Here is a 71,614-nt window from a genome sequence, read left to right as displayed (position 1 = left end):
GTTTCTGCTGTTGGGTTTGCCCTGCGGGGTTTGCTCTGACAGGTTTGTAACACAGCTTTACAGGATTAGGGCTCTCCGGTGTTTCAGTTCACTGCAAGCATGGGGAGTAGGTAAGCACAAGGGACAGAAAGAGAAAGGACAATATATACAATGTATCAATTGCTTTACATTTTTAACAGATTGTAATCATGACTATCAACGTAATGCCCTTCTTAATTGTAGGAAGCATGGGTACGGGCTGAGCTAACATCTGATTCATCAGCGACACGTTTAGAAATCAAATTCTCCCTGAGGGAGTTATGCTGAGTGCCGGGAGGGTAAAGCAGAGGGAAAGTCCCCCCATACTTACCCCTACCCGCTCTTTCCGGAGCATGCGCTTGCTTTCCCTGTAGTGACCGGACTCCGGGCTAGACTGATCTCGATGTGTGCTGTAGGGACGTTCTTACGGTAGGGAGGGACGTTCTTACGGTAAGGACTTGGTGCCCAGTCGACAGGTCTCACTGAAATTTCATTACCTTGAAAATGTTCCTGTTTCCTTTATGGGTGAACAGGAGAGACTGCACACAAACTGAGCAAGAATTTAGGCGTAGCATGACCAGGGAGAGCAGCCATGAGGTGAGGAATTGTTGTTTTTTCACCCTTAGAATTTCACTCTTCCAAGATAAAATACTGGGGAGAAATTACCAATGTTCCCCTAATTCTTCCTTTGTGAAGGGAAAGATTTTTTTTTCTGCAATGGGAACAGAGAGAGGTACCCATGTGGAGTCACAGGCTCCCAATGCAGTACAAGACATAACTCAAGGAGATTGACTCAAGGAGAGGGGCTTTGGATTCTGCTCCACATCTTCCACAACTTTCTACCTGGCTGCCAAGAAAACTGATGCACTGCCCTTGCCCTGGAGCATCCTCAAGTTTTTGGCTCTCTAATGTGCAGGAACATAGCTTTGCTATTTTCCCTGACTATCCAGAGGCATTTAAAGAAAATGAGACATCCTCACCCAAGAAATCCCCCTCCTGCTTTCACAGCTGACACATGCTTTTGACTCCCACTGCTGAGATGTCACAATTGAACTTTAAATTTACAGATGAAAGAAACCCTATGAGCCTTGCCTAGCAAAAAGAAGATTAGTTGGGAAGTTGCTTTTCCCCCCTGAGAGCAGCTAGTTCTGGCAGACTCGACCTTTGCAATAGGTGTCAGCCAGCGCTGGTGGAGTTAACCCTCTGTGAAACTGCACAGCAGAGACTGGGGGGGTATCACTGCACTGCGCGTTAAACGCGGGAGCGATACGGCTTTCAGCAGAGACTACAAATAGCATATGAAAACAGAGATGGCTTTTGGAAAGATCTAAGGCAGAAGGGGTTGGTTAACTGGGTTCCTGAATAGAGACTGATTTCTGATTGGGATCTGGCACAAATTACTCAGGGACGCTATTGAACTACCCAGAACTAACAGGGCATTCGCCGAGCGGAGGAGCTTGGATGTCCGCAGGGCAGCGCTCTGCGTGTATGACAGAAGGACCCAAACAGCGGGAAAACTGAAACCTGAGCCAGGGTGGCGTGAAAAAACCCTACCTGTAACTCCCCAAAATCGCTCTGCTGAGCTGCGCGTGCTGCGATGAACAAGAGAGGCCACGAGCGTGCCGGGCATGAGGAATGAGATGCAGAAGCAGCGGGGGCTGCATCATGTCACAGCAGTCTGCAAGCACCGGGGGAAGGCACCCGGAGCGGGAAGAGGGGACAAAAGCCTGGGAGCTCAGAGGTGCTCTCCACAAGGGCAGTGGACCACGCTGCAGCAGGAGATGGGCAGAGTCAGCATGAACGCGAATGGAAATTACATTCATTTCTGTACAGGGCAGAGGTACGTAAGCAACTGCGGTCCTAAAAGTAATTATGTAACGCTTTAAAAATCCCTGGGCTGTGGAAAAAAAGCTGTGCCAGGGCCTGTGAGGACTGGCAGGTATATGAAAAGATAGGGGAATAAAAGCCCTTGATTGGAATTGGGGCTCCCAAAGCTGCTACCGCTTTGTGAAGGGGATGCTGTGCTTTTCTGGTGGGAAACCTGGACAAGGGGGACTCCGAAGTGCGGCCCTGTGCTGGCATTGCCCCGGCCGGTACATATTACAGAGAAATGAGACACGCTTTCTCTGAAGCCCGAAGGGAAGGAGGCAATGAATCAGCCATTTTGCTGAACAGGTCTCCGAGAGGCAGCAGTCTGAGAAAGCTGAGCACAACCGAAACAGAAGAGAGGAGGCATGTTGATATCCGGGGTAGCAACGATGGGTCCACAAGGCCACGCGGATGTCCTGGGGGGTGTGGCAGGACCACGTCTGGCGACAAGGCTGAGTCTAACTCTTGCCATCCCCTGGCTTGGCAGGGGTGGGAATGAGAGACGTAGGAGACAGGCCTCTGAGGGACATCCATAGCCCACGTGGGCAGCGGCATGCAGAGGTGCCTGAGCTAAAGCCACTAGTCCCCAAAGCGGGAAGCATGTGCCCATGTTGATGTGGTACTAACAGATGGGTTCACCACAATTCCAGGTCCCACTTTGACCTGGGTTTAACAGGGTGCAATGGGCTTCAGGACTGGGCTGCAAGACTCTGAGAGTGGTTGGAGCACCAGAATTTGCAAGAGAAGCTTGCCAGGATAAGAGGGCAATCAGAGCAAGAGGTGCAAAAAAACCTGAAGTAAAATAATGACAAGTTCATTGTGTGCCTCCAGTGCATGCACAGCTTTACGTGACAGCAAGCAGCTGTGAGGGACTTTGTGTCCCTGCAAGCATCTCATGATTTGGTGCTCCCAGTGGGACATGAGTGAAGGAGCCACAGCTGGATCAGGCAGTGACCGTGATGGACTGAGGTCTGCTCGTCCTTGATCTCACAAATATTGTGCAGGACACAGAGGGCAAGCAGGAGACAGAATCAGAGTCAAGCAGGGGCAGACTCAAGTCTGCAAAAATAGGTTTTCTGTTGGTACTTCTTATGGACATTCACTGGCCATATAGAAGTAATTAAAGGGATCTGGTAATGGCTTCAAAACATCAGCAACGTAGGTAGGGCTGACCCTTATCAAGGGTGCTGCAGGAGCTCCATTTTTCTCTGTGGATTGAGGATCAGGGGTTAGGACTGGGGCCAGACCTATTTGAACTTGACAAAGAGGCAGGAGATGCGGAAAGTACATCAGACCAACTGCACGTGTGAAGCATCTGTGATATTTGACAATGCAGTCATATTTCTGCTTCCCCATGAGGAGCTGAGCTTGGCCAAGGGAGCCAGCCTGCAGGAGCATGCTTCCCGATCACCGTGCCATGGTCCCATTGACTGTGCCAAATGGTTGGGGTGCAAAACACCCCTGTGAATTCTGCTGCATCCATATTCTGAAGGTTGTTTGGGACAAGACCTGCAGGAATGGAAATGTCACCTCCTGATGTGGTGACCACATTCTCAGGTTTGAAACCATTAGCAACACAGTGAATTAGAGCCTGCTAGCTTTCAGATGTCAAAAAAGCAATATATCTCTCTCGTTGCTCCCCATCTGACCGGTTTAGCACAGCAGATTCCCATCTTTTTCAGTCCAGAGGCCAGTACTGTTGATCTTCCCACATGTGCAGTACAACCCTTGCAAAATAATTTTCCTTTCAGAGGCTGAGTTCATAGATGGAACAGATCACTAAGAAGCAGGTCTGCACCTTGTGCCCTCCTCCAGCGTGGTCCCAGATCAATGAGAAAGCTCCCTCTCAATGTAGCAAGTGTTGATCAAGCTGCAAAACCACTTGAATGTGAGAGAGATGCTGCTTGGACATAGCAAGGCAAGTCCCCTAAGACAACTATAAAACTAAACATTTCTACAGTGCAGAGAGTTTTGGGGCCACAGAATGAAAAATATTGGCAAGCTGAAGGATAGAGATGATGCAGTCTGCAAGAGCTGACACCAGATGGATTTTGTGATCACTGCTCCTTGCTTTGTGCAGGTAAGTGCAAACACTGCCAGCAGTGCCATGAGAATTCAGCCACATACCTGTGCTTGTTAGCTCAAGTCTGAGTCAATCACTGAATGATCCAACAACGCACAGATGTAGCACTAACGACCACAAAATTAAGCCCACAGTAAATGGCACAAACAGGAATCATCTGTTTTCTTTCTTTCTCTGAAGCGTCCAGCAGTTTGTTTAGCAAACTGTTTTTACAGGACCACCAACCTGCCCTGAGTTTCAAATTCACAGGGAGCTTGCACTTACTGCAAGGACTAATTTACAGTTTTGAGGTGTACATAGTGTAGTTAAGGGGAACTTAGTTCAAACATGTAAAATGTAGTGTACTGGGATGGTCTGCACACCTGCAGATGGAAACATCTGAAGAGCAGTTTAGGTTCAGAGCTGTGCTAGACCACTTGATCAAAAAGTAGAGCTGTAACAGCAGTGGTGGTGGAGGCTCTAACAATGAGAGGAACACAAGGATGTGGTTTGCTCTCAAGAAGGTCTTGAAAGAAGGTAGGAGGGGGAAGGACGAGAGAGAGGTGGGCTGCTGTAAGCAGAATGGTAGGAGCTAAAGCGTAATGAAAGGAAATAGCTGAGGCTGTAAAAAGTGAAAAAGGTTACTGAGAACTGAAGAAATCGGAGAAGTGACAATGTGGCTGAAGGGAGCTCTTAGCTCCCTGCTCCTGTTTTCAAAAGCTCTTCACTCACTGTGGTTTGCAGCACAAGGGTGTATCTGATTCTTCTGGCAACGTGACATCCCAAACTAGGAATTCATCCACCAACGGGCAACATGAGGAATGACCTGCAATTGCTGGTCGAATCGAAGGGCTCTCCTGCGAGATCTGCCTCTGCCGCGCAGCAAAGTGTGGAAGGGCAGCTAAGGCCACCCCCAACCCAGTGCTCTCAGGCTGAGTTAGAGGCAAAGCCTAATACACGCCTTTAAAAAAGCACATTCGCTTTGTACCTGCACTGCAGCAGGCTGTGACACCTGTCTGTGGCCCCACACTCACCTCCCCAGTCGCCTGCTCCTCGCCCAAACCTTGCTCAGGACTCAGGGCGCGTGTCCCTGGGCTGGGGGGACTGCGGCACAGGGGCCGGGGAGGAGGCTGCCCCTTGGCCAGCGCGGCCCTGCCCAGCACCAGGAGCTTGGTCCTGCGCCCGTGGGAAGAGGTCCGAGATCAGAAGTGAGCAGCGTGGCTGTTTCGGAGGTGCTGGGGCCAGGGGAGCTGTGGAGAGAGGACGGAGCATCTGTGAATGCCCCAGCGTGCAGGGAGGCACCAGATCTGTGACATCCAGTGACACCAAAAGGCAGCAGCCAGGGTGCAGTAGTGTTTGTGGCAATGAAACCTAGGGCTGATATTTTCCTCTGTGGTCCGTGCCTGCATACTTCCTACAAACATCATGAAACTGGTAGGGAAACCCCAGGCTTGGTGGTCTTGGGCTGCTAAAGCAAAGGTTTCCAATGTACAGCCTCACCCTAAACAGGTTTTGCACCCAACTTAGGAGCTTTTCACGCTGCTGGGACTCAAGATGTGGCACTGGTCCTGCCCAGGTTTGCTGCAGCCTGCCAAGCATGCAGCAGTTTGCACAAACAGTCTCATTTGCCAGTTGAGTGATCAGGCTAAAAAAAAAATCACTAAGACGAAGTGGCAGAGAAAGCCTTCAGAGCATGTGCTGCGGGACCTGCGCTCTGCTGCAAAGTCCTGCAGGTGCTTGAGGGACCAGGTGGCTTGTGATGATGCATGGTCCTCTTGGGCTATGAGCAATATGTACTGGTGGGTTTTGGCTGGGTTTGCTTTTGGAACGACATAGCTACTCTGAGCATAGCTTAGAGCAGAGCTGCTGGGCCAACAGCTGGTATTTCAGAGGGTTTCAGATCCACGTGCCCAGCTGCACGGCACTTCAGAAGAACTGTCAGGAAAGGAGCATTCAGAGTCAAACACAGACAAAAGATCAGTAATCAGCAGCCGTAGGTAACGCGGTCATGGGCTGTATTCTTTGCTCGCCTTGCAAGAGCTTGCTCACAGGCTCCATCGGCACCAGCCATTTGCAGATGTGCAACAAAGTGGGCAGGGGTCTGCTTCTGCCTCCTGCCCACTCTCCCAAAAAACAAGCCCAGAAGTGTAGCAGAGGTAAATAGGTACTTCTGACACACAACTCCTTTGGTCTATTCCAGACATTGGTAAAGTGAACCGTGCCCCAGAAAAGCAAGTTTCTCTCTCTCAGCTGTAAAAAGAGTCTAGACAACGCACCCTGCCATAGGTGTCTATGCTGTGATATCTGAAGATGGGGAGATTCATTCCACCTTTGTCTACAGAGGCTGTGCACAGACCACAGCACAGCTTCTGGGATCCTTCTGTGCCCTTTCTGATACTGGTCTGATGAGCCCCACTGCAGCTATCAATCACCACTGCGGTGCCCATATGTCACAGCAAAATGGGCCAAGCTCTCTTTCCCAGGGATGTGTGTCTCAAAGGCGGATGAGTTCAGCTCAGGTCACAGCATTTTCACTAATGTTTGCATATTTCCATGCCATTTTTAAGAACTGAGTATCTCTCAGGTTTTTGCTCTTCTTGAATTGAATTTAATTGAAATTCACCAATACATTAACAGGTTGTTGGAGAGGAGAGACAAGCAGACAGCAATCACATAATCCTTGCTTTCTTAGGAATTCAGGTGATTAGAGTGATCACCTTATTTCTGTGGTTAGTCTGATCCTAGGGAAAAATATTTGCAAAGAGTGTATTCAGCTACATAATACAAGTGACTGAGATGCCGCTAGTGAAACTGTGGGAGGGGATGTAACAAAACAGATTTCTACTTGCATTTAAACCTTATTTTATATTACAATGCCATTGAGAAGGATGGAGGCACTTGTCACAGCTATTGTTTGTCTTTCTGAAGTTAATTGCACTCTAAAGGTGTTTTTTCCCTACCTGTCACAGAGAGGCAGAACTAGAAACTGCCAGAAACGACTTTGTGCAACGAAGTGGCATAAAGGTACGATCATCTAGATCTGATGTACAGTCAAATAAAAATTAGAGGAATTAGAGACAAAGGTAAGCTAAGGGCCTACGTGTTTGAAGTTCAACTTCTGCATCAAGATCAAGACAGGCTTCTTTTACCCTGTAGATTTGAGGCATTTAATTTCACGTCAGCCACTTCAGGGGCTTCCCACTTGATGGGGTATAAAGCCAGCTGTGGTGAGTCGATGTCAGACTTAGGATTTATTAAGACAGGGATGGACACCAGTGGAGTGTCAGGGGTGTTCAGTGTGAACACACAGCCTGATGCTAACGGAATGGTTAGAGCCCTCCCTTTTTATCCATCCTCACTCATAAAACGGTCCCTGCCAACTTTGCAGCTGGAATTAAATCCAGAGGGGACTCCAGAGTTCATTTTGACACTGGATTAACAGTGAAACGTGTCTGTCCTTGGATTTTTAGCCATGAAGTTTTCTGCCAAAACAGATGTGTGTTAAATCTAACAATTTGAATGAAGTATTGTTCATCAATTACACGTTATGGTTAAGACCTTAAAATCTTTCACTACATGGTGCAGAGTGTTCGGGTGATCACCCAGCATGAACGCGGCTCTCTCTCCTGAAGGGAATGGAAATTATTAAACTCGGCGCAGGTTTAGCGAGCTGCAGCATGGAAAGAGAGAGGCTCTGACTCATCTACTCTGCAAACAACTGCATGAGACTGCAGTTTCACTTTTTGATGTGGTCTCATTACAGAAGTGTATGCCATCTGAATTATCACGATGAAATACTATTCCTTCCACCTGCCTAAGCACTTGGTAATTTTACTTGAGGTTCTGGGGGAGGAGAGCTGAAGCTGCTTCAGTGGGCGTCGTACCCACAGTTAAAGCAGTAATTCAGTCCTTAGTGCCTTCAGGGAAGAGCTGAGCTCTCCCACCCACCTCCTCTATCCCTTTCATGGGGGAGAAAAGGGAGGTGCATGCAGAAAGGTCTCGGTCTTGTCCTCTGTGGTCCACACACATAAGACACCGTTCAAGGAGACTGCAGTGAAATAAGGAGGCCTCTCCTGTCTCCATGCCAGAGGTTTGTTAGATAAAATGGTGAGATTGGGGCACACTCCTGTGTTTTATCAGAACAATGTAATGAGAGAAGAGACGGACCTCCCTCTCCCTTACTGTGTGCACCTACAGACCACTGCACTGCACCATCGCTACGATTTGGGAATGCTTTTAATGATAAAGTATGTCCAGTATGCAGTTACAAATGATACTCATTTTGGCATCCTCATATTGCTATACCAAGAAGCAACTAATGACAGTCACTGGGCTCTGCCTACTAGACACCTCCCCCATCCTGTGGTCTCCAGCCCCGTCAGGAGGGGATGCAGCACATCCTCAAACAGCAAGCAGTATTTTTTCCCTTTAACATTCACTAGTCCTTAGGTAAAACTTCACCTGGACTATTCCTTGGATGGAGATCTCAGGACAAAAAATATCTCCCTGAAAACTTCGTCATTGGCATTCCCAGCATTCGTCACCTCCCTTCACAAATAAACGCCACTGGGAAGCTGGTGAGATGGCCCTGGGCTCGAGGTAACCAATAATTGTCTGTTTCACAGAAATTAAAGTGACCGGGAAGTTTCCGACTCAGCCAGCCCGATCAATTGCAAGTGTGCAAACTCCAAGTCTGAAGATAAGACGAGAGCTCTTGGCCATGTAATCTCACTCCTCTCCTGAATTTTGAATGCTGGTTTCTACCTACGATGAGGAGAAACACCGTCGTATAAATAAAACCACTACATAACTCTGTGAAAGTCTGAGTCTTGCACTAATGCATTTGGCTACTGGGTCCTTTTTTCTCCCACTTAATGGGAGATAACAGGTCCATTCAATGCATTTAAAAGAAGTTAAGTCCTATGCCTCGGAACACAAATATGACATCCCAAAATAGGGACAGATCATTTGATTAAAGGACACATGAAAGCTTTATCTTTGCCAGGGAGCTAATTGCCTGAAACAGAGATGCACTCCTTGACTGGATTAGGTCAGAAGTAAGGCAAAGCTTATGGTGGAGTAAGCTGCTTGGTTAAAATATCTCTGGGTGAATGCTCCTGGCTCTTTGATGAAGCGTGAAGTCATTAACACCTTTTTACCTTGTGTTTTGCTGAGTAGGAGTGTGTACGCCTGGGCAGTTATCAAGGAATAAATGACATGCTGTAAATTCACACCGTCAATTAATCTCTTCATGCGCCCATGCTCTTAGACAGAGGAACACCCTGTTTCTGGATGGTGGGTGAGGAGAGGTGTGAGGAAGATACGCTGTCAAAACAAAGCTGCTTCTATGCATATGTAATAGGAAAATCAAGCAGCTGAGAAACCTTACCATGCAAACCATGTGCCTGCAGGCTTCCCCATGGTCCTGGCCACCTCAGGCTGACTCAAAGGCAGCACACCAGGTCTGCCTGGAGAACAGCAAGGGAAAGGGACCACTGGCAGGAACGGGGGCTGGAGCGTTCAAGCTGGCATCTTCAACTGAGGTGCCAACACCCCAGTTAAAATCAGTAGGCACCCAAAGCCCTCCTTCAGGGTTTTGTAGCCACAAAAAGAAAAACAAGAAAAAAGATTATTGCTTGCTTCTGCAGGGCCAGGTGGGGAAATTTTGTGGAAGAAGAAAAAAAAAGCTGAACTTGCTTCAATGCTTATTGTATGGTTGGAGGTGTAGAGATAGGCATGCCCCCAAATCTTTGGCCCAGGAACCTTTTGCTACCTGCACTGACGTTGGGCTTGGCTGTGCTCTGCCCACGGGAGTATTACCACATATTCCATCACTGGATTTTTCAGCTTAATTTTGCTCCTTGATTTTCCTTCAGGAGCCTTCAGAGGTCTTTATTCTTCCTCGGTCTCCCTGGTGGAAAGGAGGCAGGTAGCCACACTTCCATTCAGGTTGGGATGAGCAAATCCAGTGATGGGGATGTGTGCAAGGGCCCGGGGGAGCCTGGGAAGCTTCTCCTGGGCATGGGAGCTGCTGGCAGCACCCATGCACTGCCCTAGCCCAGCTTTTGCAGCCACTGTTGCAGAAAGCTGAGTAAATTGTTTGGTTTTTCTTTTTAAGGTACTTACTTTGGGCAACATGAAGTGCTGAGGTTAGTGCTGGGTGATAAAATACTCTCCTGGTTCTGGAGTTTTTTCACAGGGGCTCAGATAAGGTGGGGGAGCTGCTTGCATTGGGTGTCGATTGGCAAGCGAGCTGAAGTAAACTACACGGCTTAACCACAGGGGCCTGTTTTCTTTCTGCGCCGGAAGCACCTGCCAAAAAGGCTGTGTTCACTTGGGCTGTACGAAGAAAAACCCCAGATGAAACTTCCAGCCATATAGCAACAGGTCGGGAGGTGATACTCAGTACACCAGTTTAAATTGAAGGCAGCTCGGTGTGTCGTTTCACCAGGTGCACGGCAAAGGTAGGGGCACGGGGCAGCAGGCTTCTGTGAAATGCATTTTTTGCAACGGGCTGCACGCTGCCAGCTCACTGGGAGGTGCATTTTGCCTACTGGCCAATAAGAATTTGGAAAAAATAAATTGCAACAGAAGGACTGTGTGTGATTTGTACGCCATACCACAAGGCACTGGCCTTGGAGCTGCTGGCCCCGGCGTGGAGGCATGGCGTTGTGGTCCAACCATCCCGTGACGTGATGCGGCAAGCAGCCCTTCCCTGAGCACCAGCCGCCATGGAGGGGGTGGTGTGCGCTGGGTCTACACCCACCCTATTTCTCCAGCAATTGAGGTGCTGCAGCCCTGCCCCGGCATGGCCTGGGCCCTCTGTGCCCCAAAAAGTGCTACCATGTCCTCAGCTGAAACGTTAACCTTGCATTTCTGTAATTTGAAGGGGTAACTTGATGATGCTTCATGAGGAGGAGTAGCTGGCTGCTTTTGTACCCTCTGCACTCTTTGACACGTGATTTGCATGGCAAAAGCCCAGGACAGGTCAAAGCCCAAGCGCAGGAATGTGTGATCCCTGCACCCGTGCCTAGCGAAGTGCAGCCCGCAGAGGAGGGGCAGCCCATGACGCCTGAGCAGACAAGCAGTTAAACGTTTTCGCCTCCTCCTCCTCCTTTCCGCAGCTACCCACTGCGCCTGACTCGCTGCCTGTGCCCCGCTCGTCAGCTCTTCTCCAACAAAATGGAGGCTTGCCAAGCTGGGGCACATTTAAATGTCAAGATCTGGGAAAAAGTCATTCTGCCTCTTTTAAACTTTGCTAAAATGGGCCCAGTAAAAACACAGGCAGCTTTTGGCAAGCTGCCTAAATCTGGGACGTTTTCCATGCATACTGTTTGCCCAGTAAGCAGGTCTATGTGTATCACTTGGGCCTGTGCAGTCAGTTCCACCCCCAGCGTCGTGCACAAAGCAGAACCCTGCTTCTCCTTCCCTAACAAATCCCTTTTCCCTCTGGAGTAAAACATTTATGACCCAGAGAACTCCCTTGCATTCTCACAATAAACCAAAGTCTTCCCCCTCAGCCCTAAAGCAAGCCTTCTCCCTGCCTCCCTCAATAAAAGCCTGGTGAGTCAAACTCTTCCTTCTCTCTCTCATCACCCAGTCCAAGACCTCTGCTTCCTCTGGCACACTTTGCACATGGATATTCTAACTAAACTGATTACCTCACAGTCACAGGGAGAGTTCTAGCCACCCTGACACGCTGCTTCACACTCATCAATGTGAGCAAGATGACTGGGACTCAGCATCCCAGCATACCAATTCCACACTAGCTTGTAGTAAAGCTGTAGAGCAGCTTGTAGGGCAGCTACAGAACATATGCCAGGGAATGAACAGATTGTTGTCTACTATCACACCTCTGTCTCTGCAGTATGTTCCACATGGAGAGCAGAGTGAGAACTTTCTGCAACTAAAGATCCTCTTGGAAACTAAACTGGGTATTGAAAGGTGCAGTATGACACTGACTGTTTTCTATAGACCTAGTTGTCACCTTGGTAGCTCCTGAACATGCTGATGTGATACACTACAGGGGATGCCATTACTTCAAACACCCTTGTTATGAAAGATGACACTCAACCTTCTTATGATCTTGCTTCTCAGATAATACTTATTTAATCTGTATTAGAGTCCTTCTTTAAGAAGTACTCCAATTACAGAATGATGGTTGTATTAGCTATTTCTTATGTTCTCTACAAAGGATCCTTTGAATTGAGCAGGGATATGTTTGATGTGTTAGTCACGTTTCAATTAAGGGCTACTTTCGGTCAGCATCCAGGTTTGATACATCCTCTGAAGAGGGCTCAGTGAAGGATCCCAAGAACCATCAAGGGGAAAGAATGCTTCTATGGGTAAGGAGGCAGACTACAGCAGCAACAGCTGAGGTTGGATGCAGCTGCTATGGAACTGCGACTTGGACAACAGGTTTAACTTCCCCACTGGTGTCACATTGTTAGCAGCTAAATTCCCTCCACACTCATAGCTTCCCATCACCTGCCATCAGCTAGCTTTACTTCTAATTCCATTAGACAGTAACAAGGATGCATGCTTGTATTGAGTTCTCTTGTCACCACTGTGATGAATAGCCTTTGACCAGGACGTAACGGGAAGACTAGAGTCCTTGAAAGAAAATGCAGTTTAATATTAGATTGCACAAGATGAAAATACAATTAGAACAAACATACTGAACAGCATGCACCCTGACTCACAAGTTTAAGACCATGACACTCCATTCTCAAAACCATCCCAGGTAGGAAAAGTCACCCTGTACTAGTTACTCCCCTGCTCTGTAACTTTACAGAGCACTGAAACTTTAGTCTGTATAAAGCATAAAATTTCTGCATTGAAGAAGATACCCCTTACTACAGAAGCCCAAAAGACAGACAGAACTAGGTCTTCTTCAGCATCTTCACCACCACCTTGCTATTCTGTTAATAGCTTCATCAGAATACCCATGAGATACTGCTGTTGCAACAGTCCCCAGCCAGAAGGAATGCACACCATACTGGTTTGGAGGAAGTCCAGCAAGCCCAAGAGCACGGTGGAAGACTGTTAGGAACTCCCTCTTTGTCACAACCATGCTATCTGAGTGCACAAAGAGAGGGCCCTCTCCTTGTGGCCGTGCTGCCACATAGATACGGACAGCTTCCACAGGACATACCCACACCTCTTCAGATAATCTCAGTTGGATTGAATACCTCTCCTGGCCCATATGTGATATATGCAAACAAAGGTTTGCACTCCCTTCAGTCAGCTGGAGGTCACTCAAGTACAGGAGCTCTGGCTGTGCTGTGTTTTGGTGATTTGCCACCATCTCTTCTATACGGAGTGCACCAAAAAAAGCTACAGTAAACATGGCACGGAACAATACACATTCATAGGGAGAGCTACACACAGATTCCAGAGTCCCCAGGAGTGATCTTAACACTTCAATAGTTACAGGAGAGGATTTATCATTTGAAGGACCAGTCCTATGTTTCAACCTTGACATCATGTGACAGATAACAGGATCTTGAAGAGGATCAGGATGATCTACCATTCTGGAGATGAAGGACAGCCCTTCCATATACATTATTATTTTTGTGGGAGGCAGATCCTGGGACTCCATGACAACCAAGAAGTCTCTCACTTGATCCTCTGGAATCGGCCAGACTGCAGACAGAGCCATGCCTTCTCTAAAGGCAAGGAAATTCTTCAGGCCTTCATGGTAGACCTGCCATAAATGGCTCTCTCTTGAGTCCTCCAGTAACAGCAGAGCCTTCAGGGGCCAAGGGCCCAAGGGACACTTCTTAGGAACCTGGCTGAGTTCACCTGCTGAAAGAAATCCACATTAGCAATGGCAAACCGGGTGGTCTCACAGATAGTAAAGCAGACAGAGGTTTCCTCCATGTCACCACACTTCAGCTTTTGCTTGAACTTTGCTGAAAAACATCTGTCCCATGTATTCTTGTGATTCTCCTCCACACAGTTTCCAACAGCCAGAGCACAGGAGAAGAATTAAATTAAAAAAAAAAAAATAAAACCACAGTCATTCTTTTCTTTAAAGCAACACCTCAAGCCTAGTGACAGATCCAGCACACTACTGCAAGGCTTCTGGCACCCCAGACCTTCATCAATGGGCAGAAAGGGTTGTGAGTGACAAAGCCACCATAAACTATCAATAGATTCAGCAGTGCACACAGGTCCCAGAGGTCCTCCAGCACCAGAATCAGACCTCACAGAAAAACCTACCAAACCCCCACCCACCACACAGCAGGCTAAGCCACTCTAGGGCCACACTCACCAGCTCCTTCCCTGCTGCCAGCCTCCACTCCACTAGGACCCCATGATCCAGCACAGCCATCCCGACTACGTGGCAGCCACCCCATTCCGGGCTCCCGCCGCAGTAGCGCCAGCAGCGCCCAGAAGTATGAAGGAGTGGCGAGCGGCTCAGCCCCACTGCTCTGCATCGCCGACAAAATGGCAGCCCCACTGCTCTGCATCGCCGACAAAATGGCACCCCCACAGCCAGAAGTACGAAGCAGCAACCACACCACGGCACTGCCGTGCTGTCCTTTCATAGCCTGGCGCTTACTTCTAACCAATCGCAGCGTCGCCCGCCTTCCCTCGCCCCTCCCTTACCCAATCGCGGAGCGAGCCGCATAGCTCTGCGCCCCGCCCCGCCCGGCGACGGTGCGGGGAGCGGAGGGGAGGCCTCCGCGGCCGCCCATGGGGCTGGGCGGGAAGCGCCTGGAAGATGGGCTTTCACTGCCTGGAGCTAAACGGCCCGTTATCGTCTTCATTGTGCTGCAATGGGGGGCTAAGGAGGAGCCGGCTGTGACGGAGGGTGTGCCTCTTCTGCGTGACTTAACCTCCTTGGCCCTGGTAGTGGTCTTTCTCCCCCGCCTCAAACCTGCGCCATTTTATTACTAAAATGAGAGCCTGCGGCAGCGCGGAGGTACAAAGATATGACCGGATGAGGGACAGGAATAACTGTCAAATTTTGAGGCAGAGGGAGCTCCTGATGGCGGTTGCATGGCTTTGATCAAAGTGAGACCAGGCAGGCTCTCAAGCATCCAGGCAAGCAGGGGTAGCTGGTGACCTGTATGGCCAGGAGCCCTTGGCTACCCTCTCCCCAGAGCAAACGGGCTCTGTGAAGGCACCCCAAAAGACATGGGAAAATACCCATTCTTGGGCACAGGAAAATACCAAGCCAAAAGCTCAATTTGTCAGCTGTGGAGCCTGCTTGCTTTATTTTGTCATGCAATTCAGCTGGGATAGCTGCCATGGAAGGGCAGTTATCTCATTAAACTGCATACAAAACATTTAGGTGTGTCACCTGTAATTATCAGTGATGGATGACTGATGAGTAATTCACAATGGAGTCAGCTGCCCTGAGCTATTCTCTATAGGAAGCTTGCTGGAAACCACAGCTTGGACAGCCCAGGAGAACAATGGGTAGGTAACGCAAGTACTCTCCTTTTGACCTTACCAATAAAGGCATCTCTATTTCAGGTTTGGGCAAAAGGCAGCTGTATTGGGTTTGCATAGCAAGGTTTTTGTAACAGGGGGCCTTACAGGGATGGCTTCTGTGAGAAGCTGCTAGAAGCTTCCCCTGTGTCTGATAGGGCCAATGCTGGCTGTCTCCAAGATGGACTCGCCGCTTGCCAAGGCTGAGTCCATCAGTGACGATGGCAGCACCTCAGGGATAACATAGTTAAGAAGGGGAAAAAATCTGTGCAATGGCAGCCAGAGAGGAGTGAGAATATGAGAGAGGAACAACTCTGGAGACACCAAGGTCAGCAAAGAAGGAGGGGAGGAGGTGCTCCAGGCACCAGAGCAGAGATTCCCCCGCAGCCCATGGTGAAGACCATGGTGAGGCAGGCTGTGCCCCTGCAGCCCATGGAGCTCCACAGTGGAGCAGATATCCACCCGCAGCCTGTGGAGGATCCCAGGCTGGATGAGGTGGATGCCCAAAAGAGGCTGTGACCCTGAGGGAAGCCCATGCTTGAGCAGGCTCCTGGCAGGACATGTGGCCCCACGGAGAGAGGATACCAGGCTGCAGCAAGTTTGCTGTCAGGACTAGTGACCTCGTGGGGGACCCACACTGGAGCAGCCTGTTCCTGAAGGATGGCACCCCGTGGAAGGGACCCAGGCTGGAGCGGTTCGTGAAGAACTGCAGCCTGTGGGAAGGACTCACGCTGGAGAAGTTTGTGGAGGACTGTCTTCTGCGGGAGGAACCCCACGCTGGAGCAGGGGAGGAGTGTGAGGAGTCCTCCCCCTCAGGCGGACGAAGCAGCAGAGTCAACGTGTGATGAACTGACCACAACCCCTATTACCCATCCCCTTGTGCTGCTTGGGGGGAGGAAGTAGAGAAAAATTGGGAACAACGTTGAGCCTGGGAAGAAGTGGTGTGTGTGTGTCTTAAGATTTGGTTTTATTTCTCATTACCCTGCTCGGATTTTGATTAGCAATAAATTAAACTAATTTTCCCAAGTTGACTGTTTTGCCCATGACTGTTTGCCCAAAACAGTAATCAGTAATTACTGACTGATTTCTCCCTATCCTTACCTCGACCCACGAGCTTCTCATTACAGTTTCTCTCCCCTGCCCAGCTGAGGAGGGGAGTGACAGAGTGGCTTTGGCAGGCCCCTGGCCCGCAGCCAGGGTCAACACGCCCTAGCACCATCAAAACGGCCTGTGAGTTTCACGCCCTTCAGCTCGCAGCCCGGGCCCGGCTCCTCGCCCTCTTCTAGCGCCACCGCCCCTCGCTAACAATCGCTTCACACCCGCCGCCGCTCCCCGCCCACCACCGGCCCGGCCAGGGCGAGCGCGGGACGGCGTGTGCGGACAGCCAATACGCGCTCGGTATCGCCGGGGCTGCTCCGAGTATCCAATCGGCGAGGGCGTTGCGAGCGCGCTCCGCGGCTATAGAAGGGCCCGTGCCGCGCGGGGCTGGGTGAGCGCGGTGCTCGTCTATCTGCCATGTTCTGCAGCACCCGCGCGCTGGCCGGGCCTGCCGCTGCACCCTTCTGGGAGATGCTGGCGCTGCTGGCTAGGGAGCCGGGCATGGCGTGGCTGGGGCTGGGCCTCGCCGCGCCAGCACCCGCCTGCTCGTGTCGCAGCCGAGGAGCAGCGTGCGGGACTGAGGAGGTGGCGTACCCCGGTGGTTTCCAGCAGTGCCGAGAGCGCGGCGCGGTGGTGGCTGGTGAGTGCGGTCAGTGCTGGCTTCTGGTTCCGGGTGGGGAGCGAACGGATGGCTGGCGGCCGCAGCTCCGGCCCGGCAGCGTTTCCTTGGTTTTGCTTGAATTCTTGTGCGAGGCCGGAGCTTTTTAGAGGCCTCGAGGGAGTTCACCTTCCTGGGCTGGGAAACGTGCTGCCTTCTGGCGGGAGTGTAATGTGCGCCCTTTGCAGCCGTGAGCTAAGTAAGCCATGCTGGAAAGCCCTGCTTTTAAACTTGCTTTTTTTTTTTTTTTTTAATGCTTGTCTTCTCTGTTACTACTCCCCAAACTTGTAAATTCCCAGAGTGTTACCAGATCTAATGCCTGAAATGGGCCTGGTATGTTGTTTCTCGTTTGAAAAATCTCAGCTCTTTTAACAGCTCTGGGTGTAGCTATGTGTGAATTATCTTTAGTCAGCTAAACCAGCAGAGCATTGCCTAGGGGCATATTGCACTGAGGAACGCTATCTTTATGGCCCTGAACGGCATGATTGTGCCTGTTGTCATCATGTGCTAATGTGGATCCTCTCTTGTAGGAAGAGAGTTTACCTGTCCTCGGAAACACCCCTTGGGACCTTGGCCTCTGAAGACTTTGTCATTGTTGGAGTGCTCAGGGGATAGTAGGCTTTGGCAAGCCTACCTCAAAGGACTGAAGAAATTCCTTGTCTTTAGGAAAAGCATGGGAATGCCTGCAACCTGGCCAGTTCCAGAGGAGCAAGTTAGAGGGTTTTTGGCTGTGGAATCTCTTTATTCATCCTCGGAGACACTGATGTATGTGGCGGCACTGTCTTATGTATCAAAGTTGACTGGTAACCCTGATCCTCTGGCAGATCCTATAACCCGTTGCATGGTGGTAGGATTGAAACGTCGAGCGGGTATCCTGAGGGATAAATATTTGCCTATAACAATTGAGGTGTTGCGATCTCTCTTAGGTGCTCTGGAATCTGTATGCAGAAGTCATTATGAATGCTTACTGTTTCGTGCATTATTTACTGTAGCTTTTTTTGGGGCACTTCGAATAGGAGAGATGGTGGCAAAGCACCGTCATGTACTGCAGCCTGAGCTGTTGTACCTGAGTGATCTCCAGCTGATGGAGAGGAGAGTGGTGTTTGGTCTGCATAACTCTCCTGTAGACCAGGAGAGACATGTCATCAGCCTTGGGCTGTCTGGAGAGCCATGGGTGTGCCCTGTTCTGGCCCTCCGGAGCTATGTGGCAGTTCGTTCACAGCTGGAAGGGCCGCTCTTCATGCATTCGGATAATACAGCTGTAACAAAGAGGGAGTTCCTGGCTGTTTTCCGATGCGCCCTGCGGTTGCTGGGGCTGTGCCCAGAGCAGTATGGTGTGCATTCCTTCTGGCTAGGGACTGCCATCACTGCTGCACGCTGCGGGTATCCTGGGGAAGACATCACTCGCCTGGCAAGATGGCCCTGTATGATCCCAGAGAGATCATAGCCATCGAGACCAACATGAAAATAGAAGCTAATGGATTACCTTCTTTCTGTAGAGTTGGTTTTTAACTGTGTAGTTTCTAGTCTTTGGCAGTAATTTAGTATTGACACCTGTAATGAATTTTCTGCCCCGCAAGTGGGATGACCTCTGAAGTTCACTCACAGTTGCTGCTTGTGCTGTCAGTAGTGTTGAGGGTGGGGGAGTGTCAAACCTGCTGTGGGCGGACCTTGGCTGTCTTCACAGAGCAAGTCTGCAGACACTTTTATCTTGTATAGTGTGGATTAATAAATGTTTCCTTTTTAAAAACAGTCTCTGCCTACTAGTAATATTGTTGCTCTTTACCCAGAAGAAATTGTAGTCTTGGCTTTGAGAGCAATGAATGACAAGCAGACTCTGCAGTTTTGAAGGAAAACTCTTGAGACTTTAAGATAATTTTAAAACAGGAGGTAGTCAAATTGTAATATCTTTTGGCATAGCTGTACACTTTTTAACACTAACATATGTCCATAAGTTCAAAAGGGAAATATAAGCTACATTATTAGCCCAAAAGCAGACACCAAAGGATGAGCTTTTGAAAACATAGATATTCATAAGATATTCAAAGTGATACCTTGTACTGTTTAAATGGGGGACAGCAGCTTTCCCATTCAGCAAACTCTGCCTCTGAAAAGATTTCATTTAATCCTCTGGACCCAATTCCCTCTGAGCATAATTAACCTAATCAGTATTTTAAATAACAAAAATAGCACCTGGTTCACTTAACAGTTAATGATTTCCTTAGGATGTGATATTGCTGTCCATAATTCAACCTACTCTTTTTTTGTTGTTTTCCTGAATTTTAAGTTACTTTATGATTACGGTTGAAAACTCCTCAATTTTAAAAAAGTACAATGCCTGGAGTACTTCTAATTTTGTAGTTACAGCATTTGTAGTGCTTTGATAGCATGTGGTGGAATATATTTTTTTCACCATATGGCTGGACTGGGGAGAGAGTTGGTGAGTCAGTCACCCCTGGCCAAGAATGGTGGTGAGCAAGCCTTCTGATCGCACTTATTACTGTCGCTGCTCCAAACCAGGACCCTGATTATTGCTTAAACAGAGTAGTTTTGTACCTTCCCTGCCCATATGCCCTTTTCTAACAAAACTATGGGTTACAGAAGTGTGGGAGCTAGCTGAAACTTAATGCTGGCTTGATCTCCATGTGGATGATTAGCCACAATTTTTGAGACTTGATTAGTAGAAATTAACACTGTCTATGCACCAACCTGCTGCTCTTTACTGTGAGAGCGGCATTGTATTCACTGTGGGAATTAACTACAGTGCAGCAAGACTTCCGTGGTTACAACCATATCTGAGATCTCTGTGTTGACTGCAGTTCAGCTAAAAGCTGCCTTTTTTTATTGTGTGGCTTTGCTGACTAGAAATGCTTGCTTGTATAGTAGTTTCTGTGTATAAAATCTAAGTGTGGACAGAGCTAAGGTGAGGCAAATGTAGCACCTCCCCAGGAACATATCCTGAGGTGCCCACCAGCTGCTGCTTCTTGTTTGGCTGAGCAGACACTTGGAACGTACCTGGATAAGGAACTGCTTTGTGGTCTGTGGAAGCTTTGATGGATTTTTGCTGTCCCCTGTGTACATGATGTGTCTGCTCACTGGCTTGTGCCAGCTTTTAGTACTGCCTGTTGCCTTGCTGTGGAAGGTCTGTGTATTGGCTCTGTGTGGCATGGTTTTGGTAGTGGGGGCTGGGGGAACTTGCAGGGGTGGCCACTGTAGGAAGAGGTAAGGGGCTGCCTTGCTCATATCTTTGTTTCTTGGTACACAAATATTTTAATTGTCAATAAATTAATTTTTCCCAAGTTGAGTCCATTTTACCTTTGACAGTAAGTAAGCAATCTCCCTGTCTTTAGCCCTCTATACAAGTAGATCAAAGTAACTGCAGAGTGTTACAGACCTGGGAGGTATCAAAATGAACGCAGCATAAAACCAGCTCAGTGGATGTGCCTGACCATTTAACTCCATGCTAGGACTCTCCCATTTAACTGATTTCAGTAATTAATTATGCTTCCCAAATGGGGAGAGTGGAGAGCCTTGCAAGTATTTTTAGTGTAAATGGATGTTCTAAGAAGACAGGAACGGCTATATAAATGCTAGCAGCTTTAATATATGTGCTGTTTTTAAAGCTTAGAGAGAGGTAAGGCTGTCTTCTGGGGAACCTGGTATTTGGTAAATAAATGCCATGATGATTACTGGGAAAAAGGATGTCTGTCTTATCTCTAATTTCTATGTCTGTGTGATACATAAAGCAGAAGAGAAAATTACCTTTGTTCTTATTTCTACCTATATTCTGTAGCTATAGCCAGAGATTTTGATCTTGTACCCACCTAAGTGGAAGTAAAATCTAGAAAGTAGCTGGAGAGATAAAGAAGAATCAACCATAATTATCAACTTCACTGAGTTCTGATCCCAGCATTGAGACAAAGAGAAATTTTTTTTTAAGGAACAGCCATCACAAAGGTAATTAACTTTTTAAAAAGCTCTGATAGGCTGGCATATTTTCAGATAACAGGGTTATAAATGCAGTGCTTGATCTATAATTACTTGTTGGAGCTACAGGTCTCCTTTTACCTGACAAATAAAACTGAGACAGTTGGTAAGTAAATGAGACCTGTTTTCTCCTGAATGTTAGGAGTTTCACAGCTCAAGCTCAGAATGCTGAAATGGTTATCTCTACAAGAAATTAATACTTGCAAGTTTTTTCCATTTAGCTGTTCTAAAGATCCTGAATAGAAACAGAAGAGGATATAAGAAAGGTATTTACTTTGAGAAGCAAAATGGGGAATTATTTCAACTCACAAGTCTTTCTTTCAATGCTAATTGATGCTTTCACACATTTTTATCATGTTAAGGGTGAAAGGCTAAACATACTGACTCCAGAAAGAGCTAAATTATTCTTGTACTACTCGTCACTGTCTGCTGTGGGAACTCACTGTATTATGTGGGGATACTGATGAATCAGTATTCATGTGGAAGCCTGAACTCTTAAAATTTTTAAGTGTTGGATTTAAATAACTAGACTTTTTTAAAGAGTAAAGGGGAAGTGATTTGTTGTATTTTTTATTAAAAAAACCCCAAAACTTCCTTTGTACACCTGGTTGGTATGCATTTGATTCTATTCTGATTGTGATGCTTATATGAAATACATATTCCTTAGAATGATAGAGATAATATTACCTATTAATTACTACACTACTAATTAATCAAGTGTCAAGCATATGTCTTTACACAGCTAAAATTTTCATTGTTGAAACTGTACCTCAGAGTTCATTCATGTTCCTGAAATGGATGAAATTTTTAAGAAATGGCTTCTTTCTGTATCTACTGAAAATGAAGTAGTTAACTAAATCAGGTATTTGTCAGGTTTCACACCAGGATCCATGAGTATGTCTTGCTTTTGCTTGTAGGATGAATGCATCCACTGCTAGTCTGACTAAACAGCATTGTGTCCTTTGATAGCAAAGACCCAAGTCCAGAAAGCTAAGGATAGAGAGGCAAATGCCTTTAAACCTCTTAGGGTTTTCTTTTCAATGGTTATATAGAGAATTATTTGTGCTATAAAAAGTGCTGAAGAGGCTTCTTGAGGCAATCTGCAAATTGCATCTCCCATACTTCTGTTGTTTGCAACCAGGCCTGGATGGGAAGTAGCTAGCGAAAGATGACCTTAAAGATTGAGGGGTTCCATTGATTTTACCTGAAACATGCCCAAAGTGCCTTTTGGGTACCTAGAAGTCTTTTTTTGTCATCTTGACTTCCTCCTTCTACTTACTTTAACATAGGTATATCCATCAGTTGTGATGTCTACCTGTAAATTGAAGAGACTTGATCATTCTATTCCATAGCAAGTAGGACACTGACATTCTACAGGAGCTCTAATACCAGCATGCTGGGCACAACATGCCAGCACTCTTGTTTACACTGCTCTAGCTTTCTGTTGAAGATGTTTTGTTTCATATTCTTAAGTCATACCTCCCCAGGTTGGTTGTAATTGCTAATCTTGCAAACCTGGAAGCTGTATAGGCATTAAAAGTACATTTATTTTAAGGTACCTAAAGGAAAAGCAATGTTTTTCAATCGAGAGAGGTGAAGGCGGCTCTGGTTTACATGTTGTGATGCTGTGATGTAAGTTTGGATAGAAGCACTAGTATAGTGCTGAATGGACCAATTGCTACTGGCTCGTTGAAATCTTTTCCAGTGGCATGTCATAACCTGTGGTTGTCTCATTCTCTGAGGCTGGCTGTGTATTCACTGCAATATCTTGCCTAACCATACCAGTGTCTTATTTGCTACTTGTATTGCCTTGAAGAGATAAGAGAACGCCTACCACAGACCCTTTGCCTTTTCCCTTATGTTTAGCTTTCCACCAAGAACAAAGCAGCTATCCATCAGAGTCCAGACCTGGCCATACATATCTGTCGTTAATACCATTGGATTAGGAGCAGCGCTCTGAAATGGCAATGTAATATGCTGCTTTTGCTGGAGCCCAGGAGTAACGCCAATATGGAATTTGTTGCTAAAATTGTTCCAAGGTCTAGCAATGTTCTGATACTAGCTCTTTTATATTAAAGAACTGGCTTTTGCACTTTTATATTTATATATATGATTGTAGGACAGTCTGTCTTCTCATAGCTCTGCTATAACTAAGCTGTGCGCTAATCTCTCTTGCCTTTTGCCTAACATTTTGGTTCTGTTTCAGGATAAAACACCCTTCATGCCCTTCCTCAAGCTAAAAGCAGTTGAGCAGTTGGCAAAGATACTTCATGGCCCCCTGCCAATTGTTGGCAGGCAAGCAGCAAATGTTTTCCAAAGCACACAAACCAACCAGGTATAATATGCAGTTATAGTAGCATTTTAATTTTAGAACACAATTTTTTTGGCCTTAACAGCTTTTATACCTCATATCGCCTTCCATAGAACTTGAAAAATAGCAGTTATTAAGCCTGTAAGGTTCAGATCAGTGTTCTAGGCTAACACTTCTAGATGGCAAATTCTTTGTCTTTATATGGGCGAAACAAGTTTTTTCAGCTCAGTTAACCAAAGAAAAGGATGTTCCTTGCTGGTGACTCCCTGTATTAACACCTGAACTTCTTTCCCTGGAAATACTAAACCTTCATTTCAATGCATTTGTTGTGGGTTGAAAAGAAGGAGCCAAGACCTTGGCATTGGAAAATTGCTTAGAATTTTGCAGATGAAAACCAACAGTATGAATACAGCGTCCCTTAACTGATCTCCAGCTGCTGTGCTCAGAGATGCTTAGGACAAGGGTTGCTGTTTTCAGCTGAGGCGGTGGTGCTTTGTCCCCAAGATCTACACTTGTGCCAGAACAAGTGTAGTTGCAGAGTTTGAATAAAACTGCAGGTTTACAACCATATTTGGCTCAAGAAGAAACTTTTTTGCTCAGTCATAACGTAGCTGTGTTCATGCTAGGACATTCTAAAGAATGTCAGTGCCCATGTACCATAAGATGTTTCAGTAGCTAAAACCATGATTTATCAGCAGTTCTTTTCCCTCAAAGAGATGAGTAGCTGCTGCTTGCCTTATCCTACAGGGAGGTTTCTTCAGGCATAAATGCACTGTGGTATTTTAGAGTTGTGTCCTCCCCCATGTAGCTGCTCTGATATTTTTAAAAGTGGGGAGCTCTGCATATTTTTAAGCTTGGAAACTAGTGTATTTGGTTTAGAAAAAACTTGCCCTTGGAGTGGTTTGCCAAGGTGGGCATTTTGCACTCTGAGTAAAGCAGTATTTCTGTTTTCTTCCTGTAAATTCTGGGAACATGGAGAAAATCCCCTGGATAGATTGATGTGTGTGATTTGGTGGAGCAGAAACAATTAGATAATGCCAAATTTTGCAATATAAACATGTGCTTAGCTTATTTTTCCAAGAGATTTGTATTACAATGTAAGTAAAATTGTATACAACACTGGTCAAGTAGCATGTGTTAGTGCTGTTTTAGCAGCCATCTTGCACTTGGAGTTCTGTGAATTCCTTGAAAACACAGCTAAACTTTAGGTTGATACATTATGCTCTGCATTTTTTTTCTTGTCTTCATCATCTTTTGGCATCCTGCCTTTTCAGCCAGCTGCACTGTATTAGTGCACAGCTTTAGTCTCAGCTCTTTGTAGGGAACTCTCAAACTCTGAGGAGCTCAGATAAAGACACAGAAGTTTAGATGTACCATATTCTGTGTTGCAAGGTGGATGTGAACTTAACAGGAAAGCAGATGTTTTCAGGTGTGCTGGACCCTCTATGCAGATACACTTGTGTTTCAGCAGTGTTTTAAACGAATGTTTCCCCGCTTTGAATTTTGGAGAGCATGTGAAACTTCAGTTTTGACTTAGTATCTAAACTGTTGTCCTTCAGTCAGCTTCTTCAGATACTGGTTTAATTTTTTTTTTTTTTGTGATGTGCACACAAGCTGAAGGAATTGCTTTCTGGGGAGCCTAGAGTTGTCTTCAGCCTGAGGGGCTTCCTTCTACTTCTGAAAGCCAACATAGTGTGCTGTCTTCCATGGTTCAAGAGTGATCATGCAGAAGACGACGCTTGAATCTGTCTGTACCCTTGTAACAGGACAGAAATATTTCTCCAATCCAGTTTGTCTTGGAGCATCAGGCTGCCTGTCAGAGCAAACCTGTGATCTGTAACAGTGTTTAGGCCCAGAGGTTGTCTTTGTGTAGAGCATAGACCCTGTGATTAGCCATTCAAAGGAATGGTACAAAGCGGGAAATTATCCCAATGGGAAAGAGCTGTATACAAAATAGCTTTCTGATAGTTAAAATTATAAAATATCTTTGCTCTTAACCCTGTCAGATACTGAATGCTTCTCAAGGACAGACAAAATACCAGTCAGCTTGCAAGCATCCTGGTGAAAAAGGATGAACATGCTGCATTTTAGATCCCATTAAATAATACAAAGCTTCTAGGGGCAAAAGGTTTCTGTACTTCAGGTGCTGGGAGGTGGTCAGCAGAGCTGCCTGTGTAAGTAGACCCAAGTAAAATTTATATTCGGAAAAACTCACAACTGTAACATGTAAATTAGGATTTCCCATCTCTGGAAAATGTGGCTAGTATTCTACATTCTCCTGACCTGACATTGTGAACGCTTCCTAATGTATTTCCTATCTTCCATGTGTACAACAGCATGGAAGAAAATATGAATGAGTATGCCGGTTTCAGGTGGTAGGGGATTTTTAGAGAGAAGGAAGGAGGAGGCAGCAGGTGGGTGAGAAAAAATGAGGCAGAGAGAAATGTGCTGTATTTAAATGAAGGGCTGTATTCTCCTTCTCCAGAGCAGGCATGGTGAGGCTATTCTACTGGCAAGAAGAGCTGTTGTTACCCGTGCTGTTAAGACTTCAGTTAGTTTAAGGAGAGAAGTCTGACTCTGAAGAGTTAGTGTGCTGCTTGACCCCATCACAAGATAATATTCTGTAGCAAATACTGCAGAGAATGTGAACGCAACAGCTTCTGGGGAGAAAAACTGGCAGGAAGGCAAGTACAAGCAGACTGTGAGACACTTCTTACAAACTGTGCTTAGAAACCAATCTGTTCTTTTTTATTGTTCCTTGATGAAGGGGTGGATTATAAATGGTACAGACGGCCTTGAGGCCTGTGATAATATAATATCTGTAGCTTTTCCAGTTGGAGGCTTAAAAACTCTTAATGCTTTTTATGCAAAAAAGGGTAAGAATCCATTAAAAAAAATGCTGAAAATGTACATGTCAAAACCTCAGCCTCAGGAGCAAATTGTTGTTTTAGTCAGGAGAGCAAAGATTTGTTTAATTGAAAGGACAACATTGTTCTTTAATGTTTTTAAACTTCTTTCCTGCTTTTTTGCTTATAGTGTGGTAAAGATAAATATCTGAAGTTGGAAGTTTTTAATATGAAAGAGATCCCTCCAATGTCATCTCCACTTCAGTCTGTCCTTAAAGTGTATGCAAAGTCAAGCTTCCCTTACACGGCAGTACACTGAATTCAGATTTTTTTTTTATGTTTTCTTGATAACAGCATGTGTATTTCTCTAGAACCATAAAAAGTTACGTGTCATGAGTGTTGTACAAGCTCAACGCACCAGTGAATGGTATGCTCTTGTCCCACTGAATGTAAGCATGAACACAATGTTCTGCTCTGTTGATAGCCCATATGCATTCTCACAAAGTCAAATATTTGAATAAAATATGTGGAAGCAGGGTTGGATATTGTGCCACGGGCCTTAACCACTCTCTGCATCAGCAGAAGCAGCCTGTGCTCTAAATATGGTTTCCTATCATGCAGTTGTTGACAATGATACATATTTGCTTGCCCTGAAACCTTCTTGTGACTGGTCTCATGTACGGTAGGCAGACCTGGGAGCCAGATTCAGCTGCTGAGCGGTTTTGTTCCTTCTGCTTATCTTTTTTCTTTAACAGAACATCTTGTTTCTGCTTGTCTTATATCAAATGTAAGGCAAATAATCAGCGAAATTAATCGAAGTAGATTAAAACGCGATGTGATTTCTGTGTGGTAGACAAAAATAGTCTTGACTAGCTGGGTACATCAGTAGGCTGGCTAACAGGGCCATCTGCTGGCAGATGCACTCTGACAAGATAATTGAATTTTCGCTGGGAACGAGTCTAGTTCTAGGAGAGTTTAATGGCTTGATTCTAACTTCCAAGCACCCGTCACTCTTCTTAGATTATCTTTGTAAGCTCCTTCGTAGTTTATATTAATTCCTGACTTTGTAGCAGAACTTATTACTGTAAAAATAGAGCGCTGTTTAACTATAAATTTAAGCTCCATTCAAATGTTAAATGGGATGTCTGATCTGGGTGTAGTATTGCCATAGATTATGCCACAATTTAAAACTATATTCCGAGGAAGCATGGGTTTGTGGATGAATCTCTCACATCAATGAAAACAGTTAATGTTAATGCTCACTCTTCAGACAAAATGTCTACATTAGGGACATTTTGATTAAAATTACAGATCAGGTTTCTTGTGAACAAACATACAGAAGCCAAATGGTCTGGCATACTAGGATTGTTATATTTCTTGTATCTGTAATATTGAAAAGGCTTTTAGATTTATTTTAGTTTGATTTTTACAAGCACTGTGTGATCAATGCAGCATCAAAACATAACAAGCATGTTCTTCTCTTAAGTGTGCTCATGTTTGTCTGTATGTCTAATATGTGGCAACTAATGAATATATTTGATGACTGGAAATATGATAGATCATAACTGAGAGGTTATGATCTTATGATCTATCCCTTTGCAAGTTTATAATGAATAATATATGGAATACATGTGTGTATAAAAATAAATTGGGTAAACAACACATGTAAGCATGCCTCTTGGTTTTGTCTTTTGAGAACCTGCAGTTTCCCTTCAAGATATCATTACAATGGAAGTGCAGGGTTCTTTAATATAGGTGATCTTATGCAAATTAAAGTGTATCAGTCTGCACTGCTTGGCAGATACGTATTGCTGGTGTAACAGATCACAAGATTGTCTCAAGCCTGTGGCAAAGCAAGCTTAGTCTCGGTTCCAGTAATGTTTATAGCAGCACACGTAAAAGCAGTACCCCTGGTCACTCTTGTAATTACAGTAAGAGACGCGAAGCAGTAGCTACTTGCTGACATAATGGCAAATGTGCTGTAGACTAAAGGTGTTCCCTGAGAATGCACTGATCCAACTGTATCCAAAAAACCTTTCATCTTTTGTCTCCGATTTTTGTTGTCTCTAACAGCATATACCTTCGTCCCACAGAAAAAGCAGGTTATTACATACTGCCTATGGGCTGCTCTGACCTTTTTGACTTGTAAGATGTTTTCCATTTTTTTCCCCTTTGACAATTCAGCAAATGAAGTGACAGAGATGGATTTCATTACAGGTGCTTTGGCTGAAATTATTTATTGCTTAACTATTAAACCTGGCCATAAATGTAATTGATTTATAGACCCCATGAAAGCAGAAACATTAGCCAGAGTGCCAGGAGTGCTACTGTATAGAAATGATGCATATGGAGGGATCAGCTTCCTTCTAGCCAAAAGACTACACAAGAGAAAAGCAACAGTATTTTTTATTTTGTGTGGATCAGCACTATTCTAGACCAATTCTTTTTGCTGGTAGTTCATTCTATATTTTCACCTTTCTATTTTAGTGACTGTTTTCTGTTACCTGTTCTAAAAGGATGGCAAAATGGACTGAAGTGTATCATGAAGGATGCATTGGACTATGGAAAGGGGAAAGTAATCTCCTCTTGTCTGTGAGAAACTTGGAAGAAAATGCTTGCAGTACTAGGAAACTAACTTGGCAACATGAGTAATATAGACAGAGCTAATGAAGATCTGACAATGGCATAGGTGGGAGGTCAGGTGTGGTAGCGTTTCATTTCAAATTTCTCTCTTGTAAGTCTTCGGCTAAATGCAAGAGCTGTCCAATAACTCTGTCATTCTTTGTAAAGTCTTGTCCAACTGACCTGGAAAAAATTATACTGTATTGGGAAATGGCACTTTATCTGCAGAGTCCCGTTTTTCTCCTGATTTACTGTGCTGAGTACTGGTCTCAGAGTTGTCTACACCAGTGGAAGTCTGCACAGCAATACCAGGCTACTGCAAATGTTGCATGTTTTGTCCAGCTTTGGTGCAGCTGCATCTCTTCCATGTGGCGTCAGTTTGGTAGGCGAAAACATGGTTTTGCCAGCATAGGAGTAGGTAGGCTGTGGGTTTTTTGCTGTGTGACATATTGGATGTATGATGTGCAGTGTGACTGTACCAATGGAAATACTGAGGCAGATCACTTTTTTGTGAAGGTCCACAAGTTCCACAGAACTGGTTCTGAGCAAGCTATTGCTGAACATAGGGGCAGTAAATCGTGGCCCACCAAAGAACTGTAAAAGGGTTGTTCATAAATTGAAGAAAATCTTACATTTGTAGTAAAAAATGCAATGGAATACAATTTTCCTACTGATATCCCATCCTTTCATCTTCTCTCTCAGCATTAGCTTCAGAGCAGGCAGCTCTCAGGTTACGGAGAGAGGGAGCGTTCATCAGAGCCCGAAGCGGTGGCAGGGACAGAGACCATGGATTGCTCTGGACTCTGGCAGCTGTGGAGGGAGGTCTGAGTTGCTAGTAGCATCTCATCAGTGCTTTGGCATCTTTATATTGCTGTGCTTTTCTTTGTTTTTTTTGGATAGTGATAAACATTTTTGTGCCCTTGGGTGAACAGTTTTATTTAAGGTCCAGAAATGAAGAGAAATCGCTTGTCCTCCTTTTATGTCTCTCTGTGGTTGCTGTTCACAGCAGTGATACTTCAAGGTGAGAATACTGCTTGATAGCTAATAAATGTTGTATTAAGGTTTATTTTACTCAGAAAGGAGCTGGTGCCCTGGTGCATTTTACGTGGTTGAGCTCCAGAAGTCTTTAATCTGTTTGTTTTACTTTGTCTCACTGATGCATAGACAAAATGAACGATCATGTACATACAGAACTTAAATGCTCTTTGTGAAGCTTTGGTTTGTTAGGATTTCTTGTTAAACAGAAAGGTTTGCTTTGAACTCTAATTAGTCCAGGAAGTCACTGTGAGTCACCTGAGAGTAATGTACTCCAAAGCACTTGCTTCCTACATAGTGCCGGCTGGCGTTTGGGCAAGTCTTGTGAGTGTTACTGTCCTTGCTCTTTGCTTGCAGGAATGTGTGAATCTATCTAAAGGTAATACAGACATTGCCTAGAGAAACTGTGATGCACAAAACAGTGTGGAACAGCAGAAGTGTCATTTAAAATTTGACGTTTCAGTGGAATATCCTTAGTGACTAAGTCTGGATAGCAAGAAGCATCTCCAAATACATGGTTTGAGAAAGGTGTTAGTCCAAGGGTGTGTCCATACATCATGCAATTGCCAGTTTGCGAAGAAAAGCAGCTCAGACTTTTTCCAAGTGGTATTTAAAAAAAAAAAAAGGTAAATTCTGAAAGTAGCATGAATCAGTGCTGCATTTAGGGAGACATCACAAGTCATTAGCTTGGGAGCAGGTTTAACTTCAGACTTTGCTTCCAATTTTAGCATGGCAGATGTGTGACTGTAAGTCAAAAATCTGTGTGCCTATGAAATAGACCAATAAAATAAAGGTAGTGATATTTACCCTCAAAAAACCAGGAATCTCTGGATGAAGAGGGTTTTTTTTTTTAGTGTGTGTGAAAAGCTAGAGTTAGCTATTCATTTACTACAGGTGAATACTGTCTTTATTTGAATAGCTTCATCAGGCTTACTTCTGTTTCCACACTAAATGATGATATTCTTCAGTATGTGAATGATAAATATTAGTTATAGCAAATACTACTTGAAGCTGTAAAAAGAGGATGTCTTCTGATACTGCTCAGTGCTTAATCTGATGTACTGAACAAATCTATGTTATCTAGCTGTAGAATCAGCCAAAGGAAAATATGCTCACATGCTCTTTAATGAGCTGTTTGAAGACTACTCAAATGCTCTAAGACCAGTGGAAGACACAGATAAAGTACTGAATGTCACCCTTCAGATCACATTGTCCCAAATTAAAGACATGGTGAGTAAGAGCACAGTTCTGTTTTTCCAAAGATGTACAGAAACATACTAGCTGTAAACATTTTGCTTGGAGTAGGAAAAACAACTTGCATTTTGTTGTCACAGCTTCAGTAATGCTTCCTCACCAGGGTCATGTTCTCCAGTTCTTTGTAAATTCTTACCTGATTGCAACACTAAGACTTCCATTATAAACCTGCAAACTTACAGCTGCTGAATTAAGACTTCTTTTGTAGTTAGGTGTTGGCATCGCACCCTCCAGGCAACTTTTGCTGAGTTTTAAATAGAAAGAGAAAATCCTTTTTCTAAGATGCAATTAATTTCTACATAAACTCCCTATTTTAGACTGCAGTAACTTTTAAAATAGATTTGGTTCAGCTTGAGATACTGTTAAGGCAAAAGAAAATGTGTCTGGAAGGGGAATGGGAAATAATTTTTGTGACTTCTGAATTACAACTTCAAGGCCTCACCAAGCTTTCAGAGAATTTGTTAGACAGAATATGTTAGCTGTTTGGTATTCTGAAGCTCGTAAAAGGAAATTCTTAAGATACCAGGAGCCTTAGACAACTATGATTAAAGCTAGAGGGTGCAGGAGGGAGGAGGTTTGGACAAGAGAAAGTCCAAATAAATAAGCTCCCTGTACAGTGTATGGGCATAGGTACCTGTTTGAGAAGCACTCTTGTGGCCTGTCAGCATTCTGGCCTGTTTTGGGCAGTACTTTAAAACTATACAACAAACTCTGTCTGCATCTAAGATGTGATTTTGTCACCTTCAGCTAGAAATATTTCTACCTTTTTATGCAGGATGAAAGGAACCAAATTTTGTCAGCTTACTTATGGATTCGACAAAGCTGGTATGACGCATACCTCAAATGGGACAAAGATAAATATGATGGGTTAGATTCTATCAGGATTCCAAGCAATTTAGTTTGGAGACCAGATATTGTCCTATATAACAAGTGAGTATGGCTAGAGAAAATCAGCTTGAATATTTGTTGGAGGGAGGAGGTTGAAGGAGGGATTGACCCACGGAGTCTGAACTTTCATCGCTTCACCTTACCTTAGCAAGGGGTATGTTTGTTGTCTTAACAGTTGTTGTTGATCATCTAAATATTTTGCAATAAAGTCATAAACAAGATTTGTCTATTGATTATGCTACACAGCAAAGCTGTTCTGAATTTCTCTGCACTGGGAATTGAATACCCTGGCAGTCTGAAGTGCTTTGTGCTGAGGCTGCTGAAGAGCTCTGGAAGATAGTGTATCCACAAAAAGGTGGTACACGAAGGCTGCACTCCTTGTCTGCTCTCCCGGGCCAGTAGTGACCAGCAGATTATTTTAATCTTTAGATTCTTATCCTACTATATTCTGTTTGAGGTCAAGTTTGAAGAAGCTATTGCCAACAAATACAACATTATTTAGCAGTCCTGACATTTGGCATTAATGGGCACTGGTACCTATAAATAATAGTTAATAGCAAATTCCTAATAAAATTCAGGATCCTAAGAAATTCAGATATCCTAATAAATTATGAATAAAAATAGGGCTGTTGCTGGTCAATCCTGACTGTCACTTTTCTGTCTTTCAGGGCTGATGATGACTTTTCAGAACCAGTGAATACTAACGTTGTGTTGAGATATGATGGAAAAATCACTTGGGATGCACCCGCTATCACAAAGAGTTCATGTGTAGTGGATGTATCTTATTTTCCTTTTGACAGCCAGCAGTGCAACCTTACATTTGGGTCCTGGACCTATAATGGTAATCAGGTAGACATCATCAATTCTCTTGATAGTGGTGACCTCTCTGACTTTGTAGAAGATGTGGAATGGGAGATTCATGGTATGCCAGCAGTTAAGAACGTTGTCACTTATGGCTGCTGCTCTGAGCCTTATCCAGATGTGACCTTCACACTGATTTTGAAAAGGAAGTCTTCTTTCTACATATTTAATCTATTGCTTCCTTGCATTTTGATCTCTTTCCTGGCCCCACTGGGATTCTATCTCCCTGCAGACTCTGGTGAAAAAGTGTCTTTGGGGGTTACAGTTCTTCTTGCTCTGACTGTGTTCCAGCTGATGGTTGCAGAGATCATGCCTCCCTCTGAAAATGTACCTTTGATAGGTAAGCCTTACATGCTTTGTCTTTAAACATAGCTTATTAATAACAGGGCTGTATGTCAGGGAGACCATATATAATTTGTGTCTTCTGGGAAGATAAAGGTGCTGCATTTTTAAAACATAGTGAAATACTGAAAATATGTGTGGAATTTGTACAGGTATGCTGAAGCTCTTCACAATTATTTTTGCATTTATTTATAATTATGTATTAGCTAGTTATTTCTATTTATTAAATAAAATAAGAAATTTAGAACTATTTTATCACATATTTTAATAAAGCTAGTAATGGAAAATAATTAACTTATCAAGATAAGACTGTTTCAAGATATGTTTCTGTCAGATCCAGACGGTTGGGTGGCCTGGCTCGGACACTCAGGGTTGACTTGATATCCAACAATTGTTACTTTGAAATGTAATGCCTGGCAATGCATAATGCTGAATTTTAGTTTACATCTGAGAGTTCAGAAGAGCTGATGTGTAGTGAAAAGAGTGGTGTTCACCGTTGTCCTGTCTGGGACACTCTGCTGGGACACTCTTCCTGCTCCTGGCTGGTCTGTCCCCTGGGGCAGGAGGCTGCTTGGATGCCCTGGTGGGATTTCTGGAGGACTTAGGAGCACAGTTGCCTCCACGCTAGCTTCCAGCTTTGTTAAGATAATTCAGATCTCATTATCTTTATTTTCATTATTCCTGTGCATATGGAAACTATATGGCTTACTGAGACCAAAAACTGGTCAATGAATAGGAAAGTTGAATGCATTTCCCACAGCAGCAGCAACTATTCCCACCCAGAATATGGGCTTTCTGTATTGGAGCCTGGCCTCTCAGCTGTCAGCACACTAGTTGTGGACACCAGCAAGGTCTGGATATTCACTGGCCCATGTGGATGCGAAGATATCCATCTGCTGGTGTGAGGTGCGTTGATAGCTCCAACAGAGCATTATCCACTTGTGTTAATATATCAGGAAGCGGGATTGCTAATGTGCCATGTGAAGCCATCAACAGTGGGATTTTACAGACACCAGGAAAAGAGCAAGGTTCCCGATAGACGTTTTAAAGCTGCTTTCTGAATGGGTGTATTTGGAGAAATCGGAGGTTTTGGCTTGCAAATATTTACCATGCTAATACAATAGTCACTTACTCATCTGATAAAGGCATGCCAGTAACAAGTATGTGGGTTTACTTTAATGGCTTTAATCTTTGTTTTTAAATGGTAAATTGTTATTTAAGTATAGAGAATCAAGGTGATTAAGAACTGGTTTTACTTGCACTTACATTTAGCACTGTGTTGTCATGTTGTTATTTCTGCATTGAATTTTTTTATTAGGGTAGCGTCTTTAATATGATTTTATTTTGTGTTCCAGGAAAGTATTACATAGCAACTATGACCATGATCACAGCTTCCACTGCATTGACGATCATTATAATGAATCTCCATCACTGTGGCTCAGAAGCAAAGCCTGTTCCACAATGGGCCAGGGTGATTATTTTGGACTACATGTCAAAAATCTTTTTTGTTTATGATGTGGGTGAAAATTGCACAAGTCCAAAAAGAGAGAAGGAAGAAGAATGTAAGTTGGAGGGGGATGGTGGGTGTCAGAGGAGGCACAAAGAGGTAAGGAGTCACCTTTCCAATAAGAATGATGAGTATCATCTCAAGGAAAAGCTCAATGGAAATTTGAATAAAAGCCATGGAGATCATGGTGAAAATGTTAGGGAGATTGTTAATTGCTGTTCCTGTTACAAAATGCTGATTAAAAATATTGAGTATATTGCTAATTGTGTTCGAGACCATAAAGCAAGCAGGGCCAAAGGAATTGAGTGGAAAAAAGTTGCCAAAGTGATGGACAGGTTTTTCATGTGGATTTTCTTTATCATGGTGTTTTTTATGAGCGTGCTGATCATTGGGAAAGCAGCTTAACTGAAGACAAACATATTCCTCTTGTAAATCTGAATATACTGGGTTAGCATGTTTTGGTGGAGCTCTGGGACAGGGGTGCTTTTGAGATCTTTGTCTTGCATTCTGTAACAATAAACAAATTGGTTCCGTAGGCTGTGACAGCACGTTGAGACATTGCTCAGCTGAGGGCTTTGTAAGTGACTGTCCTTGCCTTTTAGTACAGGACTGCAGCGCTGGTTAGGCTGCGGGGTAAGCACTCTGTGCTCCATCTTGATGGGTGGTGGCTGTGACTTCAGGCTGAATGGAGTGGAGCATTGCAGCAGTGGAGCAGACAGCCTGGCAGGGAGCACTGTATTCACAGGGCTGCATCTCTGCACCTTGTAACTTGACCAGCCCTTTCTCTCCCCTAGGGAGGGAAGAAAAAAGTATATTTGTGACATTTGTGGCAGTTCCTGGAAATCATCCCTTCATGACATTGCCTTTTTTCTGTGTTTTACTTGTCTTTACTTGTCTTCCGAACTTAACCTTTTTGTTATGGCTTTTTCTGGTCACTGTTCCTACCATTTCATAGGCTCTACATGTCTATCTTCTGTGCCTTTCACTTCTAATACCATTGAGCTTACTGAATATGAAAGTTACCCTGATCTTCCTCTTTATCATTTCCTGCTGCTGAATACTACCTTGTTGTTGCCACAGCTCCAGTAAGACAGATTCCCAGGACTTCTTCCTCACCAAGTTGGAGGACCTCTCTTCCATTCTCTTTCTTCTTGAGCCTAAAAATAGGAAGGACTTCTCCTGTCCTTCCTAGATGTCTCATTCCCCTGGGCATTTGTGCAAGATGGGACTTTAAATGCTGCTTGAGACTGCTAAAATAGGAGGCTGTGACTTTTGTCTCTGCTCATTTTATTGACCTTCACCAATATTCACCCCATGTGTCCCTTGTCCACTCTTACATCCTCTTTAATACTTAAATTTTAAACTGAGTTCGCTCCGTGCATTACTTAGCACAAAAGCATGATCTTACAGGCTCATTAAAGTAGTGCCACAACCAATACTCCTTGCTCAACACAGTACTTGCGTGTACATGAATGTGTTTGCTGCTGACAATATCAGAACCCCTTCTTCTGTGTGTTAATTTCTGTTAACCCTCTCAGACTAATAGAGCTCTGGAGGATGTCTCCTGCAGTAAGGTGAGAAGCTAGTACCCCAGGCATGCCTGAGGCAGATAAATTGCTTTTACAAAGCACCCTGAACTTTGAAACCATGATATTCTAGTTGCAGTGGGAGAGGCAGAATGACACTGTAATGGATCCCAGTCAAAAGTTCATGTGATAAAACTCATTTTTGTAATTGTTACAGTTAATAGGAGCATACCTATGAAGCTGTAATTTAAGACCAAGGAGTCAAAATGGCAAAGTAATGCAGCTGTTATGCTCAAATTTATTGGAAGAAAGGGAATTGTAATTATTATTATTATGATGTAAATGATGCATTGAATTGCTAATGGCAGGTTTTCTTTTGTGTAGAATAATTAATGCTGTAATGCTTATCTGGATTCTCATACATAATGCAAGCCTTAAAGTAGAGGTTTTAATGTAAAGCTAAACTGGATGGCTAGCCAAGAATAAACTCAGTATGTGGAAAAAGTCTCAAGTGTGTTCCCTGTACATTACCAGTTCCCAGTCAACCAGGGTAACTTTGAATAGCTCCTTTAGAAGACAAGCTGTTCTCTTTCACCGTGCAGAGAAACGATTGCACCCATTTGCCATGGAGTTCAGGCTTTGGCACTTACACTGCCTGTTTGAGGAAACTGATTTGTTCTTTGTTGTGGAAAAAAAATACTGTCCCAAAAGCTGAGGGAGAAAAGTGTTTAAAGATTAGGGTAAAATATTCAGAACATGAATCTTCAGCATAGAAAACGGATGACCAAGAGTTTGTCCAAGGCTTCTGGGTGGCACAAAGAAAGTAGAGTGTTACTGTTCGCTGATGAACTGATACATCAAATATACACAGTGTGTGACAGTGGAGGAGTCTGTAAAATATGTGAGAAGGCTGAGGAACTCCTTGCAACAGGATTTGTGAATGCTGAAAGATTATATGGATTTAAAGAGTTGGGGGAAAAACATGGAAGAAAAATCTGTCAGCATATTACTAAATACAGTCATGAAGTGTTGAAAGGTGGAGCAACATTTTAGGGATTCATGACTGCATGTTCTTCAGTGCTCTTCATTCCACTAGTGGCACCCATTGGACACAGCTTCCAGGTTTAGACAGACCTTTAGCCTGACTCAGAATATCTTTCTTAGAAATGTGGATTGTGCCTATGCCATTCTGTTCAAAACAAGCTGCTGCAGTTGTGGGCTTCCCATGCGTAAGGGAAAGTTTGCAATCAGGCGGATCATGGCCTCTGTCATGCTGGTGCTCTTCAGTATGCTGCATGCTTGGATGATGATGTTGAAATCATACTTTGAACTTCCCTAGCATGTTTTATGTGAGGATGTGATGGTACTAAAGAATTCTCTTCTTTACAAGAATATGATTTGAAAAATATTCCTAGCTATTTGAGTGTATTAACTATTACATTTAATTATTTTCTGTTATCCTTTTCTTTGGATTACCAGACATTCTCAAGTGTTTCTCTTCCTTTATTTACAGATGGTGAATGTTCTTCTTGCTTTTGTATCAAACACTTTCCTATTTTTACTTTATAAGAGTTCCAGATTCAATAAAGAATGTGAGCAGCAGATGATGGGTACTGGTAGAAGCTGGTACCTCAACTGTTACTGTGAAGCTTCATGCTAGGACCTTCAGAGTCACATCTTTGGACTTGATCATTTTCCAGAGTGAAAACATAACGTGATGCTGCATGGCCATGCTTCTGGTGACAAGGCTGATCCAAGGTCCATGCTGCTGCAGCCGTACAAGGGCTACCTGGTTTAAAGCTAGCTCAGGAGTTTCTAACTAAACTGTAGGGGCTGTAGTTTAAGTGTCCCTCCAAGGTCTTAATGTTTAGTTTGTATATCTCTGTATTTAGCTATGTCACTAAGAAAAAACCTGCTTTAAATCAACAAAGTGTGTTAGCAGTCAGAGCTGTGTGTGACAACTCTAGTGCTGAGTGGAGACAGGAATGTTTGATTCTGTCCTGGTCTCTTCCTCTTTCCTTTGTGTGTTTCGTGCTTAGATTGTTTTCTTTCAAACTTCTGTTATTCATTGAAGAAAAGAATATGTTGACTCTTGTTTTCATTCTTAAAATCTTTTCATCAGTGACAGGATATAGGACCAAAAATGGCCTCTGGAGTTTGTGTGCAACCATCTCCTTTGTTCTTGCAGGCAGAGCTCAATTAAAGGAGGAGAGCAAGCTGAACATCTCTTTTCTCACTATTTCTGAAGTCCACTAGAAAGGAGAAATCTTCCTTCTTTGTTAGAGACAAATCCAACTGTGTGGTAGCTACAAGAGGTAGCAGAGGAGTTTGTATCTAGTTTGTGTGGTGCAAATTAGAGCTTCATTGTCTCCAGCCACCTTTTAAGAACTCCATTCTGCAAGGTGACAGTGAACAATACTCTTTTTACATTTTTGCAGTAGGGAATAACTGAGATTGCAAGTACCCAGCTCAAGTTTTCTCTTATCTCTTTCTTTCTAAATACTTTTGTGCATTTGATTCCTACTGTGTAGTCCACAGACCACTGAAGACCACCGGGAATACTCTGCAATTGTTCTATCAAGCTGTACTGGTTTAACCCATCCTTCCATGTGGTTACATGTGGGGGTTTGTGAGATTGTTTGAGCTCCAAAAGTTGTTCAATTCAGCCACTTGGGTGGACAGCAAGGGCAGTGAATTTATCAAAGCATTTATTGCACTAGTACTCCTTTGGGTCTTGCAAGCCATATTAGCTCTTGGGAGCTGTCAGGAGCACAAGGAGTTCCCAAGTCTGTCTCTACCACAAAGGGGGGGTCTCAAGCGGTGCAGCCTGCCTTCTGGTTACCTGAGGTGCAGGGACCAACCTTGCAGCAGGCTACTGGTGAAATAAGTCATACCTGTTCTTGGTCATGAAGGGTTCTGTTTTGGCTGGCTGTGGCGGTGCTGCATCTCCAGGTGTAGTTCTAGCCACTGTGTTTGAGAAGGCAATCCAGGGGTACCTTTGCAACAGGACAAAATACAAATATAACTGTTGAAGGAGGGATATCAGTTGATGGGGAGCATAGCAGTGCGGAGAATATGGTCTGTGCATAGTTCCAGACACAGTTTTTGCACAGAACTCTTATGCTGTGGTCTGTTCTTGGGCTTCAGAGTAGAAGTCAATCTAGTGTACATCCAGAAAACACAAATCAAGATTAAAAAATGACAGCTGAAGTTTTAGAGAGGGTTCTTCACTCTAGTTCCTGAAAACGTTTATTTAAAAAGTGATTCAGTACTACCTTCTAAGAAACCCACCTAGAATTATGGATTTTTCTGGGGAGCAGGTATTGCTGTTTGCTTCCTCTGCCATTCTGAGCATTTATCTTTACCAGGTTCTGTGCCTCAACATTCACACAGCTACTCGCAATGAATTTTCACCTCTTTTTAAAAGAACTTGAAGCAGATTTTCATATGCCATTATTTTTATTCATATCACTCTTCATTGAACAAGATTTTATCTGTGGTGTTGGGAGTTGCTAGGGACTGCAATCCACAAAGTCTGCCCTGCATTACCCTTTGGTTTGAAGAATGCACTGGGTTTAGCTAACCTGAATGCAATGACAGAGCTGGCAAAGGAAGAGTGGAGCAAAAAATAACATGCTTTTTACAATTGCTAAAACCTAACCCAGATTATTGTAGGTAGAGTGCTTCAGCGAACAAAATGAATAAATTGGGATTCACTGGATATTTACTTGCTAAGTGTCATCACTGACAGCTAACTTTGATTAATAGTGGTCTTAAATATAATAACATATAATAACATTGTATTCTGTTTTTGTTTGTTTGTGAATTCTCCATTAGCATGCTTAAGGACACGGTAGCAGGAAATTTCTGAGCTAATATAATGCGAACAAATAAAGAATGATACTGTGGTTAATGCATGCATCTGTATGGTTCTGTTCTTAGTGTGCCACAGGTACGTAATAGATCTGCCTCTTTTATTCATCCTGTGTTTTCAGTTCTAGCTGACCACTGCCAAGCTTCTCACAACGTTTCAGTGGCAGGAGTGCCTTTTGTTAGTGTTTCACTGTAGCAAAAATGGACTGCAACAAAAAAGTTAAATAAATGGTAAAATCATCTGGAGTAGACTCCACAAGTTAGAAAAGCCCTTCACAGACAAAGCATTTGGCTAGAATGTGGAGTCTGTGTTCAATGGTGATGAAAGTGATGGCGTGACCTCCATAGAGCCAAAGTTGGTTAGAGGATGGCAGCAGGTACATCTGTGTTGCAAAATAATGCTACATGGTGTTTGCAAAATGAGGATGAGGAAAAACGGGAAAAACTAACTAGCAATAAGGTGAAAGATGTAAAATTACTGAGACTGTTGTTCAGCCCCTGTGAGTTCACTAGAGCATGTTCTTGCTGTGGTGTAGCTACTTCATTTTGCATCCCATTCACTGGCCAGCCTGTGTCCAGGGGTGGACTGCAAGCAAGTCAGACACAGCTCCTGCACTGGGGCTGTATCGCAGCGGCGGGTCTAATCTGCAGTAGGCATTACTGGCTCAGTCAGGGGCGAGGGTGCCAGCTTACCCCAAGCCACAATGATGCGTCTAAGCCTGCACCAGCTTTGCTGGAAAGGTGGGACCTTGAGGATCCCCTGTCATCACCTGCTGGTAAACTAGCCCTACTTCATCCTTCTGCCCAGTTCCCAAAGGTAAGTATCTGGTGGCCCTCGGGATGAAAGACTGTCACTTACATGGTCTGGAGGGTTGACTTCTTCTGGGCTACTTCATAGCCCCAAGTTCCTTCTGGCATCCATGCATATCCAAATAATTTTCTGTCCAGTTCACCCCCTTTCTCACAGAAAGTTGATAGATGTGCTTTCTCCACAGGAGGCCTGACATGTATTGTCATGTCCTGCAGGTTGTGCCCACTTTTGTTTAGCACGTTAATGTTCTAGGTGACTGCCAGTAAGATATCTATGGTGAATGAAACTTGTGTTGCTTTTATCTATTGTTTTTAGCATAGCTGGAAACAGAATGATGATTGTGAGACAATCTCTTTCTTCATAGGTAAAGGACATGAATTTTTCATAAAGACTTAACACTAACATCACAAACCCAAGGGTAAACTGGCTCCTTACCCCCTTGCACCGAACCAGTAGTGTAGTGCAAGCGACCTCAGGGTATGCTGTTCAGATATGGGCAAACTTAGTTGCCTTCAGGTACACTGCCTTAGTTCTGCTTTTGAATGCCATGTTCACTACGCTGCAGAGGTTGTTTGAACTATAAAGAGCATTTCTTAACACCATGGTTCAAAGTGGAGTGTGCTGGACAAGTGCTTATTTGGCACAGCACCCCTGAGCTGCATGAATTCTCAGCAGTGTTTCAAGCCAGCAAGTTTTGTGTCACTAAGAGCATTACACTGGGGCCCTCGGTTCCTGAGGCATCAGCAGCAAACCAGCTTGGAGGTCCTGGCCCCAGGGGAAAGGAGGAGAGGTAAAGGGTGGTGGTGAGAATGAGTCCAGGGCCCAGGGGTGTCTGCTGTGAAAGTCAGCACCCTGCAAAAGCTCCTTCTGTGGAGATAGTTCCTCACCTAAATCCTGAGACCTCTAGAGGTCATACGAGTGCTGTTCTAGTGCTTCAAGGCAATTTTTTAATGGTTTAAAAAAAAAAAAAAAAAGAAAAAAAGGTGCTCTTAACCCTAAATATTCTAGTATCTTCAAGATGCAACAAGTGATGTAGCCTTGGTGCTCTGTTAGCGTGGTTGTCCCTGCTAACCTTTTATTAAGGTCTAAGTAAATGAAGAATTGTATCCCATGGTCAAGTGCAAAGACTGCTGCTCTGAAAGGCTGTTTTATGGCTTCCTCAGAAGCTATGCTTTAATTTATAGTGTGTTCTGGGGCTAATAGTCCTATGAACAGCACTGATTTGAGGTAGTCTGTTAGTCCTCAAAGTACTGCAGATTGAAAGGCTTCAGGAGCAGTGGAGACTGGTCTTATGCTTGGTCAGGACAGTCTGGCATATTGCTGAGATCAAGGCTCATTGGGCAGTGGTGATGGCATTGGGCGCTATAGCAGGAGGAACTTGAGTCCTTGGCCAGGTCAGCGGAGATGTGGCTATTTAGGTTTTCAGACCAACTTCAAGTAGCTTAGAAAAAGAGAGGGTTTGTGCAATTGGCTTTCTTCCATTGATCTCACCACAGATGGCTTTAACTTCAAAAGATGGATACATTGGTAAATGCAATTTGTAACACTTCTGAAGAAGGTAGAAGAAACAGTGTTCTGGCTGGTTCATTGTTGTAATCCAAGCCTCCATTTACTCCTGGAGATGATGGTTCTTCTCAAAATGCCAACTTAAACTTCCGCTGTCGCATCAGATTGCAATCCTCTGGAGGGTCCCTGGAGTGTGTGAGCAACACATATAGGTAACAGATGTAATAAGACTGTGCTGGAGCTAATTTGGTCCAGTTCAAGTGACCCACAGCACTTAAACTGCAGCCTGGTCCTTGCCTATGCTCTAACCTTCCCCCAGGACACTGTTCCCATTGCACCATTTGCTCCTTGGAAGTGGTCCTCTTGAGCCCAGCTAGGCAAGTGACTCCTTCCCCTTCCCTTTCCATCCCAGAGAAAGCCACACCTGAAACTCTCCCTGCACGTGGCAGAGGGGAGGAGGCAATGTTGTTGAGAAGGCAGAATGGCTGCAGGCACTACCAGACTCTGTCAGCAGTCTGGATGTCTTTGCTTGAATGGTGATATGGTCAGCCTGGGGAGCAGGACTTCATCTTTGTGCAGCAGCAAGACATAAGTCATTGCTCATTTCCACTGCGCTGCAGCTGTGACTGTTACACTGCTGTTTCGTAGCATGCATTTTCTTCTAAAAACTAGCTAGAACAAGAAGGTAATTATTAACCAAATTTTGTGAGTATTGGCTTAAATCCATTAAATACATCAAGCCCTGCTATAGTGAAGGAGCATGGGACAATTACTGATTTCAGAAATTCCTGTCCATACAGGACATCTGAAAAGTTACAAGTGGCGAACTCAAAAGAAAGAAACCTTGCGGGGATGCAATGGGACCTAAAATTGCAGGTTTTGCACATGGATGATGGGGCTTTATCACAGACTGGAGAGAGCCAATGGACAGTTTTGCAGTGGTTTGGCATTTGGTTTCAATATGATGCTTTAAGATGTTAAAAATGAGGCACCGAGATATTATAGCTCTGAGCCATGGTCCTGCTGCTGCTGGTCTTGCGAGGACTGAGGCCTACTGTTGTGGCTTGCCTAGCAGCAAGCACCCTATGCTTTTCTTGCAGTATGTGTGAATAAATTGCTCTAGGTGGGGTGAATTCAAGACAGAATACAGAGTGATCCTCGTTGTTTTTTTCATTGCCTTGATATGTTTAGTGAGGATGCTTAGCTAGGACAATGTGTATGTGTGATTTCCCTATTCCTTCTACTTGATGACTATAGCTTCCCGCCCCCCCAAAAAAAATTAAGCATTTCTTGACAAGTTTAGGGATGGCACTTCTAGAAATAGAACATAGTGCTAGAATAGCTGCTTTGTCTAAGCTCTGGATCCTACCTTGGCTGCTTGCACCTGCAGGTGCTTCGTGCCCTGGGAGCAGGACCACCGCTTTGGAGGTGTCCCAAAGGTGTGCTGGGCTTACCTGCAGCTCTGCAGTTCTCACGTGTTGAGTCTTCAGGTGTACCCAGGCATTACTGCTGAATAAGCAAACACAGGCAACTTGTATTATTGAGATAAAGATTTCTCTTAAAATGGATTAAATCTGCAGGGAAAGGGAATAGAGAATTGCTTTAATCCAGGAAGAGCTGTGGGGGGGGAAGGGTGTGCCCAACAAAACCCAGCTTTGTTAGAATTTTGTTACTCTTTACTTGGTACGTGAGCCTCCCTTCTTTTTATCACTCCTATGGATTATGCTGTCTCACTGTATGTAATATCTCTCCAAAGAGCAGCTTTATCTGTACAAAGTAGTTTGCCTAATTGCATGCTATTGAGAGAAAAATTTTTCACTCTGGTACCGAGCTAGAAGTTCCAAGGTTCACCGCAAAACTCCGTGAAAAAGTATCTTATCAGGGACCTACAGAGTCACTTGCAGTTTGCTCTTATTCCCTCAATACTGCCCAACAACTTTAGATCCCACGTGAAATGATAAGTAGGTTCACTTTTATGACCTCAGTATATAACAACTATGTGACGTTTTGCAAACCTCCTCATGTGAGAAGATCAGTGCTAATTCTTTTTGCTGCAGTCAGTGGCTGTAGTACAGCCCAGCTTCTGCCTTGGCTTCTCTGCTTCAGCCTCGCTGAGTTCAATGTCAGAGGTTTATTACATGCTTTCTAGCTGGGTTAATTTTTTCGGCCTCTGAATCTACTAATTGCCATTTGTAAATTTTCCTGGTGGTAAAGGTCACAAAGATAACTTGGCCCCTTCAGCTTAAACTCTCGGTGCATCTCAGGTTATGAAAGGTGGTGTTGAAGTCTGCTGATTAAATTAATTACTTTTCTGAGGTTTCATCATAAAGAAAGATTATTTTGCCTTTGTAGTTCCATCCAATTTTTGCAGGACATCTAGAGTTGGGTTAGGAACCTCTAATTTTACTGGGGCGCAATCAGATGTCTGACAAAGCTGTTTCGACCATAAACCTGATCCTGAACTCTCTGTTGTGAAGGTGCCTTCCCTGACTTCATGAGACTGGAAACTGCTGTTTTTGTTTTCCCTCTAAACTTTCTGCCTTTGCTAGGAACATCTCCAGGCTGATGAAATTGGAGCAAAGCCTGAGAATAAGACAACAGTGTTTTGGTGCCTGAAGCTGCAGCAGCCAGCACTCAGTGCTCGCTCTAGCCCCTTGCAGATGACTCACCATGAAAGTGGGTGTTTGCGAGGGTCAGATTTGCTTTCCAAAGCCCCACCTGTGTACAAATAGGGGATCCAGTGCCCCAAACTAACCTGTTCCTGTTTGAGGGAACCAGGAGCAAGTTGGCACCAGAGTGTCTTCATAGAAACCTGGGGTCACCCTGCTCCTTCCATCTGACACTCCTGGTGAGCCTTTGCTCCCTCGTCTGAAATGCACAGAGCTTTCTCCGCTGCTTTCCCGAAGTCACACTGATGGAGTCCAACAGGGCAGGTGGAGCCGGGTTAATCCCAAATCCTGCAGAACGGCCCTTTGTGTGAGCTGTTGGGAGCACGTGTGGGGGAGAATATACAGAAGCGGATGCCCCTGTCCTTTCTGCATGATGTCCCCTTCAGCTCATCTTTGCTGGTGGTTCTGCTGTGTTTTGTCGCTGGGGCCAGCATCGCAAAGGTGGCATCGCAGGTTTTCTGAGGCTTTTGCAGGATAGCTGGTCGTGGTGGCATGCTAGAGACTTACCAAACTTCAGAAAGCTTTCCGGAGTGCCTGTAGCAGAGACCACTACCTGCAGAGGGGACGTGCATGGGTCTCAGCTGTCTCCTCTTTATGCCCCAGAGTCTCTATGGACCAGCGTTGCAGCCTTGCCTTTCCTGACAGGATCATCTCTGAGGCAGCTGCATCAAAGCCACTGTGCTACCTGTAAAATGTAGCTTAAAACTAGGCAGTAAAGTACACTTATGGCCATATGAATCACAAGGCAAGATGCAATCAGTTACATTAAATGGGAGCATCCTGACATGCTTATGAGGGTTCATTGAAAATAGGTAACAATGTGAAGTTTTTCACCTTCAAAGCACTTTGCAGGTACTTCGGGACTTGCACCAGCGAATCAGCTAAGAGCCGATCCCTATCCCGGTCCCGCACCCCAGCTCAGACAGCGGGGCCGGGGCTTCTGGTTGCGCTGGGTGTGCTCCGCCGGCTGCTGCGGCTGCAGCCAGGGGCCTGACCCCCCCAGCCGCTCTCCTCTCTGCACGTCCAGGCCTGCAGGCGTTATGCAGAGCGCACGGAGGAGGAACGTACGCTGTAACCTCTGTGTCCTGTTGTGCTGGGGAAAAGCCGATTTCGGCTGCCTCCAGCCCCTTGGCTGGATTATGTTTTAGCACAGAATATGAATGCAATCATCAAATCTACCTTAAAGCAGCTTTCCAGGCAGCCTGTGGTGAAAGCTCTGGCAGCTTTAGAAAAAAAAAAGGGTCTCCAAACAAGATCTAAAGGCAACATTCAAAATTATTCTTAAAAAATGCATTTGCCTACCTTCCCTTTCCAGAACATTGAGTCCTCATGTCTTCTCCTTTTTTACTCACTCAATGTATATAATTTTTCCAAAGACCGACTTCACAGCCCCTCTGCTCCATCATTTCCCAACTTGGAAATCATTTGCAGGATGTCCTCGGTGCTTGATCTCAGATAGACGAGATTCCCGACTGAAGCCAGCCTTTGTTTCACCTTGTGCACAGGACATACTGGATACATGAGCAGTACTATGCCCAGTATGTCCATTACATCTGCTCCATTTCTGCCAGCTGCCAGGCTATATTCCTAACTGGTACAGTGTTCAGGCAAGATCTGAAGAGCCTGAACACCTATGGCAACCCCTGGCACTGAAGATGCCATCTACCTGCCAATACAAATCGCTTTCTGCAATAGTGGGTATGTTGTAAGCTTTAATTGTTCCTGTGGGCAGAGTGTGGCTGCTATTTCTCCATATGTTAATCTTGAATTGCCTTGTGGAAAGTAGCTCTTTCATCCATAACTCCTTCCTTAAAATGAACGGTAACAAATACCAACATTTTCAAAAGAGATCAAGATGAGATTTTTCAAGGGCACATCGCTCTAAGCTGAGTTTAGTGTCTCAAAAAAAAAAAAAAAGCTTTTGCTTAAGAACCAGAATGAAGGCTAAATCTTCAGAATTGCAGAGCAGCCACTGCTGGATGGGTCTGCGTGTCAGAGTGAAACATCGATCGTCTCCCACTCTGTCTCCAAAGGTGAATGCTCCTTCTCATCTTTCCCACAATGAGGCATTGTTCTCCTCCTACGTTTCAGGCCCGGGAGAGTCATGTATAGTTTAAATAGAAGCAACTTTGTGACAGAAAGTAAGGGGAATGTGCAAAGTACCTATGCAAACTAAAAAGGAATGATGTCCGACTGAGCTGCCTTCAGTTTGATTTGAGAGAGAGAGTACTTGGCAGAGATGTCTGGGGCAGTTACTAAATAAACAGAAAACATGTTCCCCTGCAGAAATCCCCTGAGCTGGACATGCCTGGAGGCTGGAGGAGTGCTTGGGCACAGCAGATAAACTTGCCTTGTTCTTCCCTGGCTGTTGACTTCTGCTGTTGCTGGAGACTAAATCGTGGGCTAAATGGGTCCTGCATCAGACTCAGCACAACTGTCCATAAGTTCTGTGTGTGCAGCTGCTAAAGAGACGGAAACATCTTCCTGGGGAATTAATGAATTCTCTGTTAGGCTGTAAATGGTGTGGAAGCAAATAGAAACCATCACTCTGCTTCTTCTCACTATTCATCTTGGGCTACTTTGAAACGCCATCTTCTCTCTTAGCCTTCCTTGTAGTAGCAAGCAAATTAGGTAAATTCAAGCTACTTCGCAGTTTGGGCTGAGCAAGCATAGAAACAAAAGAGTTTAAAGTAGGCACAATTGTCTCTCTTCTGGCAAAAAACCCACATACTATGTTGGACCAGAAGAGCTGTCGCATGAGGCTCCTTATAGTGGGAATGTCCAACCAAAAATCAAAATTTCACGTGAGCAGTTGCTTTGGCAACAGACCGCGAGCAAGCTGTCGCCCAGCAAGCTGCCAGGGTGAGTCTTCCTACCAAGCAGGGAGGTGTTGGCAGCTCAAACTTGCAAGACCCATCCTGCAGAAGCAGGAGTGAGGGGCAAGGGCTGCGGTACTGGGGCTGACGCTACAGCTGCTTGCTGCACTGCTCACTCGATGCACGTGTGTTTGTCCTGCTTGGGATGCAGCTCAAGCGGATGCCTCTGAACAGCTTTTTGGCAGAAATCTTATAATGCTTTGCCCAGCTTTATCATTTGCTAGCTCCTATATCAGTTCATCCTTGACACTGATCCTTTTATGTCTATTTAAACGTATTTATTTCTAGCTTTCATCAGTTTGAGCCTCACGTTTCTGAAAAAAAAGTGCTTTCTTATGCCTGTCACTGGTTGTGCAAAAGTTGTTTTCTGACTAGAAAATTGTAATCTGCTTTATTTACCCTTCCATGAGAGATACTATCTCATTTGGTCCTGGCTCTCATTTTTGATCAGTAGATCCTATAATAGCCCTCAAAAGCTTTTGTTCCATCTGATCAAAGTGGAAAAGTAAAAGGTAGAGAATCACCTCCATTTTCCTTTGCAGTTCTTTACTTTTTGAGGAGAGCCCTGTTTCTTGTCTGTCCCTCCTCCCAAGCCTCATCTACTATTAAATCTTATCCTTTGGATTGCCATTATCTTCTTGGTACAAGCAAAGCCCTAATTACACTGAATTTCTGTATTAAAAACACTGGCTGGCAGTGCCTTAGCCAGACCTGTCTTTTCTGGAGTGAAATAGCTCCTTGCATAAAGCTGCCCTTTGTTTCCCGTGTTGATCTCTTGCAGGTTTTTCCACTCTACCTTCACTTTTTCTCTTTCCCCTTCTGGTTTCATTAAAAGAGTAGCTTTCATCTTTTGTTTCGGGAGGTGTGTGTTCCCATGCGCACTCATGTGCTGGCCCTTTTGTACCCTTTCACGTCAAATGCGACAGAAGTGGAAAACTTGCAGGGAGCAACACCTGAGACCTCTAAGCCCCGTCCGACCCTGTAACATTGTCCTGCCCATCACACCAGGGTTGTAGCATCAGACTCCAAGGAAAAACATTCTGGAAGTGCACGTAGATAGAATTTTGTCAGATAGTGAGTATGCTCCTACCCCTTCTACTCACTATGGGATTTAAACCTTTTTGGGGCTTATGGATTGACCCAATTAATAAATCGAAAGGTAAGAATTAACTAAAAAAAAGAAAAAGAAAGAAGTCTGGTAAGACTGGAATCAACAACAGGGAAATACGGAGGGGATCTAGGAAAGCTTGCCAAGTATAATTTATAATAATGCTTTTAAGCTCATAATGAACTATCAGAAGGCTATTCTGAAATATTTTTCTGGGAGGCATATTCTCTTTTTTTTCCCAGCATAATGTGTGGTGCCAGGATGTTGTAGTGGTGTGTTGCGATAGGACAAGGGGTAATAGTTTTAAACTAAAAGAGGGTAGATTTAGACTAGCTATAAGGAAGAAATGTTTCACAATGAGGGTGGTGAAACCCTGGCACAGGTTGCCCAGAGAGGTGGCAGATGCCCCAGCCCTGGCAACATTCCAGGTCAAGTTGGACGGGGCTCTGAGCAACCTGATCTAGTTGAAGGTGTCCCTGTTCATTGCGGGGAGGGTGGACTAGATGGCCTTTAAAGGTCCCTTCCAACCCAAACTATTCTATGATTCTATGATAAGAAATACCCAAAATCATTGGGTTATGAGTATTTAAGATATATATGCGATCGCTCATCTTATACAGGCCTTTTCAGGGTGTTTCTAAGTTTTGTCAAAGTCAAATTTTAAAATGCTACTTGGTAGGAATTTTCCATCGTTGTGGTAAGATGAGAAGAAGATACTTCTGTGCAGGTGCAGTCTGAGCTACACCAGTCAAATCAGACATGCAGAGGAATGATGCCACAGGAAATTTGTTCTCCTTTTGGTTTTCATTCATTTTTTTTGTCCGTTCCTTACTCCAAGGCAATGTTACCTCTGTGGATTGCAACGGCCAGGTCAGCTTTCCCCGCAGCTTTCCCCCTTGGCAGACATGAAACCCCATTTCTCAAGTGAAGTTGAGTCAAACCTCTTAAAGGTGAGGGGATGAGTGCGGTGTCTGTGGGAGCGCTGCCATCGGTAGGATCCCGAGATGGTGGCAGGAGAAAGCTGGGGAGGAGCAGCAGCGCTGAAAGAGAGAACGGTGCTTGATCCTCACTGCCAGCGCTTGCTGCTGGCCCTGCCGCCCTTCCTAAGCCTTGAGGAGGTGTGTAACGCCATTACGCAAGCAGCAGGAGAGCCAGGAGAGCAGAGGCTGGGGGAGCAGGGCCCGGGGGAAACACAGTTGGGCTGCTGGCAGGGAGTGTGGGGCCATGCTGGGCCCAAGAATTATCTTTGGAAAAAGCCTGCTCGCAAGAATAAAGGGGAGCAGGAGAGCTGCCAGTTAATCAAAATGGCTCATAGCAGGAAATACTGGGGCTGAGCGTCAGCAGCCCCACAGGAAGAGTCACAGCGCAGTTACAAGAAGCTTTCATCTACAAGAGGTTTTCTGTTCCGCAGGTGGGGCTTTCGCATGGCTCAGCGGTGCTCACCTGCCCAGGGCATCGCTACTCGTGTGTTTTTCATGTGCTCCTGCCACCGTGCCCCGGCCACCGCCCCGTGGACGGAGGCAAGCTGGGACAGGAGCAGCTGCTGGGCCGCTCCTGGGGAGCTCCCTTGGGCTGCACGGGCTCTCCCCTCTGCCTGTGCCTGCGCGATGGTTCACGTGGGACGTGGCAGGCTGCACCAGGAAGCTGAGCCTTGGTTAAACACAAACCCTTGCTCCTCCCCTCCGGCCTGTCCCGGCCGGCGGGGGCTGGCAGCAGCGGTGCTCGGAGCACAGGGCGTGTGGCTCGCCTGCTCTTCCGCTGGGCCACTCGCGGCTGCGCCGGCTCTGGCCTGGGCACCTGGCTGGCACGCTCTCGTAGCACCTGAGGTGGGAAGCCCCGCTTAGCCCGTGCAGATGCACAGCTAGCCCGTCCCGGGGGATAGCACCTTTACAAAGGTACTTTTCCATTTTAGCTGTTGCCTTGCTTAGGCCAACATTCCCATGGGTCGAGCAGACTGTAGCAAAAAGCCGTTTAAATAGTCAGACTGATTTTCCCCTGATTTTCACTACCACTGCGGTGTGGTAGCACGCGCGAGTGCAGCCAAACAGGAAAAACAAAAGCAAAAAGCCACAGTTCTCTGAAATCAGAGGGCATGCCGCCCTCACCGCCGGAGAAGACAATCTCCAGTGACTGGCACTCGCAACAGCTATCGCACCCGCTGCTCGTTTGCAGGGCGGCTCTCCGTGCCAGCAGGAATGTCGCGGCGCGTACCCTCGTGGGCAGGATGGACCACGCCGGGGGTGACTCATGGCCACGGCCTGCAGAGTTTCTTGCACATCTTCTGCTTCCAGTAACATTTTCCCAGCCTGTGTCCTCATGGCAGCTGACAATGCTGACTAACCGTTGCCTCACCAAGGATGCTCCCCCGCTCATAACCTAGCCTAAAGTGTCTCCGAGGTGCGGGCTGGCCTTGTCACCGTGGGGGCCGCACGCCGGTCCCTGGGGATGCTCCGGCAGGAGGGGGCACCGAGTTCACCCCGGCCTCTCCACGCCAGGGACGTGCTTCACGCTGCCCGTAAAATGGCGGGAGCCTGCTCCCGGTCCAGGGTGGTGGCAGCCCTGTGCCGCCGGCTGGGCTGAGCCAGCTTTCCCTATCCAGGTACGGTGGAGCGCCCGCCTCACCGGGTATGCAGCTTTCATTTCAGAAGTTGATGGTATTCTGGAGATGAAGCAAAAGTTGCAAAGCTTGCTGCTTTCCAGAGTGATATGGTGTTAAATAACTTCCTAACGACTTACACGTGGGTAACTGCTGCTGCTTTAGCTCAAAAAGCAGTTGGCTTTCGGAAAGTCATTATTCATATTCCGGTTGCAAAAGCAAATGGTGGGCAATCATCACTGCAATGATTTTACATGTCCCTAAATGCCACAGCCAGGGAGAAAGAGTGAAGCTCACTGAGAGTTTTCAAGCCAAGAAAAAGTATTTGGTCACGAACAGCTGCCCTGTCCCAGCCTTCCCTACATTAAACCACTCTGGTTCTTTTTTTTTCTTTTTGTGGGCAAATCATTTACTGTAATTTAATGTTCACAACCACATAAAGTTCACTTCCTTGTGGTAAAAAAAAGAGAAAAAAAAAAGAAAAAGGATTAAATGTCTCAGTTTATCTTTCCATGTAGGTCACATGGCCAGAGCAGGTTGTAAAATGTTGAAAAACGAGTTTGAGGTGTACCCAGTGCCAAGTGCTGTACATTTCCGTATTCTCCCTCCCCTTCTATCGCTCACAAAGACGCCACTGAAAGACAAGGAAGTTTGCTTTCTCAGGGAGTGGATTTTTTTTTCTAAATAAATTTAAAGCAGCATTTACTATTCTTAAATTTAATCCTTTAAGACCTTGGTGCTGTCCTAGTTCCAACCCCAAAAGGAACAGCCTGAGAAGAACTCATACAAAAGCCAAAATGTGGAAAAAAGTCACTTAAAACAATCAGAAAGTGTCTCAAAAACCTACACATGCTGCAGGGAAGGGTCCAGGTCTCAGTCACCCTGGTGAAATTAAGAAATGCTAGGCGAGCTCGGAAGGAGACCCTTGTGCAGCATGTAGCCTCTTGTGCAAATGACAATGCAATTCCTTGCGGTTTTGGGGTGTCTACACACCTGTTGGGTGTGGGGGCTCAGGCAAAGGTGAGGTGGCTGAACCTGGCAAAAACCTGCCTGCCAGGGACGGTGAGGAGGTTGGTGGGTTGGATCGGTGTTTGGGAATTTGGATCCTGAGTAAGGGGTGATGGGCGTGAAGGAGTTTGGGACTCTGAGACACTATGTCCCCAACAGGACGTGATTGTTCTTCCCAACCACAAATTATAGCAGATTTCCATGATTTCTTTTTCCACGAGCAGCAGGCTTGTGTCGGTTGTGCTCGAAGCAGCTCCTGGGGTTTCACCGCTTCGCAGCTCTGGCTGGAGCCAACGCTGGCAGCTGGTGAGCCCTCCTCCACTGCTTCTGGGCAGTGGCCACGCTTGTGAATGCTGAAGGCATGCTGACACCTTGCTCAGCTGAAGTCTGTGATACCAGTAAAGCCTCAGCCAAAGCTCTTATTTGTGGGTGAAACTCAACCCTTTTGTGGGACCCAGCCTGAGGTCTGTGCTCTGCTAAAATCCTCTTCTGCTTCCTGTGAGAAAAGAGTGAAACCATGGGAAAGCCATGGGAAAACCACATCACTAATTAGAGTGTAACTACTTTGTTTAAAGTACAATTGACAACACCTTTGTCAGACAGAGTATGGATGCTGTCTGGTTTTAGGGAAAGCAAGTGGCAGGTTCTGAATGAGCTTCCAGTAGTGCCTATGGGGAAGAAGGAACCTTTTTCCTAAGCTGAGATGCACTTAATATTGCACCTTCGATGCCTACCATAATGATGTCTGTGATCTTACTGGAGTTGATGATAGTGGTCACCTTGCTGGTACAGGACTGCTCAGCAGCAGAGCCATTTAAAAAGCATCCCTCTTACTTCAATATTTAATACAAAACCATAATTTGATTTTCAGTCACTTTGCATATGTGTATTTGACTATTCCCATCTCTTGCAGCAAATCAGATTTTCTTTGCTGCATGTCATATTCAGTATATTCCCTGGCAAAAGAGAAATAAGCTGTCAGACCCAAACAGACTGACAGAATTATTTCTTCTATTGATTTCTGTTTTGCAGGACCCTGAGAAAAAAAATCCTGATTGGGTCGGAGTGGGAGGTCTCAGCCAGGTCAGCTCTGCTTACCATCCTCACCGTCTGTGTGAGAGCAGGCACAAGGCTGGGGGATCAATTCCGGATCTTTACATTTGCAGCCCACTCTCTTCCCCCATGTGTACTCTGGGGAGGCCTGGTTTGAAGGCTGCAATATCTGTCAGCAGATAAGCAAGACCAGTTTCTCTGTGCATCTCCCTTCAGAGGTGCTAGGAGGAGAGAGGAGTGTGTAGCCAACACACTTGTGTCACTGCCCTTCTTGGTGCACAAAAGAGAAAAGTAGAAAAGACAGATGTAGGTATTTTTTCTGCCTTTTATGGGTATTGCATAACTTACCCAGCCAACGTCCCCAGTTTGGCAAGCCAAAAGTGGGGAAAAACCCTGAACATGACCGGGTGCATCAGTGGAGGAGACCTGCTCTGCACATCTCCATGGGGGCAACTCCAGTGCGGAGAAATATGTGTCCAAATTAAGGACACAAAACAGTTTTTTCCCTGCCACAGGCTGACACCTGTACTCTCTGACCAGCTTTCCCACAGGCCAGGGCCTCAGGATGCCACCCCATCATTGCAGTATCCCAGTCTATCTGGATGATGCCTTCTCCAGGTACATCTCCACTGGTACATCATCAAACACCTCATGACTCAGGCTGCAAGTCTGAGTCAGACGTAATGCTTTTCCCTGTCTCTCATTTTTGACATGTATGTCAAATCTGATGTGCTTCACCCTGCGCTTCTTGGGGCTCATCTGCAACATGAGAGCTTTTGGGTGTGCTCCAGGGTCTGCTGCAGCCCCGTGGGGCCAGGGGATGGCCAACAGCATTGCCAGGACACTGCAGGAGGGAGTATGTCTGCACAGAAGTGGGGCATGCCACAGTCCTCTCAGGCTGTAGCACTCCACTGGGTGTGGACAGTCTTTCTTTTGGAAGAGTTTACTGCAACGCTTTGAGTGGTAGCAAGAAACTACCCAGCTGGTGGTAGTGGAGGGTTAGTGCAGGGGAAGACTGGACTGCTTACATGATACTAAAGGGCAAAGCTTTTGGGTGTTTTCTTGCTTGGATATGTCCTTGGTGACCTGGTTATTGATGAGGTGCTGGTGGTCCCCAACATTTTGTCTACCAGAGCCCTCCTGAGTGCTCTGCCAAGCTCTCGTCAGCTGCATCATTTGTGCTTGGAGGATTGCAGGACGGCAAGTGCCTCCACAGCGCTGCTTTGTTGCCGGCATTGCAGCTGCTGACTAGGCTTGTGTCCCTCTGCATCCTGCAAAAAGGGTGGTGAGCCAAGGAATCTGTCTGCTGGAGCGAAGCCAAGCCTTGATGGAATCCTTAGCTTATCCACGTAGCCCTCCTGTGAGGGTCAGCAGCTGAAAAGTTGAAGACTAGAGCAACTAAGGATGCCTTGTGTACAGCCAGTGCACACATAACAACTTTAAGAAGTAATCCCTTGTCATTGCGTGCCCTGTTGAGTGCCTGCAAGACACCCTGGTCTGTATGTTACAGATTTGTTACAAAAGTGAGAATTGCTCATTGCAATTATTGCCTCAAAGCTTCGGAACAAAGGAACTGCTCTAAGTGTAGGCTGGTTTGCCTCTGGCCAATTTAAATGCATCTCTATCTCTGCTGGTTAGCTTGAGGTTACTCTTGTGGCTTGTGTAGGCTGTTTGCAGGGGGTTTTTTATGGTTCAGGAAGATCTGGCTTACCTGTGGCTTCCTGCTTCCCATCAGCACATGGATTGCAGGCAGCGGCCAAGCTAATGCTGAACTTCAGTGACATTGCAAAACCACGCAAGGACAGGCTCAAAGTGCATCCTGGCTGGCAAAAATTACATGTGTGTGTTTGGAAAGAGGTAAAAAAAAATGAACAAAATCATCTCTTGCTTCAGAGTAAAACTACAACTGCGGGCACCCAGACCATGGAAAGTGACACGGCTTCCTTCAGCATGGCGACCACCCTACAAACCAGCTGCAGGCAGAAGCGCAGTCAGGGTGGGCGCAAACCCACAACCCAAGTCTGAGACCTTGCCTCTCCAAATGCCCTGTGGAAGGGCGGCTGTGGGAAGCCCTGGGGCCCGCCGTGGGGCAGAGCATCAACTGCCACAGCCTGCTCAGATGGAGGCATCTGTCACCGTGTTGGGAAGACACAGCCGGTTGGTGCACATGGGACAAAAACGAGCACATCTGAGCATTTTTTCCCCATAAAGTTTTCTGGTGAAGACTTAGTCCTTGACTGCTCACCTCCCACATGCAGGATCTACAGTTTTGCCTGAGCGAGGACTGAGAGGCAGAGCTTCTGCCTTCTTTGATTAGGAAACCAGTGAACTCCAGTCCTGGTCTTCTGGCTGGAGGAAAAAAATATCTGATCTAATTCATCAGCTTGACAGGAAATACTTCATATGGAAGTACTTCTACAGTACCAAATTTCTAAACATTTCCATAGTCTCTTTGCTCTTTGGCATCTTGAACAACCACAATTGCATGGCACAGCCCATCTTTGTGCCAGGAGGGAAGGACTTGGTGCCACAAAACTGCCTTTTTTTATTCCCTAACTTACAGCTTCTCCCTGCAACACCCCTCTGTGTTTTGTTGCCAGGCAGGACCTGGCCCTGAAACTCAGTCAAGAGCGATTCAGCATTTAATTGACACGCTGGAGCATAAAACCTGTCTTTGCCGGCTTTTAGATACACAGTAGAGGTAGTTTCTCTTGTTATGAGGTAGGTCTGGGGTTTATTTATTTTACAGGTCAGCATGATGGGCCAGTTTTGTGTCTGAAATGCATACAGGGAGCAGAGAGCTCAGCAGGTGCTCAGGACCCAGCCAGACCAGAGACATTAGGGGTGTAACACCAACCACAGAGAAGGAGATGAGGTACCGCCTATACCTTTTCAGATGTATCAAAAATGCATTTAGCATATATTTTGAGCTCTAGTGCTTACATAAATGAGATGTTGCAATATCAGAGTGGTGTTAATCCACTTGAATTTCTTGTTAATATGTTTATATAGTAGCTGTGTTAATGGGTGGTGTTTCCTGAAGAAATTCAAAGCTGGTTTTTAGTGATTTATGTCGATACCAGCCAGGGAAGTGCATGTCTGCCCTTCAAGATCACCAAGAAAGACGTTCAGAAAGGGAATGGGATCGACTTGGCAGTGTGTTGAGTTGTCACAGTGCCCAAGGCCTCAGCAGAGCTCCTGACATTCCCAAGGCAACAAGGTCATCTTGAAAGAACAATTGCATTGCTCTGCTGTTGTTTATGTTAATATCCTGAGAATGACTTGCATATTTCAACCTTACGATGGGTTAATCATTAATTAAGATCTTACGAAACTTAAGTCAGAAATGAGCAGTCTAGGAAAATAAAAAAAATTATCTTGTAAAGTGTCTGTTCAGAAAAAGCTCTGTAGATTAATTTTAATGTTGGGTAGCTTGGATAAAGGGAAAGAGGAAAGAGCCAGAAACATGTTTCAGTGTGGCACAGTGCTTCACCTCACTTGGAAAATGTTGCTTTTTGTGAAGGGCATGCCTCATGTCTGAACACCTGTAAAGCGCTGTGGTTTGCTGGTGGTTTCTTTTTCACCCAAGTGAACAAAGGTGGACCTCTAGTGAGTGGAAAGGCCAGCAACGAATTGTGGGGAAGACGTAAGTCTTCTTGAGACACTTGATGATTTGTCTGACAGGTGAAGTCCTAATATGGCTATATGTCCTTGAAAGCTGTTTTTAGCACCATGTTGATTACCCATCCCTTGAGCAAGACAAATTGACCTGGTAGTGGAAATGATTTTTGGGACACACAGACTCCTAAACCAAACCTCCAATGTTTATACAAAGATAACAGGTGGGGACTCTATCCCCACTCCCAAATCCTACAAAAATTTTTTGAAAGTATTTTCTTTCCATTTCCTTGCACAAAAAAGACTAGGGAAACCTCTCATGATTAGTATACTTCAGGAAACCCAAGGCATGTTGGCATAAAGTGCCTTGTCCTAATTGGATTAGGAGAAAAGATGTATTTATCATGCAGTATTTATTCTGGTCTCCTTCTCCTGCAGATTATTCACTAGCACTAGGCCCTGCCTTGGTGGCCAACACCTTTCCTATCTCTCTGCTCTGCCTCAGTTTACCTCTGCTCCCTCACACTGCTCTTCTCCCCACGCCTGGTATTTGCAGCCAATTTTCTATGGGTGGACATACACCAGGGGTACAGCCAGGAGGACTGCAAATGTTGCCAAGACGTGCAGCTTAGCTTTCTGTGCATTTGAAGGGTGGAGCACACCAAGATGAAAACGACGTGCCAGTCCACAGCACTTCTACCCATGGGGGTTATGTGCGCTGGGTGGATGGAAAGCACGGAGGGATGCCAGCTTCAGCTCCAGCCACATCCAGGCACTGACTCTAAACTGGCTGTGAAAAGAGATTTAGGCTGATCAGAGGCTGTTGGAAGAATGGGGTGATGCCAAATACGCCTGTTGGGAAGGTCACTGTCCTCTGCAGGCGGTGGGATGGGGCAGCCAGTGGGACAGTGCATCTCCCCTCCCCGCAGCAGCCTGCAGGGATGCCGGCCGCAGCACCCCGCTCCCCTCCTGTCCCAAACACCTTCTCCCCAGCTCGGAGGGGAGCACAGCCTTGGTGGAGTGGCTAAACCTGGCAGTGGGATGTTGCAATGAAATAACAGTCTCCATTTTTAAAGAATGCTTTATTCACTACATCCTAGAAATGTACCGTAAATGGAGCAAGAACTAAATAAACTCAGAGACTTCTGACAGTACAGAGAACAGAGATACAATAAAACACCTAAAATATCAACTCTTTTGAGAATAAGGCACACTAGTTTTTTTATATATATATATATTTTTTTTTCTTTGAATTGTTTGTTCTTAACCTAAAGATGTTCACATTTCAAGTTATCGGACTTACCTCAGTAGTAGTGTACATGAAATGGTTTAGAAGTAAGTGTAAAAGGCATGGGCAGGAGGCTCAGCGCAACCCGGCTGCCTGCGTCCCCGTGTCCTGCCTGCTCCTGCCAGCTCCAGCCCTGGCACAGGCAGCACTCACTGATGGCCTGGGGTGCCTCAGGGTTTGCCCTGTTTGGGCCCTTTCTCTCCCTGCCACCTCTGTGAGTGGCAGGCCCTTCATCCTGCTGTCGGGGAGAGGATGAGTGGGAAGGGAGCCACCACCCTTCATCCCTCCTCTGTGGGTTGACCATGGCGTGGGCTGGAAAGGGGCTGGCAGAGAACCAAACCACTAGACAGCTTTTTCCCAACCCCAAGGGTGTTTGTGCAGAGCCCATGGACCCATGGCGACCTTTAGTGTTGAGTTGTGCAAGGCCTTAGCCAGAGGGCTGGAGGAGGCAGCGTTGGCCTCCCCGTTGGGGGCTTCCCCCTCGGGGCTTTGCCCAAATCACCTCCTCTTGCCCTCCAAACGGGCAGGGCCTCGGGGCTAAGGTCTGGGTGCGCTTTCAGAAGCACAGGGACAGACAATAAAAGTCTCCGGGGAAGGGGCGTGGAGGGGCAGAGTCCAACCTAATGGTTAACCTCCTCACAGTGCTTTTGCTAACGGGTCGACGGGGTTAAGGAGAGCTCAGCTTGGCTGAGCAAGAGCACCTAAAAACCAACCGCTCATTTTCAAGGCAAGGAAAAAACTTGTATTAAAAGGTCACTTAACTGAGCTGGACGTGGTCTGCAAGTAATTCGGTTGTCAAAATGCACTCAATACGAAACCCCTTCAGTTGGTACTTGTACCACAGAAAGTAAAGGAACATCATTTACTTGCTCCCTGCTTCACACCTTGTGTCACTGGAGCTGTGTTTGCAGGGCTGATGCACTTCATACAATGGGCAAGATATTTCTTTACTGTTTTACTATATTTTACATTCACCGCACTACTAAATAAAAGCCTTTAAACAGGCCACAAAACACTGCAATAATATATTTACTTCTTAATAAAACAAACTTTTTTATAACATTGTAATAAAAGGTTTTTGTTTTGTGGCAAACCACATACCATGTAAATTTGCAACATAAAACAACTTTAAAAATGTATATTAAAAGATATTTACAACCTCTATGCCTTAAAATCATCGGGTCTAATCGCTCCCACCCCTGATGTGCATGTACAACTCCAGTTACGGAGAAGTGGTATTAAGTGTGGAAGGGAGGCTGGGAGGGAGGCTTAGCCCTGTTTCACTAATTCCAGTATCGCTGCAACCCCTAGTCACCTCGGAAATTTCTCACGGAACATGATGGAGCAATGGGTAAGTAACGCTGCGCATCCTCTCGGCGAGAGCGTGCCTGCTCTTGCCGACAGCAGCATACATTCTCAGTCACTACAACATATACTTCAAAGAATAAAATAAAGACCATTGAAAAAGAGCCTAGGCTTTATACTGGATGAAGATCTAAGTCAAGACACCTCGCAAGAAATATTGGCTACTCGTTTCTGCACATGCTCCAGCTACAAGTAGCTTCAATAAATAGAAAATCCAGTTGTTAAGGAAAACTCAGAGCCTTTCCTATACTTAACGCAAGCCTGCGAATCACACTGTGAAGAGGTTTGTGTGAGGAGGCTTTTCTTTTCTCTTTCTTCCAAACAGGCAATATTAGTTACTTCTGATTTCAATAGGAACAAGCAGATTATATTAATGCCAGCACAAAAATGCAGAGGTCTTGCACACATTTTTCAAATTGCACTTTCCAGTATAATTTTTTAAATAAGATACTTGTTGTTTTTTTCTTTAAAAAAAATTCTAAGGTATGTATTCTTTAAATATTGAATATATTCTTCAAAATATATTGTTAAAACTTTCCCTAGCTGCTCAGGTGTGCTTCTTAATATATAGCTGATATATTATTAAAGGCACTACAAAATAGACATCTCTGGAGTGCAGAAGTTACTAAAAAATAACCTTCATACCACAAATATATTGAAAATATAACTGCTAAAAAAAAAAAGAAGACCCTATGCAACCCCACTAGGATGCGTATAAATGCATGTCAGCGGTGGGCTGGATGCACTGAGGTCCTTTAGAAATGTATGAATACAGGCATGTTAAATTTTAAAAATAGCCTAAAAAAGTTAGTGAAAACTTCAAGCGTAGAAAATATTTCGAACTCGTTTTTTTATGACATTCTTCACTTTCTGCATCAGTTACCGAGCTCAAATGTTTACTCTTTCGCAGCCGGTACTTTCTTCATAAATAGTAAAGTGTTCCTTCAGTGTGTGTTTCTCCGCTGCCCTCCTCTGCCGGCAGTCTCAGTACGTCTGGTAGACGTCATGGATGGGGACCTGGATGGTTGCGGCCGGGAACGCCGGGGGGATGTAGCCGGCATAACCCCCATAGGCAGCGGCGGCGGCGGCGGCAGCGGCGGCAGCGTTCTTCTGTAACGTGGCTATTGTTGCTGTCGCCGTGGCGGGCGCTGCGAATGGCACGTAACTTGTCCCGTAAATCCCGGCGGTGGGAATCCGCTGCACGTTGGGAGCCATGGTGTACACCGGCGTGATGGGGCGGCCCTGGATGGAAAGCATTGGGTTCAGACCTCAAAAAAAGTGCTTAAGTTGCTGTAATATCCCATTTCCACCCCTTGAATTGCAAACCCCCTATAACAGGAGGGTGGGCAGTGTGTGCCCTGTTGAATGAGAGTTATGCCGTCGTGCGGTGCTGTTCCTTCCCTCCCAGATTTGGGTGCCCCACAAGAGGAGAGCAGCTGTCCCAAAGCACACACGCATGAGACAGGTCAGATGAACTGCAGGGCTGTTGGGCACCAAAACATCCTCAACAGCATCTCCTGAATGGGAGCAGGACAAGAGGCCAGGCTTTCCTCTCACCCTGGGTACACAGAGCAGGACGTATGGGAAGCAGGGTGTATGGGAAGCGGGTTGTATGGGCAGCAGAACTTATGTGCTGAGCTCACCTGGAAGGGGGGAGGCGTTGAGACGGCCGGTATTACAGCTGCTGCTGCGGCTGCTGCTGCGGCTGCTGCGCTAGCCGGGTCCTGCTGGACGGCTATAGGGTTGATGATGTGCTCAACGGTGTGGATTTTGCCATCTTCCATCATCTTGGCTGGCGGCGCAGCCTGAAACATGGAGTACTGGGCACCGATGGCGGGGATGGCCACTAGGAGAGACCAGACACATCAGGTGCATTGGGAGAGGGTTTCCAGGACCGCATCTCAAAGAGCCCTCCCTCCTGGCTGTGCTGGCTCTCCCTCAGCAGTCCTGTGCTGCTTTTATCAGGGCAGGTAGCCCCATGTGCCAGCCGGGGACCTGGGGCATGTCTGCCCTCCCCACGGGTGGGAGCACTATGGCTGATGCACAGTGATGGGCTCCATGCTGCCTGCTGTGCCCAGCATTTCCCCGAGGCTCCCGGCACGGGTGTCCCAGGTCCAGAGCCCTGCTGGGGACTGGGAGCTGCGACCCGGATTTAAACAGCCCCTTCTGACCACCGCTGTCCTCCCCGCTAGCCAAGAGTGTGACCTGAGCACAGGCATGGGTGGGAGCATGTACCATCCCCGTGGGGTCCCTGCTCCAGCTGCTGAGATCAAGGGACATGTAGCTACCATAGACAGAGCTGTCTGGGAAAGAAAATTGTGGTTTGTACTGCAGGAGTTGCAGGCAGCAACTGGTCCAGTCTGTATGCCGTTCTTTGGCCAATCCTGCGAAATACCAGCTCATTACTATTGTGCATGTCCCAGGACTAACTTGGGTAAATATGTTTTATCCCATCTCTCTGTTACAGGATCAGTCTGTTTAATGACACCAAAAAAAAAGAAACTGCTCTTTAGAGAACTTTCCCTCCTGCCAAAATTGGACAATGCAAAATAATTAGAGCTACGGTCTTTCAGACAAAGGGAAAATGCTCTGGTCAGAATGATGGTGTTCAGAGATGGTGAGTTTGTACGTGGTCCAAAATGGAGGTTCATGGCACTGCTTAGGGAAGAAGTGTGCTTTGCTGAACGTTCCCAATAATCACAATATTTGGACATGAGCCGGCAATGTGCATTCGCAGCCCAGAAGGCCAACTGTGTCCTGGGCTGCATCCAAAGCAGCGTGGCCAGCAGGTCGAGGAAGATGATTCTGCCCCATGACTCTGCTCTGGTGAGACCCCACCTGGAGTCCTGCGTCCAGCTCTGGAGCCCTCAGCACAGGAAAGACATGGACCTATTGGAGCGGGTCCAGAGGAGGCCACAAAAATTATCAGGGGGCTGGAACACCTCTCCTGTGAGGACAGGCTGAGAGAGTTGGGGTTGTTCAGCCTGGAGAAGAGAAGGCTCCAGGGAGACTTTATCATGGCCTTTCATCACTTGAAGGGGGCTTATAAGAAAGATGGGGACAGACTTTTTAGTAGGGCCTGTAGCAATAGGACAAGAAGTAATGGTTTTAAACTGAAAGAGGGTAGATTTAGATTAGATATAAGGAAGAAATTCTTTAATATGAGGGTGGTGAGGCACTGGAACAGCTTGCCCAGAGAAGTTGTGGGTGCCCCATTGTTGGAAGTGCTCAAGTTCAGGTTGGGTGGGGCTTTGAACAACCAGACCTAGTGAAAGATGTCCCTCCTCATTGCAGGTGGGTTGGACTGGATGACCTTTAATGGTCCCTTCCAACCCAAACCATTCTGTGATGCTGTGGTTTCCATTGTTGCCTTATAAGGCACACTTCAGAATACATCTTGTGTGCCTTTCCACAGTAAGGTTATTCACAAGGAAAACAGAGTAATCAATAAATGATGGACTAAGCCGTGATGTTGGCATCTATGGGAGGTGCAGCCAATATGTCAGAAATAAAGCCAAATATGGACGTGGGTTTCTTTCATTGGGCTGAAACTTTGCAGTGTGGAAGTGTGTGATTCTGCCTGTGGGAAGGACAGGTGCCAGCAAGCAGTACTCTCATTTTGATCCTGGGGACTACAACAAGAGAACTGACCAGATACCTTTCAGGCAGAGATGTTTCCACCACCATTGGACTATCACTGTTTCCTCAAGCAGAGACCTCCACCCATGAGCTTCTCCAGTTCTCCTTCTACACTAAGTCCATCTGGTCACCTCAAACCAGTTTTATAACTGGTTTAAATAACCTGGATAATTTGTCACCAAAACAAAGGCAGAGAACTCATGTTCTCCATTCTGCGGCAACTTCTGGCAGAAAAACAGTAACAGCCTGCTGGGGTATTGGGGTGGCCTCTCAGGAGTTTTCTAACCATTTGCAAAGAAATGAGCTTTAAGATTGCTCTAAACAATAGAAAACTTTGCAGAGTTGGTACATCTCTACTCCTCTGTTCTGGTAGTGTGCTTTCAGAGTCATCCCCTTTTAATAACAGAGGTAAGTAAATCTTGTACGTGGTACCTCTTACTAGATCATCTGATCTGGTTGGGGAAAACAGACCAGGTGCTTCTGTGCTCAGAGGCTGTGCTGGAACCATAGGAGAGGGGAAGATCAGATAAAGAAATCTGAATTTTAACGTGCTTCAAATATAGAAACATTTAGACTTGAGCTTCCGGCTTTGGTTTGGCAGTCGAACGAATTACAGACACCTCTAATAGGTGTGTATTTCAAAGCCCACTTTTCAAGCATCCTTCACTAATACCTGAAATTCCTGAAGTATCTTTACAAACATGCATAGCGGTAATATTTTCTGATGGTGAGTGGGTAGTTTTCTCAGGAAGTCTGATCTTCCTTTGGAAATGGCTGTAATATTAACAGCCTGACTTTGCCTCTAGGCCTCTTCTCACGTTGTCTCATCTTCACAACCTTCATTAGATGCAAGCTGTACTTTCCACTGACAGTATGGAGCATGTTTTGGGAAACCATTGCAGCTGTATTATTAAACACTGCTTAGGTCCTGCAGTTACAATTTTCTTGGAGAGAGGAATGGGGAGAAGATGTGAGGATTTCTGCAAGAGGGCTTGCCCCTGTCACCTTCAAGGACTTTCTTCCTCAGGCTGCTTTTCCAAATAAAAATATTTCCAAACAGGATCTTGAGGACTTGCAGGGCTTCAGCTTTCATCCTGTTCACCTGGGAAGGGCAAGGGCTAGATACTCAGCTGAGGATGTGGCAGAAGCGGGCAATCCCTGCCCCGGCCCTTGGGCTGGCTCCCCGCAGCCCAGCAGAGCAGAGAGCTCTCCTGTAGGCACTGCATTGCTGCAAGCTGGACCCCGAGGGCTCCCTGCATCGCTCCTTCCCCGTGCCACTGGTGGGGACGGAGGATCTTGCCTCAGCCAGGGACTTTCCTGTGATGGGAAAGTCCCAAGTCCTTTTCCCAGGCTTGTAGCACTGGAGAAATATGAACTAAGCAGGGGAGACCTCTGGCCTGGCTGGAAATCTGGGGCAGGAATCTCCCCGGGTGAAATTAGCACTGAAGAAATTAAAAAAGAGGAAGATTGCTCTTAATCACCATGCTCTAGAGTACATGACTAGATGGAGAGGAAAGTCCGCTTCCTCCTGAGGAGGTCCAAAAGGGGCCAGGAGGGGTGGGCACAGCTTCAGCCCTTTTTTTCTTTGGCCTGAAGAGCTCCTAGATGTTCATGTCCCCTGTCCCGCTGCGTGCCTCTTGTTTGCAGAAAGCCTGGCCAGGGCTAGGAGGCATCTGGCACAGGGCAGCACCGAGCCCCAGCCCCAGGGCCGTCCCCACTGCTGCAGCCGTGGGCTGGTCCTGGAGGGGTCCCCGCGTGCCTGACACGGGGCTTGGCGCGGGAGCTCACCTGCCACCGCTGCTTTCCTCCCCTCATTATGCATGCACATACTAACCTGCACCGGGCTTAATGGCCACTGGATTGACCGCAGATAACTCCAAGTTGGGCACCAGCTCGTATCCTTTCTCCTGTTGTTTTCCTTTGCCTTCATGGTACCTGCTGTAGATGCCACGGCCGGCGGAGTATCCCCCCAGGTAGGAGCCCCGGGGGCCTGGAGCTCTGTTGCCAGCGGCACCTCGGCCTCTGCCTCGTATGCTGCCTGCTTATGATAACAACATAGAAGAGGATGGTGAATAACGGAGAGCGATAGCCCCGAGGGGAGCATGAACGGCCCCAGGCTGAGATGGGGAGGCACGTGCTTAGAAATGAGGCTGCTGAAGTTAGTCTGATCCAAATCTTAGTGACCTGGCTTAGGAGAACAGAAGAGTTTGGCCTTAGAAGCACCCAGCAAGCCTGCGCGAGTTTTGCTCTTGATGTTTCTGACCATACGTTAACTGCTTATCTATACTGATGCAACCCTGGTGGCCAGTGCCATGGGCAGAAAGCACTCAGCAGAGACAGGGGCTCCTCCGGGGTGATTTCTATGCGGCAGGAACAGCTTCTGCTCTTGGCTGTACTCCAGAGGAGACCCAGCCTCTCAGCTGGCTGTGCTGGGACCCTGCAGAGACGGCCCGCAGTTGTACCTGGCCTTTAACCGACCTTGTCCCACCATTGCATATATTTTTAGTAGTGTTGTTTGTTTTCTCTGCTATTTTATTGGTAATGTGAATATACCCCATCCCCCAAAATATTGCCTTTATTTATCTTTAATGCACTCTACGATGGACTATTTAGATGGTCAGTTAACTCCTTTGTAGCTCATTGCAAGTACAAATATGGAAATCGAGAAAAAGCTGAAATTCTTGATCAACTAGGGTTAAAAATATCTCTTGGTTTATGTGGGTGCTTTAAGAATATATTCATGCTAAACTGCCTGTTATATGGAAATGCACACTAAATTTCAGGAAACTGTAATTCCTATAAGTACAGGATAATTATAACACCAATTACAACTGCTAGTGTTTTTTTAATAACTGGGTTTTGGTTAATTTTTAATGACTGTAACTGATAACTAATTAAAGTATACATAATAAAAGAATTCTTTTGCACTCATGTGATTCTTTCTGCTTGTAGGACACAGCACTACTGTCATTTTAGTGCGGAGGGCAAAGGACACCTGGAGAGCTCCCAGCTGAGGCTTTCCTTGACATCCCTCCCTTTGGATGACCAGGTCACCATACCCACACCTCCAGGAGAAGGGAGTCTGATCTCTAATACTTAGGATCCAGCTCTTTGGAAGGAAGCACCAGAAGCTGGAGTCCTTGGACTTGCTCAGACTTAGTACAGCACTCATAAAAAACAGATCCCTCTCTTCCCTGTCCTGTACTTGGTCCATTAGCTCACCCTTAACCATATTGTTGATGTTTCCCTCATACCAGCCTGTACACTAGCAATTATTTACAGATAAATACACTCTGTATAGTCATAAATTAAAATGAAACCGAACAGAAATATGTAAAAAAGACCTATAAAAGAGCATTTAAGAAAAAAGTGCATAGCCCCAGCTGTCCTTTGGCTCAGGTACCTTGGGTTGCACCAGCCTGAAATCAAACCTGCCCATGCATCCCCTAATTGTGCTTACTAACCTTTCACAAAGTAATCTCTGTTGGGCCCGATCAAGGCATTGTACGGATATCCATAATACGCTAGTGTGTACGGATCGCAAGAGTAAACATAATTAGGTTGCTGAGCTACTTCGGGTGTTGCTGCGGCCCCTCCTTTTGCTGCTTTCTGGTAACGAGTGTATTGCTCCTTGTCTACCGGCTTGGCCAAGGTAACCTCCAGGCACGAGCCTTCCAGTTCAACACCATTAAGGTTGTTCATGGCGTGAATGGCGTCTTCCCTGGTTGTAAAGTGCACAAAGGCATAATCACGTATTTTTTTCACCCGCTCTACACAGCCAGGGTTAAACTGCCCAAAGACCTTTTTAATGGTGTCCTCTGTGGTCTCAATCATTAAATTCCTCACATAGAGGATTTTAACAGTCTCCATGACGTCTTCATCCACATCTATCTCTGGTTCCGCCCAGTCAACAGCAATTTGGTGTCCCCACAGCTGGATCCTTCCCGGCATGAGTTTCCTCCTGGCCATTGCCGCTGCTCGATGGCTCTCATACTCCACAAAGGCAAAGCCTCTGTTCTTCATCTTGTCTGCGGCGCTGGCATACACAATGACATCCAGCACGCCTTCTGTCACCTTGGCAATCTCTTCCAGGATCTCCTCTCTCTTCTTCATCTTGGGAATGCCTCCGATGAAGAGCCGGCAGTTATCCACACTGCAGCACACCCCCAGCAGCCTGCCAGGGCGGATTTCATAGTTGTTCAGCTCCCTGACGGCACGCTTTGCCTCATGCTTCTGTGTGTACATCACAAAGGCGTAGCCGCGGTTCTTCCCATCAAAGTCCATCATCAGGCGCATTTCGTAGATGCGGCCAATGGACTCGAACACAGGGACAAGCTCATCTTCGTAGACGTCGCGGGGGATTTTGCCCACAAAGACTTCACAGCCCCGAGGAGGGTGCAGGCCCTCCCAGCCCGGAGGAGGGCCACCGTACTTGCGTTGCCCATTCTCCTGGATCATGCTATATCCTGTGCGCTCCATGAGGGCCAGCAGAGCTGCCTCGTTGGGTGCACCAGCAACGCCTTCAGGGACTTTCGTGGTAGCCACATTGGAGGACTCGTTGCTCATCCTTGCAGTGGAGTCCTCAGCGGTCATGGTGTCAAACTCATTCACAGCTTGATAAAGCCTGGGCAAGGGAAGAAGAAGGACACCCATTAGAAGCTGTTAGCTACCACCAGAATCCCACCCCTCTCTTATGTCTTCCTATAGTTGTTCTTCAAGTTCATTTTTCAAACTGGGACTAAGGCTGCAGAAAAGCAGATGAACAAGCCACACCAGCCTGAACATTGATACTACAGGGGGTAGTAGTTCTTGTTCTCTTGTGCAAAGGGCGATCTGGCAAGCTTCTGAGTTGCCTGCTGCTTGTGGTACAATGTCTGATGTGTTTGTCTCTTCTGTTAGTACAACTGGACTTCACAAAAGCTGAAGAGAATCACTCCCTTAGAACAGGCAACTAGCTTTAGAACAAGCGGCCAGCACAGCCCCACAGGCCAGCAAGAGGAAGGCAAATCTCAGAAATCTCATTCTGCATTTGATCCAGCCACCCTGGATGTAGGCACAACCCCTCTTTAAGCGGGGCAGTTGAGGATCGCCTGCCCATACAATGTCGGCACCAAGAGCTGCTGCCAGAGGTGGCTGAAGTTGCATGAACAGATGCCACCAAGCACCTCAAAACCTCAAGACCCTAGGGAGGCTTGTCTCCTCTTTGAAAGGGTAGGAAGGAGCTGACACAGGATTGGGAAAGGGAAGATACTGCCATGAAGCCAGTGGTGGTTCCCATCTCCAGAGCCCTCTCCTCCTTCTGAGTTATTCCTCAGTTAATCCATCTACCCCTGAACAGCGCAAGTGCTAGTTGCCATACTCCACAGTGAAAGATGGCAAATGCATGAGAAGCACCAGGCACGATTTCCATCTGATAGCAACCCCTCGCTCCTCTAGGCCTTCACAGTAACTGTTGAGTAGGAAATAATAAATATATTTTAGGGGGGAACAATTCTTGTTCTCTTGTGCAAAGGGTGATCTGGCAAGCTTCTGAGTTGCCTGCTGCTTGTGGTACAACATCTGATGTGTTTGTCTCTTTTGTTAGTACAACCCAACTTCACAAAATCTGAAGAGAATCACTCCCTTAGAACAGGCGACTCACTTTAGAACAAGCGGCCAGCACAGCCCCGCAAGCCGCACGAGGAAGGCAAATCTCAGAAATCTCATTCTGCGTTTGAACACAGACAGAGAGCAGGAAATGCAGACATACAGGAGAAGATGACCAAGCCAATGATCACAACTGCAAGACAGTGTGCATCCTCTCTGGGCACAATTAAATAGGACATTTTGGGACTCAGAGAGTAGTTAATTCATTGACTTTTAAAGCTGGAAAGGTCCATCAGATGATTTCATACGAGGGATTGTATATGATGTGGACCAGTACATTTTGTTATTTGCACATTTAGTCCTATAACATTTATCTAATCAAATTGTGTCTTCCATAGGGACCTTGGTTTTCAGAAATAGAAGAGCTGTAGACCCTACCACTTCCCTTTATGGCTGTTTGCTAATTACTCCCTCAGACAAGCAAGTGTGCTGTACTTCTCCTGAGAATTTGTCTGGCTTTTGCTTCCAGATAGGATTACTTGTTAAACCTTTCTCTAATAGACTAAAGAATCTTTCAAGACCTCTGCTTTTGCGTTATGTTGATATTTAAGTTGTGTAATCAAGCCACAGCTCTGTCTTTTTAATAAAACTTGCAGACTGAACTCCTGAATTTCTTCACAATCAGTAATTTTTTCACCTAAAATTCTTTTTGTGGCTCTTTTGGCAGTTCTCTAAGCTTCCAGCATTTTTTCACCCTTGCTATATACCAGGATGAAGATCATCCCTCTTTCTTCTTCCCACGTCTTTGTATTGCCAAGGCCTGTTACTCCACATCTTCTCACTAGCAAACCATGTGGACATTTTTTGACAATTCTAACCCCAAATCCTTTCCAGAAGCATGATTTGCTGGGGTTATGTTAAATTCAGCAGGCATGCCTTGTGTTTGTTACTCCTAAATGCCACAACCTTGCGTTCAGCCCTAACCCAGCTGCTTTTTGAATAGATCCCACCTACTGAGTGCTAAACCATTGGCTCCTCCTCATTGTTTTTTACAACTCCATCAGCCTTTGCATCATCCAACAATTTATTTGCCATGATTTGCATTCATGACCTGTTTGCTGGTGGAACTGTCAATAAACACTGGTCCCTGTAGGAAACTCCGCAAACCACTATGAGGAATGTTCCCAGTCTAGGTTTGATAGGCTTATTTTCCACAAAAAGGACAAAGCTTCATCCAGATTTATTTATCCTATGTAGTTGTGTTAGTCAGTTTTCTCTTTGTCCCACAAGGACTCTGATATATACCCTTCGTTAGAATGGCTTGGCCATTTTCAGTGCATTGGTTACCATGTAGGCAGGTCTTTCACAAGTACAGTAGGCCCAAGTCCACAGAAATATGGGATCTAAATTTAGGCACCTGAGTCTGATTTGTAGGGTCCACAAAACCCGTTTAAATCTTACTAACCTTAGCACCTCAGATTTTTTTTCAGTAAAGCTCATGAGCTGCCCAGAATCGTGCTGGTCTGTATCCAGTGATGCCTCTGCACCAGCCAGGGCAAACACTACTGTGCGTGGTTCAGCTCCTAAATGCATTTGGGTTTGGGAAACCAGACCTCTGAGCCTCAGCCTGCGGTAGGACCTGATCCTGCAGGTATGTTTGGGCCATGGGTGTAACACTGATGCTTCTGAGCCATTTAAATTTAAAAATATGGAGAGCAGAGGGGGAGGCAGAGAAGATGGAGGGCAGTAATAGTGATGGTGCTGCCCAGGCATTACTTCAGAAAACATAATTCCTTTGAAGCCAGGTCTTTTATGGAAGTGCATCAGTTTTGATCACTTCTTGCTTTAAAATATTGTTGATAAACATGTTTTTCTCAGATTCAAATGCTGCCCCTTTTTAATGTGTCACAGTGAGATATTTTCATTTTATTCCTGGGAATTATTTGGCATAATTAAAAAAATTAAGGCAGAGAAAAACATTTTCATTTTTCACTTGACCATTTGTTCCCAAAAATGTGACCTCACCTTTCCCTGAATAAAAGCAAAGCTTGTTAAACAAACACTTTACTGGGGCATAATCATTACCTTTACATGGGCCACCTGTTGGCAAGTGAATTACTCATCTCCCCAGGTTTGAGTAAGTTTAGAAATGAGTCATTACCATCAGTTTTAGGTCAACTTACAAAATAAAAGTCTCTGTATTCTCTTATCTGCAAGGCTTAGCTGCTGGGGCTATAGTCTAGAAGGCTACAGATGGGCACCGGGACTATGGATAGAGGAGAGATGGAGCAA

At 45.6% G+C, this 71,614-nt stretch overlaps 2 protein-coding genes across 3 annotated transcripts; one reads left to right on the top strand and one right to left on the bottom strand.

Moving 5' to 3' along the window:
• Positions 1-29,864: 29,864 nt before the first annotated feature.
• CHRNA9 (cholinergic receptor nicotinic alpha 9 subunit) lies at positions 29,865-35,205 on the top strand (the record flags this gene model as incomplete). The annotated part of the gene is made up of 5 exons (XM_081999733.1): positions 29,865-29,934; positions 31,033-31,178; positions 31,978-32,132; positions 32,759-33,291; positions 34,649-35,205. 5 exons carry the CDS (start codon positions 29,865-29,867, stop codon positions 35,203-35,205), a joined length of 1,461 nt encoding a protein of 486 aa, XP_081855859.1.
• A 25,876-nt stretch (positions 35,206-61,081) lies between these two features.
• Positions 61,082-68,344, bottom strand: RBM47 (RNA binding motif protein 47; the record flags this gene model as incomplete). 2 transcript variants are annotated; one of them, XM_081999795.1, is made up of 4 exons in its annotated part: positions 61,082-61,339; positions 61,741-61,943; positions 65,571-65,777; positions 67,201-68,344. In XM_081999795.1, 4 exons carry the CDS (start codon positions 68,327-68,329, stop codon positions 61,082-61,084), a joined length of 1,797 nt encoding a protein of 598 aa, XP_081855921.1. The 2 variants fall into 2 exon arrangements, with proteins under 2 accessions (XP_081855921.1, XP_081855922.1); XM_081999796.1 differs by lacking the exon at positions 65,571-65,777 and having other exon boundaries at positions 67,201-68,329.
• Between the last annotated feature and the right edge of the window lie 3,270 nt (positions 68,345-71,614).

The sequence above is a fragment of the Phaethon aethereus genome, assembly GCF_964289735.1.
Source record: "Phaethon aethereus genome assembly, chromosome: 4".
NCBI classification, from domain to species: domain Eukaryota; kingdom Metazoa; phylum Chordata; class Aves; order Phaethontiformes; family Phaethontidae; genus Phaethon; species Phaethon aethereus.
This window is presented reverse-complemented; position numbering and strand designations above follow the sequence as displayed.